Source organism: Pristis pectinata, chromosome 7 (genome assembly GCF_009764475.1).
Source record: "Pristis pectinata isolate sPriPec2 chromosome 7, sPriPec2.1.pri, whole genome shotgun sequence".
In the NCBI taxonomy this organism is placed as follows: domain Eukaryota; kingdom Metazoa; phylum Chordata; class Chondrichthyes; order Rhinopristiformes; family Pristidae; genus Pristis; species Pristis pectinata.
In genome coordinates, this window is record NC_067411.1 from 24,367,593 (window position 1) to 24,439,681 (window position 72,089).

Genomic DNA, 72,089 nt, shown 5'->3' on the forward strand with positions numbered 1-72,089 from the left:
ATGCACAGGAAGTCAAAACTAAAGGAAGTGCAGATTAGAGAGTTATAAGGATGGAATGGATGATGTGATAGGAAGGGTCTGGGCCATGGAAGGATTTGAAAAATGAAATCGGAATTTTAAGTGTGGTGTTTTCATTTATTACTTCATGGGATGTGAGTTCATCTGGCAAAGCCGAGAACTATTGCCCATCCCTAATGTCGTTTGAACCAAGTGGCCTCGTTAGAGGGTAATGAAGAGCCAAAGAGTCATATTTCTGTTTGTCTGAAAAACAGACAACATCAGGTCAGACTAGATAAGGAAAGCATATTTCCATCATTTAAGGATGTTAGTTAATTCACTGGGTTCAATGACAATCCAATATTTCCATGGTCCTCACTATTAATTATAGCTTTTCATTGAACTAAATTTCTCAGTTTCCACAGTGGGACTTGAATCATGTTTCCAGATCATTAGTCCAGCCTCTGGATCACTACTGCTGTACCATTATAACCATTCTATCTTATTCCACCAATAACTGCAAGCCATTGTAGGTCAGTGAGCACTAGGATGATAGATAAATGTGACATGGTGAGCTGGAAATAATAGACAGCAGATATTTGAATGGGCCTGTTCAAGGAGAGCAGAAGATGGGAGGGCAGCCACAGGTAGGTAACAAAATAGTAGAATGTACAGAGGAGAGTGTGTAAAAGTTAACTGGGATAAATTTGAGATCAGGCAATGTGGAGGAAAAACATGAAATAGATTTATCAAGGATTCCTGAGTTCACAGATTACAGCTTGAAGTCACAGTTTTGGACAAAATCGAGCTGTCTAGTAAAATAAACTCTGTGATGTAGAGTAAATGCTGCTTACAATGCAGTCTATTCTACATCAAGGAATCTAAATTAGACAAGATGGTCAATTGGCTGTGTATCACTTTTCTGTCCATAGTTCCTTGTTTCCTGTCAATTTACTTCACCGTTCCATTGCTGGTAGGAGCCTCTCAGTCCTTGGTCACCAACACCAATGAAGCTCAATGGAATCTTGACTTCTACGCTTCTCATCTTTCTACAAGGCACTATGCAGCTGCGCGGGCTTAAAGATTATTCATGACCTTCACCCGAGCTCCTATATTTTCTTCATGGTAAGTGCTGGTGGAGTAAAATCAGTGTACCAGTGGTTCTATGAGGGGCTAACTGTGCTTGTGACGAAGGTCTGTAACCATCACGCTCCGAGCCATAGTTGTCCACACTACTCTTGCCAACTTCCCTTTTCCTTCTACCAGACTTTTGGGCTACATTAAGTTTCTCCATTTCGCCAGATTGTCACACATCCCCTTTACAGCTAAACTAGCCAGCTAGAAATATTTACAAACTTTGAGTTTCATATATAATTTTTTGCTCACATTTCCATCATTGTACTTTCTTATAGTATTTTCACTCTGTCATTTAATTCTTTATCTTTTGCCCCTAATCACCTGGCAGCTTAATATAATATAAATGTAATCTCTTGATAAAGGATTTCACCTTAAAAATGATTCCTTGTTACTAGGCTACAATTGTTGTATCTGACCAAATTTCCAGCATCTTCATAAATGTTTCTTTTGTTTCCCAGAGCACAGAAATGACTTTCCTATCGGAATTGATCTGAAGCATAAATCATCATAACAGTTTTTCACCTGACCCATTTTATATTTTAAAAAATCAACAATCAAGAAAACAACAATTACTTTGGTTCTCTGCACCCCTGGACTTCAAGGAGCTCTGAGCAGCTGTGCTCAAGAGTGAAATCCTTCATTGAATAGGGAACCATTGCCCTTCCAGCCTCTGATGTTCACTGAATCCAAAAGCAGCTCCAGAAGTGACTTAGCTGGACTTCACATCTAGCCTCTCAGTTTTACTCCAGCCATGGCACATGTACAAGCGGTGACTCTACTGACTTGGTAGGGCTGCTGACCTTTATTCAAAAACTACATTTGTTATTTGTTTAGCAGTTAAGTATCCTTTAACTAAATTTATTTTCTACTTTTAATTATCTAATTTTAATTGAAATTTTTAAACTATTTTCCAATGTCTCTGAACATTAGGGTGATGCTGAAGGGCAGGATGTTAGGATCCACTGCCTGAGACCTATCAGCCAGTCATTGTCTGCTCAACCTTGCAGAAGGACTGTGGAGAGAAGATCTCCAGCATACCCCATCATACAGGTGTGGCTCAGGTGGGAGTGGCTGTGGGATGAGCACAGGGGCTTAGTGCACGTAGAGAGTTAGACTGTGCATGATCTGGCCCATTGTAATTTGCCTTCAGATGCAATATTGAACCCAATGTAAAAGACCACAATTATCAGTGGCCTTTACCTGGCTGGGATTCCATTGCTCTTGCAAATGTAGTAATTTCTCTTTTCATTGTGACCAATAGCTGCCTTGACATAAGATTCTACTTCTTATGGACTTCTGACTTACGTGTATTATAATTGATAGACTTTGTTAGGCAGGGTTTTGGATCCCAGTGGGACATATGGATTTAGTCAGTCATGATCTAATTCAATGCAGAACAGGCATGAGTGTCTGAATGACTACTCCTTATCCTGCTTTCCTGACCCCAATATCATTACTTCCTGGTTCCAAATAACCTTACAACCAAATGGTTGCAAGTAGTCCTGAACTCAGAGCCATAAAGTCATAGCTTTTATTTCTATTCCATCCTCCTCCCATTATCCCCTGCATCCTCCTCCTCTGGATGTCAATGATAAGGTTCATAGTTAGTGCATTAATAATATAGACAATCTATAACAATTTCCATGCTGTCCCTAGCAGTGAATTAGATGATGTTTAACAGTTTGCAGGTATAAGCCATTTAGAAAGTAACATCGAGTCACAGATTATTTTTAGTAAATAGCATAAGGAATTGCTCTGGCTTTCCCCATGATGGCCTTGCACTTTATATGTCTACCTGCACTGCACTTTCTCTGTAACTATAACACTATATTCTGCATTCTGTTTTTTATTTCCTTTTGTACTACTTCGATGTACTTAGGTATGGCATGATCTGTCAAAAGCTTTTCACTGTATTTTGGTACATGTGACAATAATAAACCAATTACCAACCAATTACTAACTACCAGTTACCAATTACCATGCTTCTTAAAGGTCCTTAGATCTGGCTGTGATGTACCAGCGAAATCTTGGAGATCGTCAGAGCAAAGGATAAACTGTATGGTTTGTGTAACTGTGGGTTCCTGAAAGCCTGGGTTATTTTACTGCAGCAATCTTTGCTCCCCTGAACCTCAGAGTTCACTGATATACAAAAAACTTCAGCATATGACACATGTTCAAATGGACCTGGGTACAGCAAAAATATCATGTGTAAGTCCTTGGGTTTGGAAATGGTCAAGGCGTTTAGGTCCTTGATTTAATTACGACATATTACAACTTAGTGATGAATCTAATTTAATTGCAAATTGTGCATTTTTTACTTTTATTTTGAAATGTTGGTTTCTGTGATGGAATAAATTAATTTTGATTGGCTCATCTGGTTCATCAACAGAATATAGTAACAAGCCTTTATATATTATTATAAGATGCTTGTGTGCTTAGAAAACAGTATCCCACTATGAATGTTTCCTTAGACTTTTTTTTAATGGGAAGCTTTTTAGAGAAAAATAGTGACAAATTTGCAGATATGATATCTTAAGTGTATTTGATATATCACAAAACTATTAAATCCATCAGCAATAAAAACATACCTTAGGGAGTCAAGCGCACTTTGATTGACAGTCATGCCACCATTGCAGTCATTCAATCAGCAATATTGACTAGCAATGTCACTTGCACTGCCTGTTTCATACACAAGACCTAATATGTTATAAGCATATTTTGTAAAGAGCATTTAGGTGCATAATACATGTTATCTAATATCTGTAGTATTCCTCTGGTGGTTAAACAATAATTTCTCTAAGCATTAACGTTCGAATGAAGCCCATTAATCACCAATGTTATTCAAACATGATGCTTGGTGCAGGAAATGGCATGCTGCTGCAGCAGAAAGTGCTCTTCAGAGGTCAGAGATAAAGGGCATTATTGAGAGTTCATGCTGCAATAGATTTCACTGTGCCCGACTCAGTGGTACTTGATGCCTACACAGGGAGCCTGTATTGGAAAATGCTTCATTCCCCCCGAAATTGACACCCACCTTCCTACCTTAAGCACAGAAAGCAATCCAAATGACAGATGTCAATAACTTCTTTTGGATTATGCACCAGTGTGATCCTTTTGGGGATAAATTTTGTAATTCTATCATTGAACCATCGAAAATTTTTTTGATACAGTAGGACGTGTTGGTCAAAAAAGAGCTACCCGACCTAATGTCACCTTCTGGCACTTGAGCCCCACCCTGCAAGTCATGGTTTTTCAAGAACACATACAAGCAATGTTTAACTATGATGACAAATTCTGCCTCTTACCACCCTTTCAGTTAGTGAATTCCAGACCTTTATCACCTTCTGGGTGAAAGATTTTCTCCTCAACTCCCTTCTAATCTTTCTACTACAAAGTTTAAATCTATGTCCCTGGAGTTACAAATCGACAGCGGTGATGCAGAACAAAAGAGGAAGAGGGTTCTGTGATCCATAAGAGTAGAGGGGGAGAGTTAACATTTGAGACTTGATAGTCTGAAATGTGAGGGGGTGCAAATAAGTCTGTTTTTTTTAAATTCTTTCCTATTTGTGACAAAGTCACTCCATGAAAATCTCCTCAGAGGCTGCCAGCTTGTGCCAGGCTGAGTCGTTATCCTCTGCATCATCCTCTGAAAATTACACAGAACTGTGTAGTATTTTGCAACACAGGAACATGCCACTTTTCCTTACAGATCCATACTTGACATTATGCTCTGTTTCTCGTTTTCTTCTACCTTCTTTCACTTCACTCCATCATCAAATCCTTCTGTTTCTTTCTCTAACTGTATTTACCTAGCTTTTTTCTTAAATGAATTCAGGCAATCATACTATGTAGTGGCAAGTTTCACCTCAAATCTCCCAGGTGTGGACTTAGAAAACAAACGCAGACCAGGACAGTTATTCTGCTGATGTTTCAGCTCAGCTGTTCCGGCAGCAAAGATTTACATTTTGCCTGTATCAGTATCCATTTGGCTTTGCAAGATAATGTCTAAATCTTTAGTAGTGGACCTCAGATTACTCTGTAACAAGGTCAGGTTGTTGAAGGTCTTTGTGCTGACTGAATTCAATGACATTTCTTGCTAATATAGCTGAAGGAATGATGAGGTTTCTATGTGGTGTGGCATCATGTTGAACACATTGCCCGAAAGTACAATGGGGGCAGATTCAGTGGCAACATGGAAAAGGGAATTGGTTGCATAATTAAAGAAAAGTAAGTATAGGGAAAGAGCAGGGGGAATGGAACTGAATGGGCAACTCTGTTAAAGAGCCGACACAACCATGATGGGTTGAAGGGCCTATATTCAAGGTTCTATGATACATTTTACTCATGGAATCATAGTTCGTCAAAGAATTGTTACAACGCGGGTCATTCACCCTATCAGGTCTGTGCCAGCTGCTAATAAAGTAACAAATCCGTCCCATTCCCTGCTCTTTCCCCACAGACTTGCAAATTATTAGTTTTACCTCGTGTCCATCCAGTTCCCTTTTGACAGTCCCGATTGATTCTGTTCCCACTGCCCCTACTGACAGTACGGTCACAACTACTCGCCGTGCAAAGAAGAGTACAGTCCTCAATCTGTCTTGTATCTTTCGTCCAAAATTTTAGATCTGTTCCTGATTGCAGGACCATGGCAACAGTTTCCCTTTCATTATCCTATCTAAATCCTGATGGGAGGTGAAATGTTTAAGGAAAAATCTTCAAAAGAGAGCAGATATTACTAATCATATCTAATTTCCTCAAGGTTGGACACAACTATTGGTTCTTAAGACTGCTCAACACAAGTAATTTTCCCCACAGGATAAAGCAGGGAAAAGTCGTGTACCGATGACAGAGAAGGTCAGAAAGGAGTAAGAAAAAGTGAATAAAAACATAAAATGATAGAAACACTCAGCAGATCAGGCAGCATCTGTGGAAGGAGGAACGGAATTAACGTTTCAGGTCGAAGGCTCTCCGCCAGAACGGAAGAGAAAGGCTGTGTCGCTCTGTGGAGTTCAATCCGCCCTTTCCGCTTCGCCGGCTTCCTTACCGCCAGGAAATGTTCCAGCTCATGCTGCAGAAGGTCCTTGAGTTCGCCCTTGTTGAGCTTGTACATGTCCCCCTCCTTGCCGGAGTAGTTGTGGAAGACTTGGATCAGCGTATCCATAGCACCTTCCAACTGGGATGGCATGGCGGCTGAGGTCTGAGGAACAAGGCAAAGTCCAAACCTAAGTACAGCACAGCTTTCTCCCTCTCTCTGCCTCCAACAAGCAGGATACAGATGCAAAGTGATCCGGCTAAATGGTATTTACTTAAGAGCTGGTTACCACCCAAAATTGTCCCGTTATCGCTGGGTTAAATCCAGTGGTGGCAACAGAATACCATCCACAGCCCCAGTATGTATGATTACTAGCAGTAATAATAGACGCGAAACATGAACGCACTGCCACTCAATCAGTAACTTCGACCAGAAAATTATTCCCCTAAAAATAATCCATAGACACACATTAGATGAGAACAGCTGAATAAACCAGAAAACTAAACAAGGGCATGATTACCTTCTGTAGGAAAGGCAACAAGAATCAAGCGGGTGATAGGCAGTGGACTAGCTGGTAATTCTCGGCTGAATTTATAGCTGAAATATTTTAAACACACCTATTCGATCAGTGCATCAACCAATAATAGGATTAAAAGTTCGGCCGGCGGGATACAGAAAGAACAACAACAGCCCTCCCAAGGTGCTGAATGAAGTGCTCGCTTATTCGTCGCATTCAGGGATGTCACCCGTGAGGGTCACCTGCGGTTAGTTCCCGTCTCTGTGCAGACAGTGTGTTCAGGTGAGCTGTTCTCCATCGGGGGTCGGCCACCCTTTGTGAACAGGAACCAGACAGCGCCCTTTAACCGAATTTATAAAATCGAGTCCCACTTTAGTATTACTAATAATCTATCCATTCACGATATTCTTTCATGAAATAATTCATGCTTTTAAAATGCTTTTTCCCAATCTACTGCGAAGGGATCGGTGTTTGTTATTGTTCCTACCGGCTCCTGCAGCAGGTGTCTTAATCCCCTTGTTGGATGTACTTTTTTCCTTCCTTTCTGTCCCCCTCTGGGACATAGAATTGTTCAAAGATATAATGTATTCTAAAATAGCCTGTTAATTAAACACCGTCCCCATTTCCTCTCCAAGGCTCCCTTTTCTCTCTGACCCACAGCTCGGCAGGTACATGCAATAGTTGCAGTCATGAAGCACCTGTAGCATAGTAAAATGTCCCAGGGTGCTTCACAGGGGAGTTACCCAACACAGCTTGACAATGAAACTGGGAAGGAGAGGCTTAATCAAAGAAGGGTTTTTAAGATTCCTCTTAAAGGAGATAAAGCGGACACTCCAGAGCCTAGGGCACCTACAGCAGACAGTATCCACTGATTAGCATCAGGATACACAAGAGTTAGCACAGAGATTATAGTGCTGGAGGAGGTTACGGGCACAGATTGGGAGACATGAAAAGGATGAGAACTTTAACGTTGTGATAATGGGAGCTCATTTAGGTCAGCCAGCACAGAGATGATCACTAAAAGTAGGAGTCAGAAGCTTTGAAGAAACAATTGAACAACTGGTCTTTTAGTACATTGACCAAGCGAACACTCTCCATATGTCTGCCTGGGTACTGAATCCTTGCACACTAATGTAACCCCAGGAAGCCAGTTGGTATTAAGTGCTCTCATAGCCAGGAATACTGTTGATAAATGTGGACTGGAGAGACTTGATAATTGAAAGAGCCGTTATAATTAGGTAGGAAAATTATAATTAGTTTAGGTAGGAAAAATTGACAATGCTGGGAAAAATCAGCAGTTGTGAAGAGAGAAACAATTAATGTTTCACAGATGCTGCTAACTGGTCAGTTTTTGTAATTGCATGCTTCTTAGTAAGCCAACATTGACCACTGAGTCCTCACCCATTACTCTCACATCCCCCATTCTCCTCTCTAAGATTCCAGAACCATCCAAGTCAATATGTTCTATTTCATCATTTCAATTTGCCTTCTGACAAACTCGCAACAGTGTGCCCACATTGATTAGTCACCAGTAGCATTTATTGACAATCACTGAGGTTGACCTCAACCTTTCAGTGATATGGAACCATATCATTCTTCTTCAGCAGTGTGGCCCTGTGTGTTATCTGTCCCTAATGTACTGCCCTTGCATCTGCCCATTCCTGTCAGTCCTCTGCAGTGAGGTGCTCTAGCTTAGTGGTTTTATTGTATTATATTAGTAGTCTAGAGGCCTGGAACCAATGTCCTAAAACGTGAGTTCAACCCACAAACCTTAATTCTATTAGGAAAGAAAGGTTGATATGGACTATTGAACAGTTCCCTTATACGATGAGATGGACTATTACCTCACGATCTACCTTGTTGTGACCTTGCACCTTATTGGACTGCACTTTCTCTGTAGCTGTGACACTTTACTCTGTACTGTTATTGTTTTTACCTGTACTACATCAGTGCACTCTGTACTAACTCAATATAACTGCACTGTGTAATGAATTGACCTGTACGATCGGTATGCAAGGCAAGTTTTTCTCTGTAGCTCAGTGCAAGTGACAATAATAAACCAATACCAAAATATCCATTGAGTTATTGCATTGTCTCTTAATTCATATATAGGATGTGGATATTTCTGGCAAGGCAGGATTTTTTGCCTCTCCTTAACTGTTCTTGTGAAGTGGTGGTGCTATTGGGTAGGGAACTACAAGATTTTGACCAAATGCTGATGAGGGAACAGTGATATATTTCTATGTTATTGTGGTATAGGACTTGGAGATTCTGGTGTAATTGACTGAATTGGATACGTCTTCCTTTATTGTGGATGGGATGTATCTGAGCAACATTCAGTATTGTTGGGAAGTTGACAGTTTTGTACAGGTATAGCAGTTTGGCTGGAGGTGCAAGCCTTCAGTAATACAGCCTTTTTGTTATTTTGTCCCATTGCCTTCATTCTACCCAATGCTTTCAGTTGTTTCTTAATATCACACAAAGTGAATAGTATTGACTGAAGACCGTCTTCTGAGATGATGGGAATCTAAGGAAATGGCCATCATGGGTCATCCACTTGGCACTTTTGGCTGAAGATGGTTGCAAGTGGAGGGAGGGTAAACCAGAGGTGGAGTTGGAAAAACACAGAGTTTTCCAACAGTGGATCTTTGATCTGATCTGTTGCTTAGGAGATCATTTAGCCTACATGCCAAACCTTCAACCTTAATGACCAACAGCGAAGGAGCAATTGCTCAGTGAGAAGGCAGTGAAGGTTCACTAGACTGTTTCCTGAGAGGAGAGATTGAGGAGATTAGGCCTGCAGTTTAGAAAAATAAGAAGCATAAAAAATATTGCAACATTTATTTGAAAATACTCATGAAATATTCAGAAAACCTTCTAATGTATGTTCACCTGGAAATCGCATTTTACAATATTATTAAACACATTTTTATTACATTTCTATCAGATTTCTTTATCTCCTACATGAGAATTTATGAACTAAGAATTAGGAGCAGGAGCAGACCAACTAGACCTTCATGCCTGCTTCTGCTCCTAGTTCTTATAGCTGTTGATCTACGTTAGTGTCAGTTTCCTGCACTATCCCCACATCCTTTGATACCCTTAATATCCAGAGTACTATCAATCTCTGTTTTGAATGAGCTCAATGACTGAACTTCCACAGCTCAGCAGGGTACAAAGTTCTAAAGATTCACCACCATTACTTGAAGACATTTCTCCTCATCTCATTCCTAAATGGCCTACCTTTATTCTGACACTGGTTCAGCAGACAGGAGATATCCTCCCTGCATGAAGCCTATCGAGCCCTGTAAGAATTTTGCGAGCTTCATTGAGATCTTCTCTCATTTTTCTAAACTCTAGAGGATGCAAACCTAAATGAAAATCATAACTACAGGTACTAGAAATCGAAAACAAGAAATCTTGGAAACACTTAGCACATCAGGTAGCATCTATAGAAAGAGAACCAGAGTTTATGAAGGTTCTTTGACCTGAAACATTAGCTCCATTTCTCTTTCCACATATTCTGCCTGATAACTGTGTTTCCAGCATTTCCTATTTTTGTTTCAGAGTACAGACCTAGTCCACTCAATCTCTTCCACAGTGAACCCACCATCCCCAGATGGAATCTGGTGAATCCTGACAGACACCTCTATGCAAAGCTGGTAAGGGGACAAAATTATATGCAATACTCCGGTAAGGTCTCAACAAGGCCAGATACAGCTTCATTAAAATGTCTTTACTCCTGGACTAAAATCCTCTTGCAATTAAAATCAACATACCATTTGCCCTCCTAACTGCTTGCTGCACCTTCATGGTGATTTCTGCCAAGCACATCAACATTGCCCTATCTGTTACCATTTGAAAAATACTCTATATTTATGGACAACCTCACATTTTTCCTCTTTATATTCCATTTACCATGTCTTTGTCAAGTCAATTAGCTTTGATTTTACTGCACAGTTCAGCCATGAAATCTTTGACTTATATAAAGGGCAGGATATATTTTGAAAGAAAATACTGTATAAAGATATTTCCATGAACTTAAAGTACTTTGCTCATTGCAGAATATAGTCATTTATGCTGCCATAGCTCCCTCTGGTGCTAAAATGTGGTATTTTATAATTGAGTGAAACAAACATGCCCCATGCATCTCTTTGAAATAACCTAGTGCAAGTGGATAGCGAGGAAGGTTGCCTAAGGCTAAAGCAAGGTATAGATCAGTTGGAAAGCTGGGCGGAGTGTTGGCAGTTGGCATTTAATCATGACATGTGTGAGGTGATGCATTTAGGGAAATCAAACAGGGGGTAGGACATTTACAGTAAATGGTAGAGCACTAAGGAATGTTTTTGAACAGAGAGACCTGGGTTCTAAGTCCATGGTTCCCTGAAAGTGGCAACACAGGTTGATAGGGTGGTGAAGAAGGCATGCTTGCCTACATAGGTTGGGGCATAGAATATAAGGGTTGGGATGTTATGTTGCAACTTTACAAAACACTGGTTAGGTCGCACTTGGAGTATTGCGTACAGCTTTGGTCACCACACTATAGGAAGGATGTGATTGTTCTGGAGGGAGTGCAGAGGGGTTTCACCAGTTGGCTGGATTGGAGGACTTTAGTTATGGGGAGAGATTGGAGAGGCTGGGCTTGTTTACCCTGAAGCAAAGGATATTATTTCACTTTATTTGGTTTGATAACAGGCTGCCAGTTCCCCTCCTTCTTATTTACCCTTGTCAAACTGTGATAATCCTTAAGCAAGAGTGCCTTAATCTCCATACCTTGGTGAATGAGCATCCATGTCAATTCTTTTGTAGATACCTGACTCCGTGGCCTTCAATCTAACCTCTTCTGTGTTTATTTCTCTTTGTCCTCTTAGAGCAATGGTACCACAGTGGAGCAATTCAGAAGGATCTGGAATCCTGGGATGAAATCCCACCATAAGAACTGGGGAATTCATGTAGTATATCTGAGATAAGAAGGCAGTCAGTAATGGTGACCACAAGAAACCACCTAATCCTTGTTAAAACTGATCTGGACCAACCATGACTTTCAATGAAGGAAATCTGTTGCTGCACCTAGTCTTGCCTACATGCATTGCAGATCGACAGCACTGTGGCTGAGACTTAACTCAGTGGCCTAGCAAGCTGCTCACTTCAGGGGCAATAATTACTGACTTTGCTTGTGACATCCACAGTCACGAATGAATAAAAAAAATCATAAAATTCTTCCCGCTGAGAAATTCATACTTACTGTGGAAAAATATACTGAGTAGAACTCAATATAAGCAGCAATAGAAATACTTAAAACAAAACTTAAAAAGATTACTTTTCTTGATAGGCTGTCCCTTGGTATCAAGGATGACTTACTTCCACTCCAGTTCTGTGGGTTATGAAGTGACTGATGAGGCCACAGATGGAGCAGGAGAAACAACAGGTGTGTGAATAGTTTAGGAGTCTGTTTATTCTGGGCTGCTGTGTGCTCCCCATGTGAACATGTAAGTGGCATAGTGGTTCAGTAGTTACTGTTGCTGCCTGACAATTCCAGCAACCTGGTTCGATCCTGACCTCTGGTATTGTCTAAGTGGAACTTGCACCTTCTCCCTATGACTCCATGGGTTTCCTCTGGGTGCTCCGGTCTCTTCCCATAACCTAAAATCATGCCGGTTGGAAGGTTACTGTAAGCTACCCCTATTGTTGGTGACAGGAAGGAAATTTGGGCGGGGTGGGGGTGGGGCAGTTGCTGGCATGTGAGAGAGAATATGTTATAGGGAAATAATGGAGAAATGGACTGAGGGGAATGTTTTGAGAATCACCACATATTTAATGAGCTTAACAGCCTCCTATGTTATTAGAAAATAAAAATAAAATTGAAGTTCACAGTGTCATCTCAAATGTTCCCTCTCCACATTAAGCCATCATGAACCAGAGATTCCTAGGAGTCAATGTGGTTGTTGTATTTTTTGAAAGGAGGCTTTGAGAATATCTTTGAATCTTTTTTGCTGTCCACCTAGTAATCTCTTCCCATAGAATTGAGTGTCTGTTTTTGGAGTCTAGTGTCAGGCATGGGAATAACATAGCCTGTCTAACATGGCAGACTGATTGTGCTTGGGGTATAAATGCTGATGATGTTGGCCCAGGAAATGATCCTGACATTGGTTTGTTTATTCTTCCAAAGGATTTGGGGGATTTTGCATTGGTAGTATCGCTCCCACCTTCTGTAGGTAGTTCAAGTCTCAGAAGCATATACAGTATCACTGCTGGCTGGTAGACCATTCGTTTTGAGGTCCTGATCTTCAAGACCTTCGGTTGGCAACTGAGATATAGGACATTTTCCAGAATCTCACCATGAACTTTTACCACTGGGGTGTGATGTTGTACAGTAAGAATAGCCAAGTTGTTCAACTGCCAAAGGAAAAGTCATATTGTAGGCTTCAACACGGCTCTGCCAGCCAGACATATTCACCTGCTTCTGCCTTAACCACCCACTTCCAACAAATGCCTGGGCACAACATCAAAAGATTGCTGTTCAGTCAAAAGAATCACAACGTGTTAGTTATCACAAAAATACCTTGTAGCCTTGTGGCAGTTGTTATTGCATTTGGCAGAGGGGGAGATTTCTTGTAATGATTGGGATGGGATTGAAAAAAGAGGGCTGGGTTTGTCCTGTTTACATATGGTCCATATTTCCATAAGGTCCATATTCCATATGGTCCATATGTCCTGTTTACATTTTTTAAATAAGCCTTAAAAATAGATATTTTTAGGGAAGAGAATACAGGTGATTTGTTTTTAAGAGTCATACAAGGAGTCATTAAGCATGGAAACCAGCCTTTTGGTCACCAAGTCAATGCCAACCATCAAACACCCATTTTACTCTAATCCTAATCCCATTTTATTCTCCTCACATTCCCATCAACTCTCCCCAGTTTCTCCAACTCACTTGCACAATCAGGGCAATGTACAGTGGCCAATTAACCTACCAACCTGTACGTCTTTGAGATGTTGGAGGAAGCTGGATTCTCAAAGAAAACCCACATGGTCATGGGGGGGGGGGGGGTGTGCAGAACATGCAAACTCCACACAGACAACACCAGAGGTCAAAGTTGAACTCAAGTTCATGGAGCTGTGCCATTGTGCCTCCCTTTAGTTGCAAGATTTTAGAGTATCTTTATTACATAGAACTTTGCTTGGTTAATCTCCAAAATGAGAATCAAGTCATTGACTTCATTGAAAGGATAAGCAGCTTCAAATTCCTGGGTGTCAACATCTCAGATGGCCTATCTTGGGCCCAACACACTGATGCAATCACAAAGAAGGCAAGCCAGTGGCTCTACTTCATTAGGAATTTGAGGAGTTTTGGTATGTCACCAAAGTCTCTTGCAAATTTCTACAGATTTACAGTGTAGAGCATTCTGACTGGTCGCATCACCACCTGGTATCGAGTCTCCAACGCGCAGGATCGAAAGAGGCAGTAGAGGGTTATAGACTCGGCCAGCTCCATCACGTGCACAACCCTCCCCGCCATAAAGGACATCTTTAAGAGGTGGTGCATCAAGAAGGCGGCATCCATCATTAAGGACCCTCACCACCCGGGACATGCCCTCTTCACATTACTACCATAGGGGAGGAGGTACAGGAGACTGAAGACCCACACTCAATGTTTCAGGAACAGCTTCTTTCCTTCTGCCATCAGATTTCTGAATGGTCCATGAACACATGAACACTACCTCATTATTCCTCTTTTGCACCACTTATTTATTTTTGCAACTTATAGTAATTTTTATGTCTTTATGTCTTGCACTGTACTGCTGCCGCAAAACAATAAATTTCATGACATATGTCAGTGATAATGAACCTGATTCTGATTCTGACTTTAGCAGAAGGACACAGAAGAGTATGCAACATAAATGACTTGGCAAATTATGTCATGGTGGAAATGTAAGTGCTTTGGTTAAGAAGGTTGCAGGTGATTATCAAAGTTGACTGTGCAAGGTTAGGAAAGTAGTTAGGAAGAAAGTTATAGACTGCAAGAAGATATTGATGCTTTTGTCAGATGGTCAAAAACATAAATGGAATTCATTCTGGAAAATTGTGAGGTAATACCTTCAGGAAGAACAAACAAGGCATTGAAAAAAAGATGAATATAAGATACTGTTCAACACTGAGGAACAGAGGCATCCATGTCCATGGCTCCCTGAAGGTAGATGCAGCGGTAAATAAGGTATATAGCATACTGTGCACATCCTGGAACTGTAGAAAACCCTAGTTAGGTCACAGCTGAAACATCAAATTCTAGGAAGGACACAGAGGAGACATAGAACATAGAACATTACAGCACAGTACAGGCCCTTTGGCCCATGATGTTGTGCTGACATTTTATCCTGCTCTAATATCTACCTAACCCTTCCCTCCCACATAGCCCTCCATTTCTCTATCGTTCATGTAGCTATCTAAGAGTCTCTTAAATGTCCCTAACATACCTGACCCTACAACCTCTGCCGGCAGTGTATTCCATGCACCCACCACTGTCTGTGTAAAAAACTTACCCCTACATCCCCCTATACCTTCCTCCAATCACCTTAAAATTATGCCCCCTCGTCTTAGCCATTTTTGCCCTGGGAAAAAGTCTCTGACTGTCCGCTCGACCTATGCCTCTTATAATTTTATACACCTCTATCAAGTCACCTCTCATCCTCCTTCTCTCCGAAGATTAAAGCCCTAGCTCACTCAACCTATCCTCATAAGACATGCTCTCCAATCCAGGCAGCATCCTGGTAAATCTCCTCTGCACCCTCTCTAAAGCTTCCACATCGTTCCTATAATGAAGTGATCAGAGCTGAACACAATACTCCAAGTGTGGTCTAACCAGAGTTCTACAGAGCTGCAACATTACCTTGTGGCTCTTGAAAATACCCCGACTAATGAAGGCCCACGCACCATACACCTTCTTATAAGAGATGCTTCAGGGCTTTAGAATTTTAGTTATGAAGAAAGAATGGCAGGGGTTATTTTCTTTAGAACAAAGGAGATGGGGGAAATTTAACTGAGATCAATAAAATTATGAGAAGTGTACACAGGGTAAATAGGAAAGGATCAGCAAAGAATCTGCTGGCCGAACTCAGCACTTCAAGCAACATCTGTGGGAGGAAAGGAATAAATGACATTTCAGGTCAAACCCCTGCATCAGGACTCTGCATCGGAAAGGATGATTGCCCTTGACAGAGAGATCAGTAAACAGGGGACATGGATTTAAGGTAATTGATAAAAGGATTAGGGGGAAGTTGAGTTAATTTTCACCCAAAGAGAGGGTGAGTGACATGGAACCCACCACCAGAATAGGTGACGGAAGCAGAAATCCTTAACAAGAGTGCAGATTGAGAGCTGGGATGTGGGAATAGCTGAAGTAGCTCTTCCCACCAGCACATACCCCACGGTGGACATGTGAGTGACGCAATGCCGCAGCAGATGGTGCTGCTGCCTCACAGTTCCAGTGACCCAGTTTCCATCCTGACCTCCAGTATCTCTCCCAGCTATGTGGGTCCATTTCCTGCCACTACTCTCCAACAGGTGCTTGTTTGTTTCTTCCTCACTGAGGCACTAAAAGTGTTGGTTGCCAGGGCAACCTTGGTCCTCACCTTATCATAGACATTGTCTCTGGTCTGTCCACCCCTCCACCTCTCTGCAACTTAAAACCTTCTCCCTTTCTCACTGTTCTGGATCTGATGGTCAATGACCTGAAATCTTGGATGTGTTTCTCTCTTCACAGACCCATTGAGTATTTCGGACATTAACTGTTTTTAGTTACAGAAGGAACCTAACTAACCAGAGGCACAAGGAATTCTGCAGATACTGGAGTCTGGAGAACCAGGATGGGGCTGAAACGTGGACGGTTTAGTGCAATGCAGGAAAATATTGAGGGAATCTGTTGTGCAGACAAAAATAAAACTTAAAATATAACTTTTCAATAAATGGGAAAGGAAAGAAATCTAACTGTGCAGATATTGAAATCTAAAAGGATGAGTTAACAGGTAAAATTAAATTTCTTGAAGTCCGAAGGGATATTTTATGTAGTTTTAAAACTGATGTGCCAAATTTTGCGAGGGGCAAGTTAAATCCTTACTTTACGCTCACGCACATAGCTGGAACGACTAGAGCTGCGCACCAGGAACCTAGGAAGATTGGTGGGGAGATGCTCAATTTGTATGGATCCAGTTAACCAGATGGTTAATACTGTTGGTTTTGTTTGCTAAGGTGCAGTGTTGATTGCTATTAGAGGTGAAAAACAAATTGGTATGTAAATGCAGCAACGCTTCAAAGCTGATAGATATTTTTAAGACGGCGTGCTTTGATTTATGAAAATAAACCATCTTTCCCGTTTTTAATCCAGCATCCTCCGTCCTTCTGAGTTTGGGAGAAGTGGCTTTGTGCTGATCATCCTCACCCAGCCGTAAACACACAACTCACCACGAGATGGAGCATTTTGCAGCCGGGGAAAAAAATCTCTCCCTGCGCAAACACACACTGGATTTTCAATGAAAAATTAACAAAACTGAATTGGCGTCAACTTTGCCGAGAGTTGTTTTAACACTTGCTGCCGCAACTTAACGGCTCTATGTTCAGCCTTACTGGAGATTTTATCGGTCTGCGATATGCCCGTGTAACTGGGTGAGGGGTGAGCAGGGACAAACAAGAATTAATAGTTTGGAAGGTGAAAGACCTTTAATTCTTGATTTAGTTCTGTAACATCGGTAGGCGTTGCATGTGCACGGTCTGTGGCTAACGTGTGGCGGGGGGGGGGGGGGTGGTCTAAATCCGACTTCTTGTGAGAGCAACGAATGAAAATCATGATATTTTTGCTTTTAATTATTATAGGTCGGACTTCCATTAAATTGACTTGGTTGCAGAATTGCGCTGGTTTGCAGCAGGTGTTTTGGAAAAGGCGGAATCCTGCGGAAGATGTTCAGTTTGGAGCTGGCTGCTTTCTTTACCCGCACTGCCCTCGGCTGAACTGCCAATGACTGGAATGAACATCGAGGCTCTGTGCTCGAGTTACACTTGTACTTGAACGATTATTTAACCAACTTTTTACTGTGTGTTTTTCTTAACACCTCCCTCCCCCATGTGACCTTCGGGGTTTCGACTCCTTCTAGGGCCAATCGGAGCTCTAGGGCGTCTTCAAGAGGGGGCTGCACCTTGGGCACATTGCAGTGGGCGTAAGGCTCGCACGCAAATAAATACAGGAGCAACGCCAGCGAGATTCCACTTCCAGAGCTGAACCTCAGTTCAACTGTCAGGAAGACAGTGAGGGAAAAGAGACCTGGGCTAAAGTGCAAGCAAAGCCGAGCACTGTTTAACGGGTCAAGCATCTATCCAAACTTCTTCACGTCCATTTCAGGACTTTGCGAAGTTAACCTAGAGTAGGGTAGGAGATTAACAGCGGTAAGATTGTGCCGTAGTTCTGGCGCAACCTGCCCTGATGTATTCCATAGATGCGACCCGAGTCTTCGACCCATACGTACGGGTAATTCAGAATGCCAATTTTACTCAGTACATCTGGGACAAGTCCTTGCTGCAGCCGCTGTGGGACTACCTGCGTTTCAACCATCAGGAAGCCCTTCGCTCGCCTCTCTTTCCCGTTATCATCTCGGTCTCCACCTATTTCGGCGCCTGCATTTTCTACATGATGCTCGATCTCTTGGCTCCCAGATGCCCGGCCATCAACAGGTACAGGATCCACCCCGAGCAGCATGTAACGTGGGCAAACATCCTCAAGACACTGTGGCTTACCGGCTACAACCACATTATTTTTATCTTCCCAGCAGCCGTGTGCCAGTGGTACTGGAGACCTCCGATGCCTCTTCTGGAAGAGGCTCCACCGCTCTCCGAGTTCCTTATAGGAATTCTGAGCTGTACAATTCTCTTCGACTTCCAGTATTACTTCTGGCATGTCATGCACCACAAGGTGCGCTGGCTGTACACCACTTTCCACGCCATCCATCACGAATATTTGGCTCCCTTCTCCTGGTCGACGCAGTATCTATCTGCCTGGGAACTGATCAGCCTTGGCTTTTGGGCCACCATAAACCCTATCCTCCTGCAGTGTCATTGCCTGACAGGGTTTGCCTTCATGGTCTTGAACGTCTGGATCTCAGTGGATGACCACAGCGGCTATGACTTCCCCTGGGCGCTCCACAATATCATCCCTTTCGGGCTGTGGGGCGGCACTGTGAAGCACGATGCCCACCACCAGAAACCGCAGTATCACTTTGCCCCTTTCTTCTCACACTGGGACTGGCTCTGTGGCACTTGCTGCGACAGCAAACACTCGCCCGCCGTTTTAGAGATGAAAGAGAAGCGACGCAAAGCCAGTAAAAGCAAGAAATACATCTAGCAAGCAAAACCCCATCACATCAAAGCTGCACTTCTCCCGCTTAAAACCAGGCGTCAAATGAAACCGGCTGGAAAGGACTGGCGGTGCAATGGTAAAAAAAACTTGAGTGATGTGACTGCAGGAATATTCTGACGATAACTTTTGCAGTATTTATTTTGCACATTTTTATGTCGTAACAATATTCTGTTTTAACGGAGTATCGGGGTTATGAAGGTTTCAATGATCTTGTGTATATTCCGTGATGTATATTGGAAGGAAGCCTCCGTGGTATCATTTCGCCCGTTTGCAAAACTTGTGCCGCAAGTATTTAAAAGAATAAATAGAATGTATTTAAGAGGAGATTATGGAATATAGACGACAATGTTAATATGTTCTTGGAAAATGGTGAATGTCTTCGAATGCAAATAAAAGTGATCACTTTGTATATGTTTCTGAGTCTGTTTTCACCGGTTCTCTGAAGGAAGCGCGGTGTGGGTGGCAGGAGAATCTCTTGCATAAAAGTTCAGCGCAAGCACTGTGCCAACCATTCGGAGGGGATTCGAAAAGATATGGTAACTGAATTTATCAGGTGCTCCCTTTCCTTGTTTTTAACTCTGAGAGGGGCCCTGCTGTTTATTCAGCGTGCTCTGACGCCGTTATATTGCCCAGCAACAAAACCTAAATTGCGGGTCAGTATTTGCGCAGAAAGAGTGACCTACATTGGTGACCTTTCAACTACAACAACCTAGGCGTCCTGCGAATCCCAAAGTGTCACGCCTTTCCTGCCGGACGGTTTGTCAAAATTCACACAACGTTTAGTATTTTCGACCAGATGTTTTTGAAGGCATTTTAAATCATTCACAGCAACCCCCCCACCCACCGAAAGATATCCTTCCCTGTGCCTTTGAGGATATATTCCCCCTCCCCATTTCCATCCAGCCGACTTCAGCACTCTTGTGCAAACCTTTGTGCAACTATTCTGGTTGATTTATAAGCACCCAAAATCACTCGCAACTCGATTTTTGAATCAATTGAGTTAACCCAGGTGAAACTATTATAGTCGTTGACCAGGTTGAAGAGGAGCAAAGAGCGCATGAAAAAGAGAGTAACACTGGAAAGGCACGGTTAGAGTATGGCAACAATTGTGAACGTTTCACTACAGACCGTGGTAGATTTCGCAACGTGATCACAAGATGCCACCGGCAATGGAGTTTAGTTGTGCAGAGAGACTGGGAAGGTTTTCTATTGAAGCTGAAAATCTGTAGAGATTTAATGGCTTTAAGTAATGGTGGCACAGCCTCAGAATAAAGGGACAGCCCTTTAAAACTGAGAGGAGGAGGAATTTCTTCAGCCAGAGGGTGGCGAATTTGTGCAGTTCGTTGCCACAGAGGGCTGTGGAGGCCAAGTCATTGGGTGTATTTAAGGCAGAGATTGATAGGTTCCTGATTGTTAAAGGGTGGGGGGTGGTTAAGGGACAAGGCAGGAGAATGGGATTGGTAAAAAATCTGCCATGATTGAATGGCAGAGCAGACTCGACAGGCCGAATGGCCTAATATTGAATAGTATTAATGGCCCCTAATATTGAATGGCCTTTTATGGCCTTATGGCCCTAGGTTGCCATCAGGATATGGCAGGCACGGTAGCATAGTGGTTAGCATAATGCTTTACAGCGCCAGCAACCTGGGTTCAAATCCGGCCACTGTCTGTAAGGAGTTTGTACATTCTACCTGTGTCTGCGTGGGTTTCCTCCAGGTGCTCCGGTTTCCTCCCACATTCCAAAGATGTACAGGTTAGGAAGTTGTGGGCATGCTATGTTGGCACCGGAAGAGTCGCAACACTTGCGGGCTACCCCCCAAAAATCACTACGCAAAAGATGCATTTCACTGTGTGTTTCGATGTACATGTGACTAATCAAGATCTTATCTATTATATTTTGCTGCCCTGCATGGCATGTCGTTATAATCCTCACTGAGCTTTCTCAAAATTGAAATCATGGTCATTCAGATAAACGTGGTTCTGTGCAAACACTGATGAAAATGAAAGCCTGCTAAAATTATTAACAACATGCTCAGTTTTAAGTTCCCCAGACTCTGAAAAGAACAATGTTACATGCAGTTTCCTTTCTCAAAAATATTTTATTTCTCCTTTCCCTGAATCCTGTATATATTTCCCAACCGTATTTGTGCTTTCTCTACGTTATTCATGATTAATCCATTTGTCCTGCTTTATTCTGCCTGTTTCGGGTTCCACATAAGTCCGCTGCTTCAGTGATTCACCCCAGAGCTTGGTGTGGAAGGGTGTTTATGGGGCTGGCTGTTCAGTGGGCTGTGCCAAGCGGTGCAGGGAGTGCGGGCTACAGCTGGTGGTCGCTGGGCACTGAGCTTATTACCCACAGAGAATCTCCGGGCACTCTGGCAACACAAGAAACAGGTACTGCCAGTCCCCAACAACAGCCCACACTCACCAGAATGGCCAGGGTGTGGATCTAATCACAGATCCCCTGCCCCAACCCTCCCAACACCAACCTGAAACAGACAGCCTCTTCATGCAGAGCTGTGGACGATTCATAGCTCCGAGAGCACAGGTAGAGGACAGACCTGTGCCCCATGTTCCTGGCACCACAGCTCAGTGACAGGGAGAGCAGCCATGGGCGCCAGCTTCCCAATGTATCACCGCTGCCAATAATGCATGTCTCTATAAATGATGATATCACGTCTCCTTCTAGCACTAATTCCATTAGTGCTTTTGTTCCTGAGAAGGCATCCTGTATGTTTGTTGGGGTCCCAATGTAGGATCTGTCATTCAGCGAGTTGAATGACAGACACTGTTCCTTGATTATTAACAGGTAAATCGCTAAATTGGTAAATGTTTATTATTGTCACAGGTATCGAGGTACAGTGAAAAACTTGTCTTGCATATCATTCATACAGATCAATTCTTTACACAGTGCATTGAGGTAGTACAAGGTAAAACAACAACAGAGTGCAGAATAAAGTGTTACAGTTACAGAGAAAATGCAGTGCAGGTAGACAATAAGGTGCAGGGTCATAACAAGGTAGATTGTGAAGTCAAAAGTCCATCTTATCGTACTAGGGAACCATTCAATAGTCTTATAACAGTGGGATAGGAACTGTCCTTGAGCCTGGTGGTACATGCTTTCAGGCTTTTATATCTTCTGCCCGATGGGAGAGGGGTGAAGAGAGAATGTTCAGGGTGGGTGGCATCTTGGATTATGCTGGCTGCTTTATTGAGGCAGCAAGAAGTATAGACAGAATCCATGGAGGGGAGGCTGGTTTCTGTGATGTGCTGAGCTGTGTCCACAACTCTCTGCAGTTTCTTGCGATCATGGCCTTGTCTCTTCTGCAGATTGTTGTTCTGGTGAACTGTGTTAGCCAATATCACAGTTCCAGCCAACAGCTTGAACAACAAACAATCTGCTGGAAGAACTCAGCGGGTGGAACAGCATGTGTGGGAAGAAAGGAACTGTCAATGTTTCGTAATGTTTTGAAACATCGACAGTTCCTTTCCCCCACAGATGCTGCTCCACCCACCGAGTTCCTCCAGCAGATTGTTTGTTGCTGCAGATTCCAGCATCTGCAGTCTCTAGTATCCCCATTGAACACCTTCACTGGCTCCCACTGAGGGAATGTGATCAGACTGGAGGAGGGATTGGGATTGTCTTCTCGTCTTTCTTCAAGGCCATTCATATAGTTGCCTGGCACCTTCTCCATGGGAAGCAGCAGATCCATCTCTACCACAACTCACCGGCCATTGCTCTCCCAGTTTTGGGTAAGGTGGTGAAGGAGAATCTTGGACTTTTCCCATGGCTATGCAGCTACGGGTAGAATGTGGGACATTGGCATTGGTTAGATTACTCTGGCAAAGAGGTAGGACAGGAAAGATTGATGCTTTCTCTCCACCAATTTTCTATTGTTTCCTTTGTCAGGTGAGCTAGTAACCAGAGGCCATGGATGCAAAATAATTGACAAAAGAGCAAAAGGAGAAATAAAAAGATACCATTTTCGCAGGGTTGCTCTAATTGGGAGTGGACAACCAGAATAACTGCTGGAATCAGATTGCACAAGAACATTCAAGAAAGAAATAGCCATACTTCTGGAGAAAATGAGAGTTGAGACTATACCAGACAGCTCTCTCAAATGAATGGAATAGTACCCATATATGTTATAAGAGATTATAACCTACAGATTGAATTGGTAATCGTGCAAAATTCAATTTTACCTGGAATAGATCATGCTAGTAATCATTTCTGGGTGTAATTCCCCCAATCATGAAATTGGAAGGCTTGTTGTGGATCATCAGAAGAGTTTGTTCGAGGTCAATGCCCTGTTTCCAGAAAATAGATGTGACTCCAAATTGAGTGAGTCTACACAGTCCAGAGGGAACGATCCTCAGGAGACAAGGGCACCTCTGCTTGTGTGACAAGCAGAGGGTACACTTGTCTCCCATTGTATATGCAGCTAAGTACATATACAATAAGATGCACACAAGACCAGGAAAGTCGTGGAAGACAGCATTGGCCTCCTCATCACCTCATCAAAGAATACAAAATTCAGCATAAAATACACTTCCCTGGGAGAACTGTTAATGATTACTGCTGTCAATATAACTGATCTCCTATCATAAGTCATTGTATTGGGGCAAGATATTAAATGACTGATTTGGGAATAGTTATGGTGTGGTTGGGCATTGAGAATGGGTCCATCTACTGGACTAGTGTTCTGTACTCAGAAATGTGACAAATGTTAATCTGGTAAGTGTAAAATATTAGAATTCTTTCTAACGCTACCATATCCTTCATAAAATATGGTGACCAGAATTGTACACAATATTCAGTGCAATCCAATTAATGTTTTGTTCAAGGACATCTTCAAGAGGTGCTGCCTCAAGAAGGTGGTGAAAGAAATCTAGAAAATCTTAAATCCCTGCAGTACACACACATTCAGTGATAAAACTAAATAAATTAATAGATGTTTCATGTATAGAATCAGATTTTTTATCCCTTATATGATGTGAAATGTGATGTTTTGTGGCAGCAGTACAGCTCAAATACATAAAAATTACTATAAATTACAAAAATAAATAAATAGTCCAAAAAAACAGAATAACAAGGTAGTGTTCATGAATGCATGGACTGTTCAGAAATCTGATGGCAGAGGGGAAGAAGCTGTTTCCGAATCATTGAGTTTGGGTCTTCAGGCTCCTGTACCTCCTCCCTGATGGTAGTAACGAGAAGAGGGCATGTCCCGGATGGTGAGGGTCCTTAATGATGGATGCCGCCTTCTTGAGGCACCGCCTCTTGAAGATGTCCTCGATGGTGGAGACTATTTTCCTATTTTCATGCTCCTATTTTCTTGTATGCTTGTGTTTTTGTAATCCAATTTCTAGGGACACAATCCTAACCCTGCCTGTTGATCAATGTGGAATTGCAATTAGGAAATAACTAAGTCTGCAAACATCACTGTGAGGGAAACACTTGATGTTTGCTAAGATAAATTTCTATAGAATTGAGTGGTAAGATGCTTAGAGGTAATTTTAAGAACTGCCAGCCCTCCTGCAAGAACACCCAGAGAGCAGCCAAGCAGTTCTTGAGAATGGTGTCCACCTACTGTACAACAACAGCTTTTGTGTAGGCAGTTAATTAACCAAGATTGCAAGCCCTAATCAATATTAACACAAATCTGTACTTGGCAGATATGCATGTCTTAATTCAATTTCCAAATGCTTTTAACCCATGGTTTGGGTTTCATAAGCAGATAAGAAACCCAAGAGTGAGCAACAACCCTCTGGGCCAGAAAGTCTGTTCTATTCAGGGTTGGTGCATGCTGTTTCTCTGCCCTTCAATTAACCATTCCCACCCCAAACCACCCTCTGCAACCGCACCCTCACAACCACCACCATAAATATATACAGCACTTCAGTTCCTTAACATTCCTTAAACTTGACAAAGTATTAGAACATAGAACACTACAGCACAGTACAGGCCCTTCAGCCCACAACATTGTGCCGACATTTTATCCTGCTCTAAGATCTATCTAACCCTTCCCTCCCACATAGCTCCCCATTTCTCTACCATTCATGTGTCTATCTAAGTCTCTTAAATGTCCCTAATGTATCGGCCCCCACAATCTCTGCAGGCAGTGTGTTCCACGCACCCACCACTCTCTGTGTAAAAAAACTTCAGGAAACAATTAACACCCAATATAATGGAAAGTCCTTTGATCCTTATCTTTTGGAAAATAAGAAAAGGGAGTAAGGGAATATTTTTGGAAAAAACTACCCTGATGTCAGTCTAGCTTTTTAAAAGGTGTAGACAAGAGCACAAGTAAACAGGAGCAGGAGCAAGTATCTACACAGGATTAGGTTATTCAGCCACTGCCTTGTAGCTGGGCCTTTAATGTCCTTCTGTGTAGCTGTTGCCTGGAAAAAGGCACCTACAAGGATTCTATGCCTGTGAAGATTGAATGACTCAGCAGTCAGGTAATTCATAGAGGAAAGTTTATGAAGGTCTCACACGTAGGGAAACTGGGGCTACTATGGACTTTCTTACTGAAACAACAAACAATCTACTGGAGGAACTCAGCGAGTCAAGCAGCACCTGCAGAAGAAAAAGAATGGTCAATGTTTCAGGCCGAAACCCTGCACCAGGACCGGGTTTTTGTTCCAGATTCTAGTACCTGCAGTCTTGAGGCTCAACTTTCTTACTGAGTTTGACATTCTTGTTCTGGGTCTCAAAATGCTAGGATTGATATTTACCTCAGTTGGGTGTCGACCATATTTTACTGAGTGGGGTGCTCACTTGGCACAATTAAATAATAGGATCCTGTTTTTTACACATTAAGGAGGCCTCATCTGCGTCATGTTGGTATCTTAGCTACCCAAGAAATCAGTAGTGTAACAGTGACTATGGAACAGAAAACAAACAGTAAGCGGCCAGTGGGATTATAATTCTAAGAAAGAGCATATTAAAATTCTCCCTGTTTTGCCACTTTGATATTTTCAAGAAGTGCGGCCAATTAGCCTTCACAGTAACAGAAAATATTCTGATCTTCAAATGGAGCCCAAAATCCTGAACCTAACTGACCAAACAAACTGTCTTCTCCCGAAAAATGTCTTGGAATTGTCATCGTGGGGATTTTTGAATATGGAAAAAATCTATTATTTTTGTGGAAGCATAATCCATATTTAAAAATTCTTATGATGGAGCAAGGGTGGAGTATGGGTCAAGTAGATATACAAAAGGAATTTTAAATGTGAATTCCTGATGCTTGACAAAACCATTATTAATTTTGAGAAGCAACACATATGAAAAAGCACTTTAAACAATCAACACATTGGAATGATTTCAAACGTAAATTTGTGCAAGAGTGTTGGCAGAATCTTGAGTTAACTGATGTTGTGCAAAAACTGCAGAGAAGGTTACATGCTGATATGCAAACAATAGTTACATTGATAGATTCTAAAATCAATCTTGATGGGATTGAGTTGCTTTGTGACCCAGAATTAACTGAGGAAATCTCTGACAATACAGATGAAGAAACAACTTTGTGATTAGTGACCCAAAATTCAAACTATTTTGGACTAAAACCGTGATGAACTGAGTGATGAGCAGTTACTCAATTTTTAAAATAAGTACTCTCACTCTCACTCCATCACTGATATGTCAGTCCTCGGCCTCCTCTACTGCCAGGAGAAGTCCAAACACAAACTGGAGGAACAACACCTCATTTTCTGTCTTGGGACCTCATAGCCTAACAGGGTGAACATTGAATTCTCCCACTTTAAGTAAACCAACCACTTCCCCCCCCCCCACCACCTTGCCTCTTCTTTTCTTCCCTTTCCTAGCCTATCTCTCTTTTTTCTCCTTGTTTCTCTCTCTCTCTATTTCTCTCCTCCCCTCCCCCCATGCCACCTGTCTCCACACCTTTGACCCATCCCTTGGTGGATCTGCTCTCCCCTCCTCCCTCACATTTGCCTATCACTATCTCTGACCTGTACCTACCTTTCACCATCTTGTGCCCACCCCACCTCCCCTCTTTTGTCCAACTATCACTGCTCTATTTACCCTCATATATATTGGGCTTCCCCTTTTCCTATCTTCAGTCTTGAAGAAGGGTCCTGACCCGAAACGTTGACCGTCTGCTCTTTTCCACGGATGCTGCCTGGTCTGCTGAGTTCCTCTAGCATCTTATTGTTTTTTTCATTTAAAATAAGGCAGTTGGCTAGAATTTAATATTATCACTATTTTATGCAACATTGGATCTAGGGTGTAATTCAGTTTGAATGACTTCAGAAGCCATTCTTATTCTATCAATTGTCTTAATGGCCTATGATTATCTGAAGACTACAGACAGTTTCCGGGTTCTATACTGTATTCAGTTATTAATGAATACCATAAAACATTTAATTATTATTACTTGAAAAATGCTCTAAAAATGTATGGGAGAATTTGCATAAAGTCGGATTTCCATAAGTCAGCTCATTCATAAACTGGGAAGCCCCTATATTTGAATTTCCTTTCCTTAATCAAATAAAGGGGAAATTCCTCCAGAAGTAGGCTGAAAGACTGGGAGAATCATTGAAGAAGCTTAACCACAATCTCAAGTCAATTTTTTTTATATACCAAAATAAACTTTATTCATCATAAAAAACAAACTATATACAACAATAAAAAGAGCGCAAGTCTTTACATTCGTGTACAGATCAATCACTAGTGTTACCTTTTTATATATTAAAAAAAACACAGCACCGATGCTACTCATGTGGCTCCCTGGGGTGCTACCCCAATCCCATATTTAAAATATTTAAGGGGCTTCCTCACCTGACCCTGCCCCTCCCTCTCCAGTGGCAGAAGAACCTTAAACTGTAGTCCTTCCCCACCAAGCCCTCTCAAGCCAAATGTGAACTGGAGCAAGTAGTCTGTACAAATTGCAAAAGTAACCCCACAATATGTCTTGAAATTTAAACTTTCATGCACCTTCATCCCCCTCCTTGCCTGCCCACCTTTAAATGCAGCTGATTGTTGGAATGAGGAAGAGAAAATACAATTATTCAGAAATCTTTTAGAGATTCTTATCAGTAGATCAGTACCTTACATTTTCTATTCTATTTCTTCCAATTAATTTGTTAGTTATATAAATCCCCTTTAGTTATTTAAATCACATGATGGGGTGAATTATTTTGTGCAGAGGTAATAGCTTAAAGCAGGGTGGTATAAATCCATCCAGATGGAAATCAGTATAAACGTATGTTGGATTCGACTGTTTTAAGTAGTTTTTTTAACATGTATAGTGTTTAATACACCTCAAGTGGCTGCACAAGGAACGGCCGCTTCTTAGCTTATTGGTTCAACCATCAGGTGAATATGTGTTTGCCCATAGGTTGATTTTGCCACAGGTATCTAATGGGTTTTCTGATTGGACTATTGTTATCTAAGGAGTACCTCTTATCTCAGGTATAAAAGTTGGCATTCTTTGTTAATCACTCTCTTGCTTATCTTGTTCTCTCTTTTGCTTATCTTGCTCTCTCTCTTGCCTCTATCTCTCGCTTGCTTATCTCACTCTCTTGCTCTCTGCCCCCCACCCTGGCCCTAGCTCATCTTTAGTTCCTTTTGTCTCGGCTCATTTCCTAGTAGTAAAGCTAGTGTCATGTGCTCTGTGACTGATTCTTTGTATAAAACTTTTCCAATAAAACTTTGTGAAGCACCAAGTTGTTTTCAACTCATTCTTGGACTCCTGAAAGAACCCGCAGATTGGAAAATAACCGGATCTGACATGTACAATGTCTGGTTTATTCAAACAGTTTATACTTCTACTAAAAATCAGAATTACCTCGGAGGTGTCAATATCAGATGTGGACCTCAAGTGAACCAAGCCACTGTGAGAGGGAATAGATTGGGTGGACAGACATTTGCCTAGAAATTGGAGTTCAACGTTCGTTAGAGCATTAAATGGGGGGATCTGCAAACAGGGCCACTGCCCAACTGGGTGACTAAAAAATTAGTTATGTTGAGGGCCAAAGAGGCAATCTGTGAATGGAGCCAGAGGACAGAGGTGAGGATTTAAATGAGATTATTTCTCATCTGGACATTGTAATTAGAGAATTCAGGGAAGGTGACAGTGACATTCTCGAAGAAATTATCATTGAAAAGAAGGTGATGTTATATCCCTTTGTGGCTTTCAAGGTGGATAAATCCCCAGGGTTTGACGAGATTATGCCAGGGTGAAATGAAAGGCAACAGAGGAGATTGCTTGCGCTCTGACAGAAATTTTCAAATCTTCACTGGCTACAGAAGAGGTGTCTGATGACTGGAGAACAGTGAATATGGTACATTATTCAAGAAAGGCCGCATTGTAAACCGGGTAATCACAGCCTGGTGAGTCTAATGTCAGTGGTAGGGAAATTACCGGAAAACATTCTAAGGACAGGATTAATCTGTTAATGCAGAGGCAGGGATTGGCAAAGGCAGTCAGCATAACTTTGTTATGATGCTATCTGAGTAATTTGACTTAATTTTTTGAGGAAGAGACTAAATGTGTCAACAAGTGTATTAAAACAGAACTCGGGTTCTTTTGGGTTCCTTTCGAACTACTGAGTCAGTAATGAAAGACACTACGATTTCACAGAAAGTTCAAGTAACTTTATTTAACACAACTAAAAACAACTAAGAACAAAGGAAACTACAGCTCTAACTCAACATCTAAAACACAGCTACAAATCTAAACTAAATTAAATGAATAAGACCAAAAACCCAAACTCTTTCACTTAACACTTCCCTGGTAAAATCGAGCTCAAATTGCATACAATTCACAGTAATACTTAGGAATGTTGCATTGTCCACCACTCAGTCTATCACCAAAGGGGAGCCCCGGGATACCTCAGCAAGACCTGAAGGGGCTTGGAAGTCGCCAGGCGTTGGCTGTGAACCAACCCATGGAGAAGCTCCAAAGGACGCTCCTGCAGGGTGCATCTATATAGTCGAGGAGGGCTTTGCTCCTCACTTGGTCCTGGCAATAACAAAGGATTTCACACCTTTTGCTAAACCTTCCCTTCATTTTCGAGAGTCTCATCAGTCATTGACGCAGAAAAATCCATTGTTAATGCATACTGAAACAGATTAAAATTCCGATCTTCTACAGAACGAATGGCTCCATGGATGTACAACCGAGATGATTTCGTGACAAACTGAAGCAAGGCCCTGGGATCTTGTCTAATGGGGCAAATTAACCCTCCCCATTGCCTTGCTTGGCTGAAGTATACTGTGACTGTTTTGCAAAGGTGCCTGTTTAACTGCTTCCGATTAACACTTGGGACCTGCATTCCACATTAAGGTCTGCTGTTTCACATGGTTCCATTAACTCCTGGGAAAGACAAATATTCCTAACAAAGGAAGATGTTTCTTATGACTCTTTAGTTATACCCAGCTATCTCTTAGCTGTTGCAACAGGGAAATCATTAATTGTGTTTCATCTGACCACAATAAGGGAAAGTACAGTTGATGTAGTCAACATGGACTTCAGTAAGGCTTTTCATAAGGACCCCTTTGGGAGATTGGTCCAAAAGATAAAAGCCCGTGGGATCCAGGCAATTTGGCAGATTGGATACAAAATTATCATGGTGATAGGAGGCAGAAGGTGATGGTGAAGAGTTACTTTTATGGTTGGAAGTGCCTGTGACCTGTGGTGTACTGCAGGAATCAGTGCTGGGTCCCTTATTGCTTATAATGTACCTTCATAATTGTGGTCTGACTGCAGGAGGTATGATTGGCAAGCTAACAGATGACACGGTGATTGTTGCTGCTGTGGGTAGTGGGGAGGATCGTTTTCAATGACAGGGTAATATTGATAATTTGGTAATGAAAAATTGCTAATGGAATTTAATCCTGAAAATAAATGAGTTGTTGCGTTTTGGAAGGGCTAATAATGCTAGGATGTACACAATGAATGATAGGACCCTAGGAAGTACTGACGAACACAGAGACCTTGGAGTACATTTCCAAGGATCCTTGAAGGTAGCAGCACAGGTAAATAAAGTGGTTAAGAAGGCATATGGGATACTTGCCTTCATTAGCCAGGATATGGAATATAAAAGCAGAGAGGTTATGGTACAACTTTATCAAACATTTGTAATGCCATGAGTATTATATGCAGATTCACCAGGATATTGCCTGGGATTGTGTGTTTCAGCTCTGAGAAGAGACTAGACAGACGAGATTTGTTTTCCTTCCAGCAGAGAGGGCTGAGTGGGACATGACTGAGGGACAAAGATAGGAGAGATAGTGAGAAACTTTTCCCCTTAGCAGAGGTGTCTATAACCAGAAGATGTAGATTTAAGGTAAGGGGTAGAAGATTTAGAGCGGATTTGAGGAAGAATATTTTTGCCCCGAGGGTAGTTGGAATGCACTGCTGAGGGGGTGGTGGAGGTAGGTACTCCAAAAATAATTAAGAAGTATTTAGATGAGCACTTGAAGTGCCATGACATAAAAGGCTACAGGTGTGGGTTGACTGCAGGAAAATGAGGTTAGATAGTTACTTCATGGCTGGCTTGGATACAATGAGCCAAAGGGTCTGTTTCTGTGCTGTATGACTCTGTGACTTTATAAAATTCTATCTGCATGTCTCCCAACAGCAGATACCCACAGAATTCACAGTTGCTGTTTCATTGTTGTGCTGAACTACTGGAGGCTGGTCAGCTCCTTTAATAATACTCTCTCCATGGCAGGAAAGGAGCAGCAGGAAAAGATGCTGCCTTGGAGGTGAGAGGAAACACTGAGGAGGGGAGGCAGATTTCCACACTGTGTCAAATCGTGCACAATGATCCTCAGTTGTGAGGTGAGCTCTGCTGTGAATCCTACAGAAAGATATAAATAAGTAACTGATGACTCAGTAAACGTGCTTCAAAAATGCTGAGCAATTAAATTGTGAGACAGAGAGAAGCAGATGCTTTGATGGAATTGATGTCTTTACATTGATGTATGTGGGGATTGCTCCATGATTTACTGTGTGTGGTGTATTTGTATATAGTCATGTAAATACCTCATTTAGTTAGAGGACATGCCACACAGAGAGAGTTCCCTGCTGTAGAATAAACACTCTGTTTAAAGCTCCATATTGTCCTGGAACAGTAACTGTAGGTAGAACTTTCTTGCAGTTCAGTAACCTTATGTGATATATGACAGTTGGTGAGAAGGATGGAAAAGGTTAAAAAGTAATCTGAAAAAAATATGGAAAAAGCATCTTTAACAGAAGCTTTCTTATTTTGTGGACCCCGTGAAAACAAAAAGACCAGAAAATGGGTCCCAAATGCTCAGTCTTGTGACTGTTGGCTCAGTAAGTGCGTCATGTTCAGGTTCAGGGAAGGTCTCCGTTGTTTCAGAAAACGTGGCTGCAGGGCAGGGCTGCAGGTAAACTGAAACACAGGGTCCTAAGGCCCCCCTTCCTATCATCCTCCTGGCTAATATATAGTCTCTGGAAAATAAAATTGAAGACCTCAGAGCAAGACTGCAGTACCAGAGGGACATCAGGGACTGTTGTGTACTCTGCTTCACAGAGACATGGCTCACCCCCAGCACTCCAGACGCAGTGCTCCAGCTCGAGGGTTTCACCATCCACCACATGGATCGAACGGCGGAATCAGGTAAAGGCAGAGGCGGCGGCATTTGCTTCATGATTAACTCATCGAGGCGCAGTGGTTCTGTTACAGTCTGGCTCGCCCGACCTGGAACATCTGGCAGTCAAGTGTCACACGTTTTATCTGCCAAGGAAGTTCTCCACCGTCATCCTGGTAGTGGTGTACATTCCACCCCAGTAAGCATCAAGCTGGTACCAGAGGAGCTGAGCACCGTGATCAACAGTCACGAGATAGTGCACCCTGATGCCTTCCCGATTATCATGGGGGACTTCAACCAGGCCAGCTTGAAGAAGTCTCTGACAAACTACCACCAACCTATTATCTGTGGAACCAGAGGAGCCAACACACTCGATCACTGTTACACCTCCATCAAGAATGCTTACCATGCCATCCTGCACCCACACTTTGGCAAGTGCAATCTCCTGGCTGTACTTCTACTCCTGTCACATAGACAGAGACTGAGGACCACAGCACCAGTGGTGAGGACCACAAAGGTATGGTCAAGGGAGGCGGAGGAGCGTTTACAGGACTGCTTTGTATTGGTGGACTGGACCATATTCAGGGCTTCATCTATGGATCTGAATGAACACGTCACGGCCATCACCGACTTCGTCAAGACCTACATGGATGAGTGTGTGCCATTGAGAACATACCGAGTTTTCCCAAACCAGAAGCCCTGGATGAACCAGGAGATTGCTGAGGGCTAGATCTGTGACGTTGAAGACCGGCCATCCAGAACCCTACAAGAAGTCCAGGTATGACCTATGGAAGGCCATCATGAGAGCAAAAAGGCAACTCCATGTGAAGTTAGAGACACAGTCGGATACATGACAGCTGTGACAGGGTTTGCATGCCTATATAAACCTATAAACTATAAACCTTCCTATAAAGCTAACAGCATAAATGGCAGTGATGCTTCACTCCCTGATGAGCTCAACGCCTTTTATGCATTCTTTGAAAGGAAGAATAACACTACACCTCTGCCAATCCCCACAGCATTCAGCAACCCTGTGATCTCTCCCTCGGATGTCAGAACATCATTCAAGAGGCTGAACCTTTGCAAGGCATCAGGCCCCGGTGGTGTCCCTGGCAGGGTACTGAAAACCTGTGCCGAGCAACTGGCTGGAGTGTTCAAGGACATCTTCAACCTCTCACTGCTGCAGTCGGAGGTTCCCACCTGCTTCAAAAAGGCATCAATCATACCAGTGCCCAAGGAAAGTGCCCAGTCATGCCAGTGCCCACAACACGAAGGTTGGTGGTGTTGTGGATATAGTCAAGGGTCACAGCGGGACGTTGATATGATGCAAAGCTGGGATGAGAAGTGGCAGATGGAGTTCAACCCAGACAAGTGTGAAGTGATTCACTTTGGAAGGTCAAATTTGGAAGGCAGAATACAGGGTTAATAGCAGGATTTTTAACAGTGTGGAGGAAAAGAGGGATCTTGGGGTCCAAGCTGATACATCCCTCAAAGTTGCTGCACAAGTCGATAGGGTTGTTGAAGAAGGCGTATGTGTGTTGGCCTTCTTTAGCCGGGGGATTGAGTTCAAGGGCTGAGAGGTAATGTTGCAGCTATAAAACCCTGGTTAGACCACACTTAGAATATTGTGGTCAGTTCTGGTCACCTCACTATGGGAAAGAAGTGGAAGCTTTAGAAAGGGTGCAGAGGAGATTTAGAGGAAAGCATGTCTTATGGGGATAAGTTGAGTGAGCAAGGGCTTTTCTCTTTGCAGTGAAGGAGGATGAGAGGTGACCTGTTAGAGGTGTACAAGATGATAAGATGCATAGATCATGTGGACAGTCAGAGACTTTTTCCCAGGGCGGAAATGGCTAACATGAGGGGGCATAATTTTAAGGTGATTGGAGGAAAGTACAGGGGGGCATATCAGAGGAAGGTTTTTTTTAACACACAGAGTTGTGGCTTTGTGAAACATGCTGCCAGGGGTGCTGGCAGAAGCAGATACATTAGGGACATTTAAGAGGCTCTTGGATAGGCACATGGATGATAGAAAAATGGAGGGCTATGTGGGGGGAATGGTTCAATTGATCTTAGAGTAGGTTAAAAGGTTGGCACAACATCGTGGGCCGAAGGGCCTGTGTTGTACTGTAATCCTCTATGTTTTATGTTCTATGTAAGAGCTGCCTCAACGACTATTGCCTGGTACCACTCACATCTACTGTGATGAAGTGCTTTGAGAGGTTGGTCATGGCTAGAATTAACTCCTGCCTGAGCAAGGACCTGGACCCGCTGCAATTTGTCTACCGCCACAACACGTCTACAACGGACGCAATCTCACTGGCTCTCCACTCTGCTTTGGATCATCAACAGTACTACACCATCAGTACTAATCAACAAGCTTCAAAACCTGGGCCTCTGTACCTCCCCCTGCAACTGGATCCTCGACTTCCTTATTGGGAGACCACAGTCAGTGAAGATTGGTAGTAACATCTCCTCCTTGCTGATAATCAAAAGCGCATCTCAAGGATGCGTGCTTAGCCCACTGCTCTACTCTCGCTACACCCATAACTGTGGGGCTATGTACAGATTAAACACCATCTATAAATTTACCGATGATGCCACTGTTGTTGGCAGAATCTCAGATGATGATGAGGAGGCATACAGGTGTGAGATAGATTGGCTGGTTAAGTGGTGTCACAACAACAACCTCGCACTCAATGTCAGCAAGACCAAGGAATTGATTGTGGACTTCAGGAAGGGGACATCGGGAGAACAAACACCAGTCTTCATTGAGGGGTCAGTGGTGGAAAGGGTGAGCAGCTTCTTGTTCCTGGGCGTCAGCATCTCAGAGGATAAATCTTGAGCCCAACACATTGATGCATCGTGAAGAAGGCACGCCAGCGGCTCTACTTCATTAGGAGTTTGAGGAGATTTGGTATGTTACCAAAGTCTCCTGCAAATTTCTACAGATATAAAGTAGAGAGCATTCTGACTGGTTGCATCACTGCCTGGTATGGAGGCTCCGATGCACAGGATCGATAAAAGCTGCAGAGGGTTGTAGACTCAGCCAGCTCCATCATGTGCACAACCCTCCCCAGCATCAAGGAAATCTTCAAGAGGCGGCGCCTCAAGAGGGCGGCATCCATCATTAAGGACCCTCACCATCCAGAACATGACCACTTCACATTACTACCATCAGGGAGGAGGTACAGGAGCCTGAAGGCCCATGCTCAGTGTTTCAGGAACATCTTCTTCCCCTCCACTATCAGATTTGTGAACAGTACATGAACCCATGAACACTACCTCGTTATTCCTCTTTTGCACTATTTATTTATTTTTGTAAATTATAGTATTTTTTATGTCTTTGCCCAATACTACTGCTGCAAAACAACAAATTTCACAACATATGTCAATGATAATAAACCTTATTCTGATTCTGATTCCATGGATCAGAGCAAGAAGACTCGGAGATCCAGGCAGCTAATTTTTGCTTGTTAAACTGCAACAATTGATTTTAAAACCACAGCAATCAATTTTTAAATAAAATCAAAGCAAGGAAGAGAATGTAAGTCTACAATGAGTGGAGCAAGTTGAGAGTAAAAGTACAAACAGGTGGCTTGAGTCTATTTTACTGAGAAATGAAAGGAAATGACAACTCATGTAAAAGTAGGTTTCAAAGCCAACCTGGGGGTGTATAACAGAGCATGTGAGATGGTGAGGAGAGAGATGTTTATCATGGCCCGCAATATTCTTGAGCTGGAAAATGGTGCTGAAAACATGCTGCAAATTTACTTGCAGAAATTGTCCGTGAAGTCTGTCACACAATCACTAACTCAGTAGGCACACAGAAAGTGACGGAGATCTTGTTTGTGCAAGTGGTTCAAATATTGGAAGAGTCCTTCAATCCAGAGCCATTTGAGCTAGAGGAGAAATATAAATCTGGCATGTGCAATCAAAAGATTTAGTGAGGCTGTGAAATCATGCACTCAGAAATAGAACCCTGAATGGTTTAAGAGATGAAGGAGTGTATTCAAGGCAAAGAACCACCTTACATTTAATTTGGTGCCAGATTGTGGCTTCCATGGAGATGGCAGTCAAGAATGGCAGAGAATTCTGTCTTGTGCCAGCCACAGGTGTAACAGAGAAAGCCTGCAATCAAAGGACAATGCAAAAACTTTGATTTGGAAACAAGTACATGATCATGTGACCACAAGTGGTGTGAATCACTGTTAAAGATGTACTGGCATCCCCCATGCAACGTTCTTTAAAGCAGTCCAAATGCTACACATGTTAGAAGCAAGAATCCATCATAGTGGTTTATGAGGCAAAACATGAGACAACAAACATGAGTGTAATCATGAATGCAGCATCTGTACAGAGAGAACAAGTTACTAATAATAAGTCAAATCAGGGAAGGAGCACAATGTTACCAGTGCTGCAGATGATACAGCATTTATTTTGCAGACTTCTCTTCATCAGTACGTCAGGATCAAGGATGACTCACTTGCATTCCATTTCTGTGAAGTCTGAGGTGGCTGATGACATCTGCAGACTCTGCTACTGGTGAGGCTACAGATGTGTGATCATGCAGTCAGATGGGTAGTATGGATTCGTATGCTCCTTCTGTTGCTTTTGCTGGGCTTCTGCATTCTCCCAACAAAGATTCTCAGGTTCTTAGATGGAAATAAAGGGGGTGAATGTGGACCAGGAAGAGAGAGAAAAAACACTGGAACTATGGGATGCAAAATGTTGGAAATTGAAATAAAAGAGAATTCTGGAAATACTCAGCAGGTCAGGAGAAAAAGAGTTAACATTTTAAGTTGATGGCCTTTCATCAGAACTGACAAGGAGAATCCGATACAAAATGAGTTGGGGAGAAGGAGAAAGAGAACTGGCAGACTACAAAGGCTGGCTTTCTGAAATTTTCCAGTTCTGACGATTGTCATATGCCCAAGGACATTCTTACAGAATAAAAGGGGATGCTTTGCAAGGTGGTCCCATGATTGGCATTTGGTTTTAGAGGAGATAACATCAAGGGCGTTGAAAGCAACACACTGAATTGGAAAAAGTACAAATGAACACTGCTTCACCTGGAATGATTACATGGGCTCTGCTGGCAGGAAGGATAGAGATAAAAGGGCAGGTGTTGCATTTCCTTCAAGTGCATGAAGGAGACTGGGAGTTGGTGATTATGGAAGAGTGAACCAGAATGTCACAAACGGAATAGTCATTTTGGAACGCTGAAAGGGAAACAGAAGATGTGTCTGGTGGTGGTATCATGCTGAATGGGTGAAAATTACAGTGGATGATCCATTGAATTTGTAGGCTGGTGCCTTGGAAGGTGAGGATAAGGAGAATCCTATCTTTGAGCTATGTGGGAAAAGAAGGAGTGAGAGCAGAAATGCAGGAAATGAATCAAAAATGGTTGTGGCTTCTATCATTTATGCTGGAAGGGTAAAAGAAAGGCATCTCAGGAGAAATGATCTGGAAAGTCTCATCATTAAAACAAATAAACTGAGTTGTATCCACATCACCAATCGTTCCATCATCTGCAGACTTATTAATCATATTTCCTATTTTCACATCCAGGCTGTTAATAGATATAATAAACGGCAAGGGTTCTGGCACTGATCTGTGTGGTGTATCACTGGTCACGGGCTTCTAATTGAAAAATTGACCCTTGACCGTCACCTTCTGCCTCCTATCACCAAATCAATTTTGGATTCAATTTGCCAAGTTGCCTTGGATCCTAAAGGCTCTTACCTTTTGGACTATTCTCCCATCTGGGACTTTGTCAAGGGCCTTAATGAAGTCCACGTAGACTATCAATTGCACTTACCCTCACCGGCAGACTTAGTCATCTACTTGCAAAATTCAACTGAATTAGTCATACAGGATTTTCCCTTAACAAACCATGCTGAATATTCCTGATCAATCTATGCTTCTACACATGCAGATTAATACTGTCCCTCAGAACTTTTTCCAATAATTTCCTTACACTCACTGGCTGGTAATCACCTGCTTTATCCCTGTTGCTTTTCTTGAAAGTACCACATTCTCTGTCCTCCAGATATCTGGCCCCTCTTTTGTGGACAGTGAAGATTTGAAAATTTCCATCTGAGCCCCAGCAATCTCTGTTCTTGCCTCCGATAGCAGCCTATGATACATCTCATTAAGCCCGAGGGATTTATCCATTTTAAGCCCATTTAAAGCATCAAATGCATTCTCCTTTACAATGGTAATTTCTTCTAGAATTCCACCATTCCCCTCCCTGAGTTCTCTGCAGCAATGTCCTCTTGCACAGTGAATATGATGAGAAGTACTCAATTGGGACCACCGATGTCCTCTGGTTCCATGCACAGATTGCTATTTTAATCCATAATAGACTCTACTTTTCCTCTGGCTACCCTCTTGCCTATATGCTTTGGTATATTCGTTTGTCTTGCCCACCAGTGCCATTATGTGCTGCTTTCACTCTGTTAATTACTCTAAAATATCATCTCTCCTTCCCCTCAACATTATCTATACTCCTAAAGTTTCTCTAAACCTGCCATAATCTGTCTTTTTCTGCTTTATTCAACCCTTAATGCCCCAATGCCCCATGACATTCAGGGTTGATTTTATCCTTCATCATTACAAGAACAGTTTGGCACTGTACTCTCACATTTTGAATGACTCCCACAGGCTGCCAGGCAGGAAGCTGCTGCCAATGCACTTCTGTTAGGTAAATTTTAAATTGGTAAATTGGTCTATTATTGTCACATGTACCAAGGTACAGTGTAAAACTTTGTTTTCCATGATATCCATACAGACTATTACACTACAAAAGTGCATTGAGGTAGCACAAGGGAAAACAATAACAGAATGCAAAATAAGGTGTTACAGTTACAGAGAAAGTGCAGTGCAGGCAGACAATAAGGTGCAAGGCCATAATGAGGTAGACTGTAAGGTTAAGAGTCCACCTTATTATACTAGGGGACTGTTCAATAGTCTTATAACAGCTGGGTAGAAGCTGTCCTTGAGCCTAGTGGTACATGCTTTCAGGCTTTTGCATCTTCTGCCCGATGGGAGGGGGAAGAAGAGAGAATGTCCAGGGTGGATGGGGTCTTTGATTATGTTGGCTGCTTTACCGAGGCAGTGAGAAGTGTAGACAGAGTCCATGGAGGGGAGGCTGGTTTCCATGATATGCTGAGCTGTGTCCACAACTCTCTGCAGATTCTTGCGTTCATGGGCAGGGCAGTTGCCATACCAAGCTGTGATGCATTCGAATAGGATGCTTTCTATGGTGCATTGATAAAAATTGGTGAGCATCAAAGGGGACATGCCAAATTTCTTTAGTATCCTGAGGAAGTAGAGGCGCTGGTGAGCTTTCTTGGCCGTGGCATCTACGTGATTTGACCAGGACAGGCTATTGGTGATGTTCACTCCCAGGAACTTGAAGCTCTCAACCCTCTCGACCTCAGCACCATTGATGTAGACAGGCGCATGTACACCGCCCCCTTTCCTTAAGTCAATGACCAGCTCTTTTGTTTTGTTGACATTGAGGGAAAGGTTGTTGTCATGACACCATGCCACTAAGCTCTCTATGTACTTCCTGTACTCTGACTCATTCCTGTATGAGATACGGCCTACAACGGTGGTATCATCTGCAAACTTGTAGATGGAGTTAGAGCAGAATCTGGCCACACAGTCATGAGTATATAGGGAGTAGAGTAGGGGGCTGAGGATGCAGCCTTGTGGACACTAGTGTTGAGGATAATTGTGGCAGAGGTGTTGCTGCCTATTGGCATTGAAGGTGGAGGTGTAGTCAATAAACAATAGTCATCCACCATCATGAAATGCTTCGAGAGGCTGGTCATGGCTTACATCAACTCCAGCCTCCCAGACAACCTCGACCCACTGTAGTTTGCTTACCACTGAAACAGTTCCACATCAGGCTCCCTGGCCCTATGCTAATTTCTGGAAAATCTGGATAACAAAGGCACCTACATCAGAGGACTATTTATTGATTACAACTCTGCCTTCAATACCATAATTCCAAGCAAACATCTCCAAACTTCAAGACCTGGGACTCAACACCTCCCTTTGCAACTGGATCCTTGATTTCCTGACCACCAGACCACAATCAGTAAGAATACACAGCAACACCTCTGCCACAATTATCCTCAATACTGTTGCCCCGCAAGGCTGTGTCATCAGCCCCCTGCTTTACTCTCTATGCACTCACAACTGTGTGGGCAGATTTTGCCCTAACTCCATCTGCAAGTTTGCAGATGACACCAGCACAGTGGGCTGAATCTCAAATAATGATGTCAGACTACAGGAAGTAGATAGTGAGTTTCGTGACATAGTGTCATAACAACAACCTTTCCCTCAATGTCAGCAAAACAAAAGGACTGGTCGTTGACTTCAGGAAGCATAGCAGAGCACATGCTCCTGTCTATATCATAGGTGCTGAGGGTTTAGAGCTTCAAGTCCCTAGGTGTAAACATCACCAGTAGCTTGTCCTGGTCCAACCACGTAGAAGCCATGGACAAGAAACCACACCACTGCCTCTACTTCTTCAGGAGGCTAAGGAAATTCAGCATGTCCCCTTTGACCCTCACCAAATTTTAGCAATGCACCATAGAAAGCATCCTATCTGGATGCATCACAGCTTGGTATGGCAACTGCTCTGCCTATGACTGCAAGAATCTGCAGAGTGTTGTGGACACAGTTCAGCAAGTCATGAAAACCAGCCTCCCCTCCATGGACTCTATCCACACTTCTTGCTGCCTCGGTAAAGAAGCCAATATAATCAAAGACCTCTCCTACCCCAGACATTCTCTCTTCTCCCCTCTCCTATCAAGCAGAAGATATAAAAGCCTGACAGCACGTACTACCAGGCTTCAGGACAGCTTCTATCCCGCTGTTGTAAGACTATTGAATGGACCTCTTGTTCAATGATGGACTCTTGACCTTAAAATCTACCTGCTCATGGCCTTGCGCCTTATTGTCTGCCTGCCCTGCATTTCTCTGTAACTGCTTTCTGTTATAGCTTTTCCCTTGTACGACCTCGATGTATTGATGCTGTGAAATGATCTGTATGGATGGCATGCAAAACAATGTTTTTCACTGTACCTCAGTACATGTGACAATAATAAACCAATTACCAAATTTATGTACATTATCTCTGACATGTTCTTCCACTGACATTCTCTTCATTTGCCTGATATCTACATTCTCAAAGATTAGATCCAGTATCACCCATTCTTTGGCAGGACTATCTAACAGATGGTTCTCATGGATGCACTTAACAATTTCATTCCCAAAAAGCTTTTCTAATGTGGACTGGGAAAACAGGCTAAAGGAAAGATCAGAAGTAGCAAATATTTAAGTTGTTATTTTGTAACATTCAGCAGAAATTTATCCCAAGCAGAAAGAGAGACAATGAGAAAGATGAACCATATGTGGGTAATGAAGGAGGTCAAGGAAAATATTAAATCCAAAACTAGCACATACAGAGTGGCAAAAGCTCGAGATAAACCAGAGGATTGGGAATTTTTCATAAAGGTCCAGACAGCTAATAAGGGGGAGAAAAATTGATTATGAAAGTAAACTGTCAAGTAATAGCAAGGCAGTGAAAGCTTCTATTTTTTTATATAAAAAAGAGGGGCTCCTGGAATGTGGGACTGGGAAATTAATGACAGGGAATGGTAGATATTTTAAACCAATAGTTTGCCAGTCTTTACAGTACAGACACTGCAAATATCCCAAGAATATCAGATGGTTATTTTCAAACAGAAGGGAAGAACTAAAAACAATCCTTATCCCAAAGGACAAAATACTGAAAAAAATTAATGGACAAAAGGCAGACTAATTGCCAGGACCCAATGGCCTGCATCCAATGGCTTTAAAGAAAGAGGCTGCAGAGATAATAGAGCCAGTGGTTGAAGTTTTCCATAACTCACAGTGTTTAGGGAAAGTAATATTGGATTGGAAAACTGCAAAATGACACTTGTCATTTTGTCAAATTGACAGTTGTTGTAACTACTAGAGTGCTCCAAGGATCAATCCCTAGCTCACAATAATTCAATATCTATATTAATAACCTGGAGGAGGGGACTGAGTGTAAGGCATCCAAGTTTGCTGTTGACACAAAAATAGGTAGGAGCACAAGCTGAGATGAGAATATTCGGGCTCTGCAACAGGATATAGATAAGTGGAGTAAGAGGGCAAACACCTGGCAAATGGAACTTAACACAGGAATATTGAAATTTCATGCATTTTACTAAATGGAATCAAAAAGTAAACTAATGAGGAGTGAAGTACAAAGGGATCAAGGTGTGCACAAAAAGTTGACATGCAGACACAGCAATGGCCGATCTTTCTATGGCATTGGAATTTAAAAACCATTGTTACAATTGTACCACTCCTGGAGAACAGTTCAAAGTGATGGTGCCCTTATTGAAGAAAGGATATACTGGCATTGTAAGCAGTCCAGAAGAAGGACGTGGGCAGTAGTTGTCCTTTTAGAGCATCACCACTCACAAGTTCCCTCCAATTCATACACCACGCTTCATAATCCTGTATATGGATATATCTAATGCACTGATAATTATTAATTTTCTGAGCTACTGTCTACTACCTATTATATATTGCATGGCATTGTTCCACTGTCTTTGGAAACATGTCACAATTGCTAATAGCCTCAGCCACCACTTGCACTGATGGTGCGGAGATAGAGCATACTTCCTCTGGCCGATTTTCTACAACCGTCAAATTTTACTGAGATCAAAGGAGTGTGACCTACTGTAACCAACCCTCTTCACTACCTTGGTGATAGACCGAAAACTGTTTTTTGCACTATTTTGATTTATTGGTATTATGTCATTTTCTCCAATCCTATCTGTTTTTAAGAATTCCTTGTAGATAATGAACCTCTTCGTTAATCTCTTTCTTAGATGGTACCCCTGATTTTGAGTTGAGACCTTTAGGTTTAATATTTTCGCCTCCCTAACCTGTCTTTAGAACTCTTGTCAGTTTTCTTGAAAACTCGTTATCATTGCATCAGGAGTAGAAATTTGCTGTCCTGAGCTCCCAGTTGCATGCCATTTCAATTCCCCTTCCCATTCCCACACTGACCTGTCCATTCTCAGTCTTTTCCACTGCCAGGTTGAGGCCCAATGCAAACTAGAGGAATAACACCTCACATTTCACTTGGGTGGTCTACAACCCAATGGCATGTACACTGAGTTTTCCAATTTTAGGTAACCCTCCCCTCAAGTGGGGTTTTCCCCATTCCCCCCCAACTCCCCCTCCCAACCTCTCTCTCTTTCCAAGCCTCCTGTGGTCCTCCCATTTTTGTCACCTATCCCACGTCACCCCTCCCCCTCCAGCCCCCTATCAACCATCTTTGCCCCCCACGCCCTCCTGGTTGCATCTATCCACTACACACAGAGTTCACCCACAGGCTTCTCCCCAAACTTACCCTGCCCCTATCTGGTTCTGGGTCCATCTGCCACTCACCTCTCCCCTAAAGTTTCCCCATTCTCACCTCCTCTACTTATCAGATTCTAACACTGGTAGCCCTTTGTGTTCTTGCTTATCTCCCTCCAGCAGCTGTCTCCAACCTTCACTCTCCCCTCCCCTCGCTCTATCTGTCACTCATTTTTTTTCTCTCTCTTTGTCTGCATCTGTCTATCATTCACCAGCCACTGTCTCCCAACTCCACCCTGCTCCCCTCCCCTACCTGGCGCAACCCACCTGTCATCTTTCACCCCTCCTCAGTCCACCAGTTACCCCAGACTCCTGACTCACCACTCCCCTTCTCGTCTTTATACTGGCCATCTCCCCTCTCCACTCTCAGTCCTGCTCCAGGGTTTCCACCCGGAATGTCAACAATTCCTTTCCTCTCACAGATGCTGCTCAACCCGTGGAGTTCCTCCAGCAGATTGCTTTCGCTGCAGAGATTTATAAAACTTGTTTCAGGTTGTGGAAAACAAGATTGTAAAGAATTTACAATAAAAACAGAAAAGACTGGGAATACTCAGCAGATCACGCTGCTTCTGTAGAAAGTGAAATAAAATAAACATTTCAGTTCACTCCAGTCATATACTTTGTGGGTTCCATGTGCTAAAAAAGCACTAAAATGATTCCGTTAATTTACTGGCTCTTCTAAATATGTAAATATATGTGTAAGCATGGACAACACTGCAGTTAATAATTGATATTATCTGGCAAGAAGAACCAATAATCCTCATCTATTGTCCTAAATTGTCTATATCTTGAACATGAAGGAGACAACTGCTTTGAAGACCTCAACCTTGAAAGACTTGGCAGAAATCATAAAATCATGGCACAGAAGGAGCCCAGTTGGCCCATTGCATCCAGACAGTCCATTACAGACTAAAGTAGTTCCACTTCAGAGCTCTTGGACCACAGCCTTGTAGGTTAAGGCTCTTCTAGACATCATCCAAGAACTTCGTCAATGTGGTGAGTATTTCTGACAGTGGGTTCCAGAGCCCTTCTTCCCTCAATTCCCCTCTAGTTGATCTAAGCATGCTAATTATTGTTCTCTCAGCTTCTGTTCACCATGTCTTAACCTCACAATTAATCCTCCCTGCAGTTATCTTTGTTCCAGCCTAGACAGCCTCACTTCATATCTATGATTCCTCAGTCCTGGCAACATCCTTGTAAATCCCCTCTTCACCATCTTTAGTGTTGTCACGTGTTTCCTGTTGTTGTGGTGACCAGAACAGTACACAGAGCTCTAGCCCGGTGGTCTAGTGTTTTATACAGTTCTGGAATGACCCTACTGCTCTGACATTCTGCGCCTCAAGTAACAAGGCCATGTATCCCATTTACCTTCTTAATCATCTTATCTACATATCCTGCTACATCATGGTTCACTGGACAGGTACGTCATGTTCCTCTAATACTTGGTATCTTACCACTTATCATGCGTTTCCTTATCTTGTTTGTCCTCCACATATTTAACTTTATAAATCTGCCAACAATCCACCTTTGTAGTGGCTCATACCAAGTACAATGACAGCATTCTGCAAACTGTTCATATGCACAAGGCACCAACTTGCCAATATTGCTGCAGAATATATTTTGTTGGTATTCCAGGAAAACACTTAAAGAGTTTATAGTCTAAAAAGCTTAAAGTTGAGTTTATTGTCATATGCACATGTACATGTATGCACAGGTACAACAAAAAGCTTACTTGCAGCAACATCACAGGCATATAATATGTAAGCAGCATTCACAAGAGAAACATAAATTATACACAACTTTTACAAGGAAAAACACAGTACAAAAAAAAAGAAAGTCCATTTTAGTGCAAAGTAGGTCAGAGTGGTTATAGTGTTGCTAAACTGTAGTGGTGATTAGGGTTTTGCCGGTTCGTTCAAGAACTGAATCGTTGAAAGGACTTAGCTGTTTTTGAACCTAGTGGTGTGGGACTTCAGAGGCTATGCTTAAATTCTGCAAGCTAATACTGCCAAATATACCGACTAAGTATGCATCTTGCACAAGAAGACTGTTAGTTTACAGACAGATGACATTCTCTGCTCTGAATTCCAGAATTATTTCTCTTGTCTCTCATTGCACAATGTGGTTGAACATAACAGGCAGGTTCAGACAAGGACCCTTGGCACCCAACCAACCTGAGCCATTGAGAAAACCACAAGATCCACTCTTTTTACATTCTTCTCATAACCAGAAGCTCCTTCCATCCACACACCTCTGACACCCATGCCCATGGTATTAGACTACAGGTTTCTTTCTGATCCCAATATTTCCAGATCTCAGAACAATCTCCAAGTTTAATAATTTGGTTGACCTAGTTGTAGTGCATGGCATAACATCTCTTCTCTTATAGATCCTTTGGTTCATTTGTCAGGGGTGGTGGTGGAGGCAGATACGATAGAGGCATATAAGAAGTTCTTAGATAGACCCATGAATATGCAGAGAATGGAGGGACGTGGACCATGTGCAGGCAGAAGAGATTAGTGTAATTAGGCATCATTAGCTTAATTAGTTCAGCATAACATCGTGGGCCGAAGGGCCTATTCCTCTGCTGTGCTGTTCTATGTTCATCATGAAAATGCCATAAGAGCCTGTTTCCAGTTTATTAAAAATTATTGTCTTGAAAGTATCCGAACACAACAAAGTACTTGGACTGATAATTTCATTGTATTTCGATTAAGTGCAGGCTCATCTACAAATTTTCTCATTGCATCAAGATGTGCCAGGATTTATAATTTATCTCTGAAATTTCAAGAGTGGAACAATTGAGGCAGCCTTAATGTTAAGTTTGTTCATAAAAATAATAACACGTAAAATTAATAGCCCAAACCTGCACTTAACTCCTGGTGAAGCAGCATTACTGAAAATTAGCCTAAATTTCTATCTCAGCATGCCATTCAATGGCATTACCATCAGCAAGACCCTTACCATCAAAATCCTATGGGTCACCATTGTCCATCTGGACCAGTCCCATAAATACTATGGCTACAAAAGCATGTCAGATGCTAGGAATCCCACACCAAATAACTCACTTCCTGAGACTCCAAAGCCTCTTCATCATCTACAAGGCAGAAGTCAGAAGTGTGTTGGAATACTCTCCACTTGCCTGGACAGGCAACTCTCAAGAAGCTCAGCTCCAATCAAAATAAAGCAGCCTACTTAATTGGCACCCCATCCACCACCCTAAGCGTTTATTCCCCACCAGTGCATAGTGCCTGAAGTGTGTACACAAAAAAGAGCTGGAGGAACTCAGCAGGTCAGGCATCTAAAAGTGATGGTACACTCTCGTTCTCTAAAAAAAGCTCTTGCTTATATAGCTGCTCTTATATAGCATCTCCTAAACCTGCTGCTTCCACAACCAAAAAGGGCAACAGACACATGGGATCACCACCACCAACAGGTTCCTTTCCACATGCCTCTCTGACTTGGAAATATATTGCTGTTCCTTCATTGTCTCTGAGACAAAATCCTGGAGCTCCTTACCCAACAGCATCATGAGAGTAGTAGCTTCACCAAAAGATCCCTGAGTTTATCAGCAGCTCGAAAAATGTTCTTCCCACCACCAGCATCTTTTCGAGGGCTTTCAGGGATAGGCAAGAAATGTTGACCTTGTCAGCAACAGCTAGATCCCAAAAAGTGATTTAATTAAAGAGGAATGATGGGACTCTTTTATTAAAAAAACTTTGAAAACTGACTGTAAGCAAAAGAACTTGAGTCATTTTTACAGAGACACATATAAAACAAATGCAAGGACACAATTTTTTCATCTGCTTTCTCCACAGAGTTTCTGTGGCATGACAGTGCACAGTGCTCAATTATTTGTGTCCAAATAAATCCGCAAATGTCTATGAATTTCTTGATTTAATTAGTCATCACTTTTCACTGATTTATTTCACTGAGAAGGAAGAAATCTGAGTTTTTCAACAGCTTGAAAGGTATTTACTTTAGTGAATGAAAAGCAGGAAGAAAATCTGCAGGTGCTGGAAATCTTAAATAAAAACAGATAATGCTGAAAATGCTCAGCAGGTTAGGCCACATTTGTTGGAAGAAAAACAAAGGTAACATTTCAGGTCAAAAAGGCCATTTGTCAGAATTATGAAGGAGTGAAAAAGAGCTCTTGAAGATGCAAGGAGGTGATGTCTCTGGTAGGGAATAACTGGTGTGCCCATGGGGGTAAGCTGTATATGAGGTTATCCAGTCAATAAGTGAATAGGGACACAGGAGACTGCAGATGCTGGAGCCTAGACCAACAAACAATCTGCTGGAGGAACTCAATGGGACCAGCAGCATCTGTGCGGCAAAAAGAATTGTTGACGTTTCGAGTCAAAACCCAGCACCAGGATTATGAGTGGAGAGGGAAGGTAGCCAGTATAAAGAGCATTTTTAAAAAAGAAAGAAACAGCAATTAAAGAGGTCTAGGAAGAGAATTCTATAGCCTTTGATCTATACAGAGCTGAAAACAGAGCTGGCAGAGTTGGAGTGATTAACATCAGGAATGTTCAAGGAACCAGAACTGAAGGAGTGCAGATACCACAGCAGGGTTGTAGGGTGGGAGAATATAAAGAAGGGGATGTGCAAAGTCTTGCAGGAATTTGAAAGCCAAAGTATCTATTTCAATTCAAATTTATTAATTAAATCGTATTCTTGTGTAAGAAAATAACCTTTGCATCTGTTTGTTTTACAAGGGGAGAATACATTGGAATTCGTGTGAATGAGTACTTCATGGCAGGCACAGACATAATGGGCCACAGAGTCTGTATGCTTCCATGAACTCTATGAAAACACCCCACCGGATTGGTGCTAGACTCCTCTGGTGCCCATGTTACTCCTTTGGAGGAGAAATACTCACTTACTTCAACATAGAAGGAGGCCATTCAACCCATCACACTCAAACCAGCTCACAACAGAGTAATCCCTTTAGTTACCTTCCCCTTCTTATTTCCCTGTAACCCTCCAACCCATGGGCACACCAGTTATTCCCTACCAGAGACATCCCCTCCTTGCACCTTCGAAAGCTTCTTTTCGCTCTTTCATAATTCTGACAAATGGTCTTTTTGACCTGAAATGTTACCTTTGTTTCTCTTCCAACAAATGTGGCCTAACCTGCTGAGCACTTTCAGCGTTATCTGTTTTTATTTAAGATTTCCAGCATCTGCAGTTTTTCCCCCATAAGCTCATCAATTCCTTTTTGATTCTACTCTCCACCTACCTGCCGTGAGGGATAATTTCCAAAGGCCAATTAATCTACCAGCACTTATTTGGTATAGAGTAATAAAGGGAGCACCCAATGGAAACCCATGCAGTCAGTGGGAGAATATGAAACACTACACAAACAGGTCACGATCTGGAGCTGTGAGGTGGCAGCTCTAACTGCTGCACCACCATGTCACCCCGAAGTAGGTATGTATCTTCATTAGTACATTGGTATGTATCCTTACCTTCTTTTGCCCCATCCCACACTGAAACGGACTTGCACCTGATGCCTGATCAGCTGTTGAATCTGTCTCTCCAATATCCTCCAAATAAATCCTTGAAATGCAGTATCTGAATTTGAGTTGGTGGCTAAAACCGTGAAACTGAGTGATGGCCTGTTTCTTATAGATTCTGTCTTCTTGTCCTTTCACTCCTCAAACTGGTCCTTGTCTCAAATGGGGACAAGGACTGGTTTAAGGAGTGAGGAGAAAGTGAGTAAAACTTTGTGAAACCCCATTATTCAAAATGCAAATATAACTCAGACCCTTTAGTCATCTGCCCTTTAATTTTCAGTCCTACTCTCACTCTGGCCTCTATTCTTTCTATTCTCTGAAAGACGCAGAGCAGGTTGAGAAAGCAGTTAATGAGCCACGTACAATTCTAAGTTTATCAATAGAGATATAGAGAATAAAAGCAGGTAAGTCATGTTAAACCTTCGTAAACCACTGGTCCAGATTCATCCAGAGTATGGTGTTCATTTCTGATTGCTGCATTATAAGAAGGTTGTGAGGCTGTTATGACAATGGTTCATGACAATGGTTGCTGGGACGGGGTACTACAGTTACAAGGACTGATTAAAGAGTCTGGTGTTAATTTTAGAGAAGGCTGAAGGAAGATTTGAATGAAGTAATTAAAATGATAAGGAGTCTGAACAGAGTGGATAGTGGGACGCTGTTCACATTGATGGAGGGATTGAGGACCAGAAGTCGCAGGTATAAAATTAAGGGAAGAGAATTAAGTGAAGAAAAAGTTTTCTTATAAATTCTGGTTGGAATCTGCGATGTGCTGCCTGTGGATCTGGCAGAATCTATTGTGGCTTTCAAAAGGGAATTAGATAAATATATAATGAGGAATAGTGAGCTCCTCTGGCAGGGATCCAGCGTGAATTTGGGACAAACAGCTGCCTCCCATGATATAATCTTTCAAAGATTTGATGATTCTAATGTGAACATTAATCCTGTTTTCTCCACCACACGTTGCTTGACTTCCAGAGTATTTTCAGCATTTTGTGTTTTTATTTAAGTTCTTCTTTACACCTTCTGCATCTTCTCAGAGAGAAGAGATTTGGAATTAGGAAGAACACACACAAAATGCTGGAGGAACTCAGCAGGTCAGGCAGCATCTATGGAGGGAAATAAGCAGTTGACGTTTCAGGTCAAGACCATTCATCAGGACTGGACTGGAATGAGGAAGAAGTAGGATGTGAGGAGAATAAGGTATGTAGACAAAGTCACTTTCAATAACTTCAATATTGCTGCTGGTCACAGCCCAAGCAATATCTCTCTTATAAAGGTCAGCATTATTGGTATTGGTATTGGTTTATTATTGTCATTTGTACCGAGGTACAGTGAAAAGCTTGTCTTACAAACCGATTGTACGGTCAATTCATTACACAGTGCAGCTACATTAAGTCAGTACAGAGTGCATTGATTTAGTACAGGTAAAAACAATAACAGTACAGAGTAAAGTGTCACAGCTACAGACAGAGGGCAGTGCAATAAGGTGCGGGTCACAACAAGATACATCGTGAGGTCATAGTCCATCTCATTGTATAAGGGAACTGTTCAATAGTCTTATCACAGTGGGGTAGAAGCTGTCCTTAAGTCTGGTGGTACGTGCCCTCAGGCTCCTGTATCTTTTACCTGATGGAAGAGGAGAGAAGAGAGAATGTCCCGGGTGGGTGGGGTCTTTGGTTATGCTGGCTGCTTCACCAAGACAGCGAGAGGTAAAGACAGAGTCCAAGGAGGGGAGGCTGGTCTCCATGGGAGTTAGAACCTGCCAGCATGCCTCTCCCTCTCCAGTTAGTTCCTGCTGCCTCCTGTTATGCATCTCCTTCTCCTACAAGTGGGCTGTGACGGTTGTGTTGTGCATGAAGAGTATTGCTGCCAGTTTTTGTAAAAGGTGTAATATCTGGATATGAGCCTGGCAACAGTGTGTGAGGGTGAGATAACATGTATGAAACAAGAGCAAAATGAAAAAGTGAAGCAAAAACAGAAAATGCTGAAAATGCTGAGTAGGTCAGGCTCAACCTGTGAAGGGAGAACGAGAGCCAATATTTCAGGTCAATGACCTTTCATCTGGATGAATGGATCCCATAACGTGTGATCCCAGGGATCCCATAACATAAGTGCTAATTGATAGAGATTATAAGAAGATGACTGATGGGGGACTAGAGCAGTTGGTTACAAACTTCAGGGGTGTTCAGAGCATACAAAGTCTTTGACAAGTTTGCAGTTGGCTTTGCTGGGATCATAACTGAGTAGTTGTTAAAGATTCTACTTGCTACTACACGGAATGAGCCATATGACCCATCCAAGTCCATGCTGGCTCCCAGGAAGCAATCCCATCAGTCCCATTTCACCTCTCTTTATTTTCCCTGTAGCCCTGCAACTTATTCCCTCTCTCTCTCATGCCAATGCACTCTATATTGATTCTTAACAACACCATGGGGTAATTTACATCACACAATTAACCGACAAGCACATCTTTGGGAGGTGGAAGAAACCAAAGGAAACCCATGCAGTCATGGGGACAACATCCAAACTCTGCACAGGCAGCACCAGAGATCAGGATCAAATCTGGGTCCCTAGAGCAGAAGGGAAAAGAACAATCTGCTGTGCCATCGTGCAGTCATTGCATTCATACCATGGCCAGGGCTTGTTCTGGCCCACTCTCATGATAGCATTACATTACAGTGTAGATCAGGAAGTTATCTACTGGCCACACCATACAAGCTAGGGCTTACCTACTGATTGACAAAAGTTCAGCATGACGTCCTTACCCTTTTATTCTATACATCTATTTATAAGGCCAGGGATCCCATGAACATTATAAATAATCCTGGCAATTTAATCTACCATCTTCAAAGATTTGTGCTTGAGCACCCACAGGCGTCTGTTCCTGAACTTTGTTTAAAAATTAGAATATTTAGTTTGCTCATTTCATCTGTGTTTGTCTCCCTAAAGTTGGCTAGTATTTTTCTCACTGGTTATTGCATTTCAAAGTTTCACATCATCTGCACCTTTTGAAAATATGACTTGTATGCCCAAGATGTGGAAATTAATATGTTTTTAAAAGTATAGAGACCCTAATGCCACTCTCTAGGAGACATCACTGCACATTTCTCCCTTTCCCGTCATATCTGATAAATAACCATTCATGTCAACTCTGATTTCTGTTGCTTAGTTAATGTTATGTCCAAGGACACACTCTCTTTTTGATTCTAATGGCTTCAACTTTGCTCATTATCTCTTTTTTTCATTTAATCATCCATAGGACATTGACATTACCCACAATGCCAGCATTGGTCATTTATCTGTAATTGTTCCTGAACTGAAGAAGAGGTTAAGAGTCAGCCATATGTATTATATTATAGGCCAGACAGGCAAAGATAGAAGATTTCCTGTTTTGCAGGCCATAAGTGAACCAGAAAGGATTTTACAACAATCCTGTAATTTTATGGCTGCTGACATTGAGACAAGCTTTTATTTCCATTTTTATTTAATTACTTGAATTTAAATTGCTCAGCTGCTATAGTCCCCTCCGCCATCAGATTTCTGAATCGTCCATGAACCCATGAACACTACCTCATTTTTCTTTTATTTATTTTCGTAACTTATGGTAGTTTTATGTCTTTGCACTGTACTGCTGCTGCAAAACAACAAATTTCATTTCATATAAGTCATAATAAGTGATAATAAATCTGATTCTGATTTACGTCTCTGAATCAAAAGGAGTCTGGCTGCCAGTCCATTAATTTAACCACTGCACTTCTGTACCCAGGATGTGTAATGCAGCATTTCAATAATATCTTTTGAAAATTCTGTGTACACAATATTAACCACGCAAATCTTTTTGTTACTATTGAAAGAGTCAATCAAAATTATCAAATGAGATTGTACTTCAACAAATTAATGCAGGTCTAAATTGTGTGCAAGTTTTGGGGATGCAGGGAGAGGGTGGGGATGACAGGTGGGAGGGCAGAGGATGTGTTTATCAGTGGAAGGGCCTCTCCAACAACTATTAGGCACATAAAGACACGCATGGTTTTTAAATTCCTGCTCAAGCCCCTCACAATGGCTGTCATTTATTAACTCATACCCTTTCCAAGTAACAAATTTTTTTTCTGGATTATTAGGGATTCTTTTCTTCTCTGTAAATGGATGTTTGGTTGGGGGGCAGGGGGGAAGAAAAACTATTAGAGATTCTGAAGAGGACCCCAATTCACTTCAAATCTGCCCCCTCCTGGATTTAACAGAGGTGGAATGAAGGGCAAATGACAAATCTGCTCTCAGGCAGCGGGGTGATTGTTTAAACCTATGGGGGCTGAGTCTTTGAATATATTCAAGGCTGAGGTAGATTCTCTGACTATAGGAGTGACAAAAAAAAAAGTTGTGGGGATTGGGCAAGAGATTTTTCATATTCACTTATGAATAAAAGAAGGTTTTGCCAATTGAGTCTACAGCAGTTCTCTGAGCAATCCCATTCTCTGCTTATTTCTCCATAACAAAGGTTATTTGGGACTCAGTAAAATGTGATACTTGGCATCAGAAGCCCTTGATTGACATCACCCCTCTTTCTCACGATGTATCTAGATTTGTGGGACCTATAATGAGAACACTCATTCACCAGCAGTAAAAAAAGGGTGGAAAACCAATCCCTGGGAAGACTAATTCAGTCAGCAAATTGAAAACTTGTTGGAAACACTCAGCAGCAGATCGAGGGAGAGTGAAACAAGGTAATGTTTCAGGCTAAAACTGTTCATCAGATCTCAATGGTGAAGGATGAAATTGATTAACATTAAACATCTTCATCTTCTGTTTCCCAAGATGTTGCCTTCCATTGCTCAATGTATTCAACATTGTTTTTATATGAAATTTCTGATATAAATATTTCTGGTACTTTATCTTTAAAATAAATTTTTGCTTCTCATTTATTGCAGTGATAGCAAGATGAGTTGTGAGAGATGCCCAACAGTTAACCTCCAAGTACGCTTTTTGATGAAAATTTAAAAACATATCAAAAGCAACTGAATTTTAATATTTTTCCTGCCATTTATTCCCAATGAAAAGAGTTTTTATTCTTCATATTTCCCTACAACTCAGGAGGCCATTTGAATCTATGTCTGTTCTCAGAACAATCCCATTAATCTCATTCCACCATTTATTTCCCTGTAAACTATTCTCTCTCACGTTCCCTGATTCTCTTCCACTTCCCCTCCCATCCTCCCCTCTTCCCCGCCTTCCCCCTCCACACACACACACACAGTCACACACACAGACACACACAGACACACACACACACACACACACACACACACACACACACACACACAGAGGCACACACACACACACACAATCTGGTATTGTTTGAAGTGATTTCTTTTAAGGTCTGAAATGAGCTTTGGTGTGCATTGATCTGTTTTAGGAAGAGAATCATTTGCCTTCCAGGTTAAAGCAGTAGGCTTCCATTAAGAGTCAAGATCAGATGATAGTTTGTATTTTGACAACTTTCATCATGGTCATCTCAGTACAACACTATGCTACTGCAAGTAACTAATTCTGGAGACCTACCAGTAGGAACATGGCAGAGAAGACAGGACAGAAAATACAGACTTTGCAGTGAATGTAGGAAACAATTTAAGCAGTCTATGATTTTACACTTGCAGTGATATTCTAAAAATGCAAAGAAAATGTGCATATTATTACGAATGTAATGTGAATTCAGAAACCATCCAGCAATACTGTCAGACTCACTAAAAAGGCACCTCAAGTAGTTGTGTTGGTGTGGGCACAAATGTGCATGATGGATTAGCACAAATGTCCTGTCAAAAGTATTGGTTGCCCTTTTCCCACCCTCCAACCAATCCCTCCTCCCATCCACGGGGCTGCCACACCTCCAACCCTCATCCCATTTTTAGTGCTAAATCCCATTTTCTCCATCATCAACCCTCCTGATCTTCTATTCCCACCCCCAGATCCTAATCCTCTCCCCACCAGGTCCCTTTCTCCACATGATCATTGTCCTCTCCAACCACTCTCCAGTCCCTGGTCCTGTCTAGCACTTCAAAGTGCAGAGCTCCCCAGTCTTCAACCCAATGATCCTCAGTCGTTGAAGCTCCCTGGTTCTCAATCCTCTTTTTCATTCAACCACAGTTCTCTCCCCGCCTCCTCTCCTTGTGAAATTGTTTGATCAATACATCTGGTTATTAGGGGAGAAGTACCATATTAATCATTTGGTGTTTGCATGGCAAAGATGTGGATAAACAATCCGTGTTTTTCTGGTGCCTTGAGAAAAATAATGTGATTTTTGTTGCTACTGTATTCTTAGCAAACAAAATAAAAAAATTTTAAAGACAATGCACCTTTAATAAAAATATCACTGATTAACTTATGTTGCCAAGAAAATCAAGCACGGTTCTTACTGCAGTTATTTTTTACTGCTGGCTGCTACATGTAAAGCAAATCTAAGAAAATGAAATAAAGGGGTATTGTTGATGGAAAAATGTGTTCTTTGCACTCTTACAAAAAAATGACTGCATCTCACCAGTATTGCCATGTTACTGCTACTTCATTACCACCTTAGGTTCTATTTGTCACATTTTCTCCTCCAAACACCCTTGACAGATTTTGGTTTTGGCTCAGACATTGCCTTAGGTACAAGACTGCTGATCAGTTCTGTATACAGCCTTCATACTTTACATTCAAGAATGTAACGATACTGTCCACAAACTAATCATATGATAGCATCTTTAGTTTCCCTGAGGCACGGTAGTGTAGTGGTTAGCATAACGCTATTACAGTGCTAGTGACCTGGGTTCATTTCCGGCTGCTGTCTGTAAGGACATTCTCGCCGTGTCTGCGTGGGTTTCCTCTGGGTGCTCCAGTTTCCTCTCATGTCCCACAAAGACGTACAGGTTAGGAAGTTGTGGATACACTATATTGGCGCTGTAAGTGTGGCAACACTTGCCGGCTGCCCCCAGAACACTATATGCAAAAGATGCATTTCACTGTGTGTTTCGATGTACATGTGACGAATAAAGAAATCTTATCTTATCTTAAGTTGGTGAGCCACCCTTTTTAAGCTGCCGCAGTTCATGTGTACTTCAGAAATACTAATAGGTAGAGGGTTGCAAGATTTTGCCCTAGTGACAATGAAGGGATATTAATTTATTCACAAGTTGGAATGGTGCATGACTTGGAAAAGAATGTGGAGTGTCAATGTCTTTCTCCTTGTAGATGGTAGAAGCTGCAGGATTAGAATATACAGTCATGAAAACATAAGAGATTGAAGCTGGAGTAAGCAATATGCCTCTTCAAACTTGTTTCATTAATCAGTAAGATTGTAATTTTCCAACATGAAACCATAACTCTTGATCCCCTCTTGTCCAAATGTCAATTTTCAGTCTTGAATGTACTTAAAGACTCAGTACCCACAACACTCTGGGGTTGGAAATTCTGAAAATTCTCAACCTTCAGAGAAGGAATTCTTTCTTATCTCAGTCCTAAATGGGGATTCCTTTATCCTGAGAATTTGCTTCCTAGTTCTAGATTTCTCCATCAGGAGAAATGTCTCCACAGCATCCAAACTGTGAATCGTCCTCAGAACTTCAGATTTTTCAGTAAAATCATCTATGATTCTTCGAGAGAGTTAAGGTGCAATTAATGCAATCTTTCCCCCTAAGTCAAACCTTTATTCCAGGAGTCAATCTAACGAAGTTTTGTATATCCATTCTTAAATAAAGAGATCAAAATTAAACACACCATTCCAGCTTAACAAAACCCTGTGGACTGGTAGCAAAATGTTCTTACCTTTTCACCCTATTATCTCACAACAAAGTCCCTTGTGATGACATTGCAGAAAGTTATTGTTTATTCCCAGGGGAATTGAATGCAAAAGTAGGGAGGTTATGCATCAGTGATACAGAACATTGGTGAGTCCACTGCATAGCATCGGCCTCTTTATTTAAGCAATGATGTTAATGTGTTGGAATTAGTTTGGAGAAGGTTTACTAGATCAACACCTGGACTGAACAGGTTATCTTATGAGGAAAGGTTGAACAGGCTAGGTTCATATCTCCTGCAGGTTAGAAGAGTGAGAGGGGACTAGATTGAAATATATTAGATCCTGAGGCATCATGACAGGATGGATGTAGAGAGGATGTTTCGTCTTGTGAGAAAACCTGGAACTAGGGGTCACTATTTGAAAGTAAGAGGTCCCCATCTAAAATAGAAATGGGGTGGATATTTTTTCTCTCAGAGAGTTGTGAGTCTTTGGAACTCTCTTTCTCACAGGACAGTGGAACCAGAGTCTTTGAATATCTTTAAGGCAAAGATAGATAGATACTAGGGTTTAAGTGATGGACAATGACTCATGGCTAATCTGATTTCAGAGCAGAGTCAAGGGGCCTTGAATGTGTAAGTGATGAATTTTTAGACAAGTATGTTGACGAACCAACAAGGGAATGGGCAATTTTTTGAACCAAGTACTTTATAACAAGAAAGGATTAATTAACAATCTTGTAAAAACTAATCATCCACACTGGTATCCAAAAGATCTGTCTGCCTGTGCGCAGCAACCACCCACTCCATCTCTGTCTCTATACTCTTAAGCTGTTGTGGGACCACCTCCACAAATATACCATCCTTAAAGTTCTCAGCCTTGTGGATGTGCCAGTGTGACTCCAGCCACCACTCCAGCTCTGAAGCCCAGAGATCAATCTGCTGGATCTGAAGACACTAACTGCTCACATAGTTGTCCAGGTCAATGGTCAGCTATTCCAGAGGTTGTTGAAGTCTCATATTAAACAGCTGAACAGCACTTGTCGTGAGAGCTACCCAAGAAGTGGGAGATTCTCTCTCAAGATGTTTATTTCTTTCAGAGGGTTGTGTGCCTTTAGGACTCTCTTTCTCGAAGGACAATGGAACCATGTCTTTGAATATTCTTAAGGCAGAGATAGAAGATGAACATAGAACAATACAGCACAGTACAGGCCCTTCGGCCCACAATGTTGTGCCAACATTTTATCCTGCTCTAAGATCTATCTAACCCTTCCCTCCTACATAGCCCTCCATTTTTCAATCATTCATGTGCCTATCTAAGAGTCTCTTAAATATCTCTAATGTATCTGCCTCTACCGCCTCTGCTGGCAGTGCATTCCACGCACACACCACTCTCTGTGTAAAAAACGTACCTCTGACATCCTCCCTATACTTTCCTCTAATCACCATAAAGTTATGCCTTCTCATGTTAGCCATTTTCGCCATGGGAAAAAGTCTCTGACTGTCCACTTGATCTATGCCTCTTATCATCTTGTACACCTCTGTCAAGTCACCTCTCATTCTCCTCCTCCCCAAAGAGAAAAGTCTTAGCTCATTCAACCTATCCTCATAAGACATGCTCTCCAATTCAAGTAGCATCCTGGTAAATCTCCTCTGCATCCTCTCTAAAGCTTCCACATCCTTCCTATAATGAGGTGACCAGAACTGAACACAATACTCCAAGTGTGTTCTGACCAGAGTTTTATAGAGCTGCAGATATATAGATAGATAGTTGATAAGCAAGAGGGTGAAGGGTTACAGTGATTGGCAATGAGTTATGGTTGAAGTTGTTTCACAGCAGAGTCGAGGGGTGTTGACCAATTCCTGCTCCTTATGAGTATCTTTGTATCATGTGGATTGCATTTAACTATTGGTGGTATTACTGTGGAACAGAGGTTATGTCCATCATCATCAACAACCATGGTTAACCCTTTCCCTAGAAGTAACATGTATTAGCACATCTCCTGAAATAACAGCAGGATATAACCTTGATGATCAGTTAATTTTCAGATGGCCATCAAGTCCACGTTCTGGTCAATCCTTTTGCTAGCACTTATCTCTAGGTCGGAAGAATGTGGAAGTAAATGCTTCTCCAAATTTCTGTTCCTATTGACATCAATTCCATTATTCCAGAAAGTGCAGTGCAGGTAGACTCTAAGGTGCAAGGCCATAACAAGGTAGATTGTGAGATCAAGAGTCCATCTTATTGTTCTAGGGGACCATTTAATAGTCTTATAACAGTGGGATAGAAGCTGTTCTTGAGCCTGGTGGTGCGTGCTTTCAGGCTTTTGTATCTTCTACCTGATGGGAGAGGGGAGAAGAGAGAATGTCTGGGGTGGGTGGGGTCTTTGATTATGCGGGCTGCTTTACCGAAGCAGCGAGAAGTATAGACAGAGTCCATGGAGGGGAAGCTGGTTTCCAATGATGTGCTGAGATGTGTCCACAACTCTCTGCAGTTTCTTGTGGTCACGAGCAGAGCAGTTGCCATACCAAGCCGTGATGCATCCAAAGAGGTTGTTTTCTATGGTACGTCGATAAAAATTTGTGAGGATCAAAGGGGACATGCCAAGTTTCTTTATCCTCTTGAGGAAGTGGAGGCAATGGTGACCTTTCCTAGTTGTGGTGTCTACGTGTTTGGACCAGGAGCGTCTATTGGTGATGTTCACTCCTAGGAACTGGAAGCTCTCAACCCTCTTAACCTCAGAACCATTGATGTAAACAGGAGCATGTGCACCACCTCCCTTCCTGAAGTCAATGAGCAGCTGTTTTGTTTTGCTGGCATTGTGGGAAAGATTGTTGTCATGACACCACGACACCACACTCTCCATCTCCTTCCTGTACTCTGACCCGTTGTTATTTGAGATATGGCTCACTAGAACATAGAACATAGAAGATAGAACAGTACTGCATGGTACAGACCCTTCGGCCCACAATGTTGTGCCACCCTATATAAACACCTGCTCCTTAATCAATTTAACCTTTCCCTATTACACAGCCCATATCCCTCTATTTTTCAAACATTCATGTGCCTATCTAAGAGTCTTTTAAATGTCCCTAATGTATCAGCCTCTATCACCTCCCATGGCAGTGCATTCCAGGACCCACCACTTGCTGTGTAAAATACCTACCTCTGACATCTCCCCTAAACTTTCCTCCTCTGATCTTAAACTGATGTCCTCTGGTATTAGCCATTGCCACCCTTGGGAAAAGGTGCTGGCTGCCCACTCTATCTATACCCCTCCTAATCTTATACACCTCTATCAAGTCACCTTTCATTCTGCGTTGCTGCAAAGAGTAAAGCCCTAGCTCGCTCAACCTTTCCTCATAAGACATGCTCTCTACTCCAGGCAGCATCCTGGTAAATCTCCTCTGGACCCTCTCTAAAGCTTCCATATCCTTCCTATAATGAGGCGACCAGAACTGAACATAATACTCTAAGTGTACCTCATGGCTCTTGAACTCAATACCCAGACTAATGAAGGCCAGCACACCACACGTTTTCTTAACCACCCTATCAAATTGTGCAGCAACTTTGAGGAATCTATGGACTTGGACCCCAAGATCCCTCTGTTCCTCCACACTGCTAAGAAGCCTGCTATTAAGCTTGTACTCCACCTTCAAGTTTGTTCTTCCAAAGTGTTTCACTTAACACCTTTCTGGATTGAATTCCATCTGCCAGTTCTCCGCCCAGCTCTGCATCCTATCTGTATCCCTTTGCAACCTACAACAGCCTTCTACACTAGCCACAACACCTCTAACCTTCGTGTCATCTGCAAACTTACTAACCCATGCTTCCACTTCCTCATCCAAGTCATTTATAAAAATCACAAAAAGCAGGAGTCCCAGAACAGCTTCCCGCAGAACACCACTAGTCACTGACCTCCAGGCAGAATACCCTCCATCTACCCTCTGCCTTCTGTGGGCAAGCCAACTCCAAATCCATGTACCCAACTCTCCATGGATCTCATGCCCTCATGACTTTTTGGATGAGCTTACCATGGGGAACCTTGTCAAATACCTTACTGAAGTCCATGTACACCACATCCACTGTACTACCTTCATCAATTTGTTTTGTCACCTCCTTGAAAAACTCAATTAGGCTCGTGAGGCACGACCTGCCCCTCACAAAGCCATGCTAACTATCCCTAATAAGACTATGCTTCTCCAAATGCTCATAAATCCTGTCCTTAACAATCCTCTCCAATAGCTTGCCCACCACCGACATAAGACTTACTGGTATATAATTCCCAGGATTATCCCTATTACCTTTCATGAACAAGGGAACAACATTTGCCATCCTCCAATCCTCTGGTACCACTCCTGTGGCCAGAGAGGATACAAATATCATCATCAACGCCCCAGCAATCTCTCCCTCGCCCTCGTAGTAACCTGGAGTATATTGCGTCTGGCCCTGGGGACTTATCTATCCTAATATATGTCAGAAGCTCCGACACTACCTCCTTCTTAACCTCAACATGTTTCCACACATTAGCCTGTTCTATGCTCACCTCACATTTGTCGAAGTCCCTCTCCCTAGTGAGCACTGAAGCAAAGTTTTCATTAAGGGACTCCCCTACCTCTGCCTCCAGGCATGTTTCCCTCTTTGTCCCTGAGTGGTCCTACCCTCAGTGTAGTCATCCTCCTGTTCTTCACATACATGTAGAACACCTTGGGGTTTTCCTTAATTCTACTCGCCAAGGACTTCTCATGAACCCTTCTACCTCTCCTGTCCCTTCTTAAGCTCCTTCCTGGCTACATTATAATTCTCACAAGCCCTGCCTGATTTTTGCTTTCTAAACCTTAAGTATGCTTCCTTCTTCCTCTTGACTAAATGTCTCACCTCTCTTGTCAACCATGCTTCCTTTACCCTGCCATCCTTTCCCTGTCTCAGTGGGACAAACCTATCCAGAATGCCATGCAAGTGTTCCCTAAACATCCTCCACATTCCCATGTTTCTGGTTAACACCAGCGTAATTAGCCCTCCCCCAATTAAAAACTTTCCCATAACATCTGCTCCAATCCTTATCCATGGCTATGCTAAAGGTCAGGGAGTTGTGGTCACTGTCTCTGAAATACCTGATCACCAAGAGGTCTGTTACCTGACCAGGTTCATTGCCCAGTACTAGATCCAATATGGCCTCTCCTCTAGTCAGCCTGTCCACATACGCTATCAGAAATCCTTCCTGGACACATCTAACAACTTCTGCCCCATCTAAGCCAGAGAGCGGAGAGTGCCGGAAATTAACGAGGAGCGATTTTTTTTCTTTCTAGCGTTCGGGATAGCGGCGAGTGACTGCGCAGGCGCGTGACGTCACTCGGCAGCGCGCGGGCGATTTAAATAGCAGACCAACATATCTAGCAGGCAGCGTCGGAGCGGGCAGCTGAGTGAGAGGGAGCAGAGTGGGTCAGGCTTTGGCTCAACTGGCTTTGGCGAGAGCGGGAAAGAGGCGAGACTAATAGAGAGGGGGTAAGTTATTAGTTTATTTGTTGAACTCAGTGGTATTCAGCAAGATGCATATGGGGTTGGTCTTATGTTTGGAGTGTCAGATGTGGGGACCCTGGGAGACTACCAAACTCCCCGATAACTACATCTGCGCAAAGTGCACCAAGATGTGGCTCCTCAAGGAAAGGATTGAGAGTCTGGAGCTGCAGCTTGATGACCTTCGGTTGGTCAGGGAGAGCGAGCAGGAAATAGATAGGAGTTATAAAGAGTTTGTAGACAGCACCTCTGTGGCGGTCCCCCTCAAAAACCGATATCTCATTTTAGATTTGGTTGGAGAGGATGACCTGATAGAGGAAGACCTCAGCAACCGGGACCTTGGCACCGTGCCTGGTACTGTGGTCCAGTGGAGGAAGCGAAATGCAGTGGTTATTGGGGATTCTATAGTAAGGGGTACGGATAGCAGATTCTGCGATAGCGACAATGAGTCCCGGATGGTGTGTTGCCTCCCTGGTGCCAGGGTACGGGATATCACAGACCGGGTCCAGAATATTCTGAGGGGAGAGGGTGAGCAGCCAGAAGTCTTGGTACATGTAGGTACCAATGACATAGGTAGAAAAAGAGAAGAGGTCCTGAAGGAGGAATACAAGGCATTGGGGAGAAGGTTGAGAAGTAGGACCTCAAGGGTAGTAATCTCAGGATTACTACCTGTGCCACGTGTCAATGATAGGAAGAATAGAAAGCTCTGGCAGATGAATGCGTGACTGAGTGACTGGTGCAGGGGGCAGGGCTTCAGATTTTTGGATAATTGGGACCTTTTTTGGGGGAGGCATGACCTATTCGCTAAGGATGGGTTGCACCTAAACTCCAGAGGTTCCAATATCTTGGCGGGAATGTTTGATTTAGTTGTAGGGGAGGGTTTAAACTGATCTGGCAGGGGGATAGAAACCAGGATGTTAGGTTACAAGATGCTAAGGTAAAGGAGGGAGTTTATAGAAACAAGTCCAATGAGGATGGCAAGAAGGACAGGCAAGTGAGAAGTCAGGATAATTTGCTGAATAATAGAAGTACAACAAGTCAGGATGTTAGGATACAGAATGTTAGGATAGGGGATGAGGTATATAGGAACATGTCTAAGGTAGTATGTAGTGAAGATGGTAAGAAGGATAGACAGGTGGAAAGCCAGGATAATCTGCTGAACAATAGAAGTACAACAAAATTAATAGCAGATACCGGACTAAACGTACTGTATTTAAATGCACGTAGCATTAGGAATAAGATAGATGACCTAGTGGCACAACTACAGGTTAATAAATACGACATTGTGGCAATCACCAAGTCATGGCTTTATGACAGATGTGATTGGGAACTGAATGTCCAGGGGTACACAGTGTATAGGAAGGATAGGTGGGTAGGCAGAGGGGGAGGTGTGGCCATGATGGTTAGTAGTGATACAAAGTCAACAGAAAGGAAGGATATTGGGTCAGAGGAGGTGGAATCCTTGTGGGTGGAGCTAAGGAATAGCAAGGGTAAAAGGACAATGGTAGCAGTCATATATAGGCCCCCTAATAGCAGTCAGCAAGTGGACGATAAGTTGCAGTTTGAGATAGAAAAAGCATGCCAGAGTGACAATGTGAAGATAATTATGGGGGATTTTAACATGAAGGTGGACTGGGAAATCCAGAATGGCGGTAGTACTCAGGAGAGGGATTTTGTGGAATGTCTAAGGGACGTTTTTCTAGAGCAACTTGTTGAAGAGCCCACCAGGGGATCGGCTGTTTTGGATTGGGTGCTGTGTAATGAACCGGAGGTGATTAGGGAACTAAAGGTAAAGGAACCACTGGGAACCAGTGATCACAATATGATTGAGTTCAGTTTCAAGTTTGAGAAGGAGAAACTGGTAACTGGTGTATCGATATTTCAGTGGAACAAAGGAAATTACAATGGTATGAGAGAGGAGTTGGCCCTAATTGATTGGAAGAGTAAGCTGGCTGGAGGGACGGCAGAGGAGAAATGGAAGGAATTTCTACAGGAAATAAGGAAATTGCAGGGTAGATATATTCCAAGAAAAAAGAAGGTTTTTAATGGAAAAAAGGCACAAATGTGGATAACGAGAGAGGTGAAGGCTAAAATAAAAGCAAAAGGGGCGGCGTACAAAGAAGCAAAAATTAGTGGCAAAACAGAGGACTGGGAAGCTCTTAAAAACCTGCAGAGAGAAACTAAGAAGGTCATTAGGAAAGAAAAGAGGAATTATGAAAGGAAGTTGGCGGATAACATTCGAAAGGATACTAAGAGTTTCTTTAAATACATAAGGTGTAAAAGAGAGACACGGGTTGATATAGGACCAATTGATAACGGTGCAGGAGCTATTATAATGGACGATAGAGAGATGGCAGAGGAATTGAATGAATATTTTGCATCGGTCTTCACCGTGGAGGACATCAGCAATGTGCCGGTTAGTCAGGAGTCTCACGAAATGGAATTGAGTTCAGTTAAGATTACTAGGGAGAAGGTGCTAGGAAAACTAAATGGACTAAAGACTGATAAGTCTCCTGGACCGGATGAGGTGCATCCCCGGGTTCTGAAGGAGGTGGCTTTAGAGATAGCGGAGGCATTGGCGATTATTTTCCAGAAATCGATAGATTCAGGCGTGGTTCCGGAGGACTGGAGGGTCGCAAATGTAGTTCCGTTGTATAAGAAAGGAGGGAGGCAGCATAAAGGTAATTACAGACCTATTAGTCTGACGTCAGTGGTGGGAAAGTTATTGGAATCTATCCTCAAAGACGGGGTTACAGAATACCTAGAGGCGCAGGGCAGGATAGGTCCTAGCCAGCATTGTTTTGTGAAGGGAAGATCCTGCCTGACCAACCTATTGGAGTTTTTTGAAGAAATCACAGGCAAGGTGGATAAGGGAGAGGCGGTAGATGTTGTGTATTTAGACTTTCAAAAGGCCTTTGATAAGGTGCCTCACAAGAGACTGATTAATAAGAGAGAGGTCATGGAATTACGGGTAGGATAACAGAATGGGTGGAGCATTGGCTGGTTGACAGGAAGCAAAGAGCGGAAATAAAAGGATCTCGTTCTGGCTGGTTACCGGTTACTAGTGGTGTGCCGCAGGGGTCGGTGTTGGGACCGCTTCTTTTTACCTTGTACATTAACGATTTGGATGATGGAATAAATGGTTTCGTGGCTAAGTTTGCGGATGACACCAAGATAGGGGGAGGAGTAGGGAGTATTGAAGAGATAGGAAGGTTGCAGAGGGACCTAGACAGTTTAGGAGAATGGGCAAGGAAATGGCAGATGAGATTCAATGTAGAGAAATGTGCAGTTGTACACTTTGGAAGCAGGAATAAGCGGGCAGATTATTATCTAGGAGGAGAGAAAATCCAAAGCACGGAAGTACAAAGGGACTTGGGGGTACCCGTGCAGGATACCTTAAAGGTTAACCACCAGGTCGGATCGGTGGTAAAGAAAGCGAATGCTATGTTGGCATTCATTTCGAGAGGTATAGTGTATAAAAGTAAGGAAGTGTTGATGAGGCTCTACGGGGCACTAGTGAGGCCTCATTTGGAATATTGTGCGCCGTTTTGGGCCCCACATCTTAGGAAGGATGTGCTGATGTTGGAGAGGGTTCAGAGGAGATTTACGAGGATGATTCCAGGAATGAAAGGGCTTAAGTATGAGGAGCGTTTGTCGGCTCTTGGACTGTACTCGCTGGAGTACAGAAGAATGAGAGGGGACCTCATAGCGACATTTAAAATATTGATAGGAAAGGACAGAGTAAATGTGGCTAGGCTGTTTCCCTTGGTGGGTGAGTCCAGGACCAGAGGGCACAATCTTAGAGTTAGAGGGTATAGTTTCAAAACAGAGATGAGGAAAAATTTCTTTAGCCAGAGGGTGGTGAATTTGTGGAACTCCTTGCCACGTACAGCAGTGGAAGCCAGATCAGTGTGGGCGTTCAAGGAGGAGATAGATAGATATCTAAGTAGTCAGGATATCAAGGGATATGGGGATAAGGCCGGTAATTGGGATTAGAATAGTTTTTTTTTCTTCTTCTTCTTCTTCTTCCCCCATTCCCCATTTCTCATTTCTATTTCCCTTTCCTTGGAGCAGACTCGATGGGCCGAATGGCCTGCTTCTGCTCCCTTGTCTTGTGATCTTGTGATCTTGTGATCTTGTAAACCTTTTACACTAAGGAGGTGCCAATCAATATTAGGGAAGTTGAAGTCTTCCATGACAACACACCTGTATTTTTTGCACCTTTCCAAAATCTTCCTACCTGTCTGCTCCTCAGTGTCCCAGTGGCTATTCGGGAGCCTATAAAATACTCTCAATAGAGTGATTGCTCCCTTCCTGTTTCTGAGTTCCACCCCCACTGACTCAGATGTCCTCCTTTTCTGTAGCTGTGATACTACCCCTGATTAGCAATGCCACTCCCCCCACCCCTTTTACCTCCCTCCCTATCCCTTTTGAAACATCTTAACCCCAGAACATCAAGTAGCCAATCCTGCCCTTGCGACAGCCAAGTCTCTGTAAAGGCCACAACATTGTAATTTCACGTACTGATCCATGCTCTGAGTACATCACCTTTATTCTTAATACTTGCATTAAAGTAAACACATTTCAACCCATCCAATTGAATGCATTTATGTCCTATCCAATACCTATCCTGCCTCACAGTCTCTCTGCACATTGCATCTACCTTTAAACCAACTGCTCCTTCATCTGACCTAACACTTTGGCTCCCATCCTCCTGCCAACCCAGTTTAAACCCTCCCCAACAGCTCAAGAAAACCTGCCTGCAAGGACATTAGTCTCTCTCAAGTTCAGGTGTAACCTGTCCTTTTTGTACAGGTCGTACCTTCCCCAGAAGAGATCTCCGTGATCCACAAACCCGAAACCCTGCCCCCTGCACCAACTCTTCAACCACGCATTTGTCTGCCATATCTTCCTATTCTTCCCCTCCTTAGCACGTGGCACAGGCAGCAATCCGGAGATTACCACCCTTGAGGTCCTGCTTTTTAGCTTCCTTCCTAACTCCTTACATTTCCTCTTCAGGACCTCATCCCTTTTTCTATCTATGTCATTGGTACCAATGCGTACCATGACTTCTGGCTGCTCCCCCTCCCCCTTAAGAATGCTGTGGACTCAAACTGTGACGTCTCTGACCCTGGCACCTGGGAGGCAACATACCATCTGGGAGTCTTGTTCTCACTCACAGGATCTCCTATCTGTCCCCCTAACCAATTAATCCCCTATCACTACAGCACTCCGCTTCTCCCCCCTTCCCTTCTGAGCCATAGAGCTAGACTCAGTGCCAGAGACCTGGCCACTGTGACTTTCCCCTGGTAGGTTGTCCCCCTCAAAAGTATCCAAAATGATGTACTTGTTATTGAAGGGAATGGCCACAGGGATACCCTGCACTCACTTCCTATTCCTTTTCCCTCTCCTGGCGGTCATCCTGCAACCGAGGTGTGACTACCTCCTGGTAACTCTTGTCTATCATCTCCTCAGTTTCCTGAATGATCTGGAGTAGATATTTGGAGTGGATATACCACTACGATGGTATCATATGCAAACTTGTAGATGGAGTTAGAGCAGAATCTGGCCATATAGTTGTGAGTGTATGAAGAGTAGAGTAGGGGGCTGAGGACGCAGCCTTGTGGGGTACCAGTGTTAAGAATAATCGTGGCAGAGGTGTTGCTGCCAATCCTTACTGATTGCAGTCTGTCAGTCAGGAAGTCAAGGATCCAGTTGCAAAGGGAGATGCTGAGACCCTAGTCTAGGATTTTGGAGATGAGTTTGTTCGAAATTATAGTATTGAAAGTGGAGTTGTAGTCAATAAACAATATCCTAATGTAGGTGTCTTTACTGTCCAGATGCTCCAGAGTTGAGTGTAGGGCCTGGGACATGGCGTCCGCCATAGACTTGTTCAGCAGTAGGCGAATTGCAGTGGGTCGAGGTTGTCTGGGAGGCTGGAGTTAGTGTGTGCCATGACCAGCCTCTCAAAGAACTTCATGATGGTGGGTGTCAGAGCCACCAGGCAGTAGTCATTAAGGTACAATACCATGTTTTTCTTCGGTACCAGGATGATAGTGGTCTTCTTAAAGCTGGTGGGAACCTCAGACTGAAGCAGAGAGAGGGTAAAAATGTCTGTAAGTAACCCCGCCAGCTGATCTGCACGGGATCTAAGGACATGGCCAGGGACACCATCTGGGCCAGATGCTAACTGTGGGTTCCCTCTCTGGAAGACTGGTCTTACATCTGCAACTTTGATGACCTGTTAATCTTCAGATGGTAGTCAAGTCTACTTTTTGGTCATTTGCTTTGCTAGCACTTATCTCTTGGTCAGAAGAATGTGGAAATGATTACTTTTCCAAACTTCTGTTCCTGCTGATATCGATTCCATAATTCCCACCCCAGTCTGGTACTCTCCCAGCTGAGCCAGCCGTGCTCCTACTAAGCCGCTGTTGAAATCTCCTAGCCAGAGTTCATACTGTGCCCTTCTGTACTTGAAGTTCTGCTTGGAAGCATGACACATGGTGACAAGAGTTCTGATTCAGCAACCGAGGGAGACTCATAGGTGGTAAACAACAGAAGATTTGTTTGCCTGTGTTTGACCTGATGCCATAAAATTTCATTGGATCATGTATCATACTTTGCAGCTCAGCAGATTGAACTCTGCTATATCACGCATTGTGCTGATTACTTCTTACTGTGCAGTTGTGGTTGTGTAATTGCTTCTGATTATTATTGCTATTATTATTAATGGTAGGAGAGAGGAAATGGAAACTTTCAAATCATATTTGTTTGCAGCCCTTGGTTTAATAGTGGTCCATAGGCTTCACAAAACTAAAATTCACAGAAGTTACTGCCAATTTGTATTGTTCATCTAAGATGTTCCATGGCTTTTTATGTCCACTGAAAATGTGGAGGAGTTGAATTCACAGGACATAAAGCCTAGGCTGGGGTGAGTGGTTAAGGTGGCTGGAAGGTGGTGGGATCTTTGGGTTTCGGTTGGAACCTTGTGAAGAGTCATGAATGCATAAGTGTATGTAACAAAGATAATACAGAAATCACAGGAGACTTTAATCTACAGGTGGATTGGGAAATCAAATTAGTACTAACAATGCAAAGGATGATTTTCTAGAATGTATAAGAGATGGATTTCTCGACCTGTCTATTGAGGAGCAAACTAGGGAGCAGGCAACCTTTTAAACCTATGCCTCTACACCATTGTGATCTCTTCTGGGGTAGAGGTGACCTGTACAAAGAGGGACAGGTTGCATTTGAACCAGAAGGACCAAAATCCTTGCAGGGAACTTTGCTAATGTTACACAGGAGGATTTAAACTAAATTGGCAGGGGGGTGGGACTCTGAGCAGGAACAAGTCATGGGATAAAGCAGTAGCCAGTAAGAGCAATTTTAGTAATCAGGATAGCCAGGGGCACAGTAAAGGCAGGAAAAGGAATACTGAGTTAAACTGCATTTCTTTCATTGCACGAGGTTTAACAGGTAAGGCGGACAAACTCAGACCGTGGATTGGCTCTGAAGACTAGGATATCATAGCCATAACAGAAACATGGCTGAGAGAAGGGCAGGACTGGCAGCACAATATTCTAGGATACAGATACTACAGGTACGAATGAGGTACAGGTAAGCAAGGAGGGAGTGTTGCCTTTTTGATAAGGAAGGACATAACAGCAGTGCTTAGAGATGACATTCTTGGGGGATTATCCAGTGAGGCCATGTGGGTAGAACTTAGAAACAAGAAGGGGAGGGTCACTCTAGTGGGGCTGTATTATAGACATCCTCCCACCCACCCCCCATTAGTGAGCGGGAACTTGAGGAGCAGGTGAGTAGAAAAATTGTTCATAGTTGTAAGAATAAACAGGGTTATATTAGTGGGAGAATTTAACTCCCCCAGTATTGACTGGACTACCCAGAATGTTAAGGGCCTGGATGGGGTGGAACTTGTGAAATGTGTCCAGGAAAGTCTCCTGAGTCAATATATAGAGGGCCTTACTCAGGAGGGTGCAATACTGGACCTCCTCTTAGGGAACAAGGTAGGACAAGTAACAGAAGTGGCAGTCAGGGAGCACTTTGGCTCTAGTGACCATAATTCTATTAGTTTTAAGATACTGATGGAAAAGGACAGGGCAGGCCCACAGAATGGGGTCCTAAACTGGAGCAGGGCTAATTTTAGGGAATTAGGCAGAATCTAAGAGAAGTTGATTGGGTGAGCGAGTTTCAAGGGAAAGGAACAAATGGCAAGTGGGAGGCTTTTAAGATTGTGATATCAAGAGTCTAGGAGCAGCATGTTCCTGTTAGGGTGAAAGTTAAACCTTGGCTGATGAGGGATATTGAGGCTGTGGTTAAAAAAAAGAAGGAAGCATACAATGGGTTTAAGAGGTTGGAGACAAATGAATCCCTTGATGACTATAAAAAAAATTAAGAATACTCTTAAGAGGGAATTTCAAGAACATACTGAGCCTTTTCAAACCAGAAGCCCTCGATGAACCAGGAGATTCACAGTCTGCTGAGGGCTAGGTCCGTGATGTTCAAGCCCACTGATCCAGAACCCTACAAGAAATCCAGATATGACCTGCAGAAGGTCATCGTGAGAGCAAAAAGGCAATTCTGTGTGAAGTTAGAGACACAATTGGATGCACAACAGCTGTGGCACTGTTTGCATGCCATTACTTCCCATAGGTGAAACCTAACAGCATAAATGGCAGTGATGCTTCACTCCCCGTCGAGCTCAATGCCTTTAATGCACACTTTGAAAGGGAAAATAACACTACACCTGTGTGAATCTCCACAGCATCTGGTGACCCTGTGATCTCTGTCTCTGAGGCAACATCAGAACATCCTTCAAGTGGGTGAACCCTTGCAAGGCGTCAGGCCAGAACAGTTCCCTGGCAGGGTACTGAAAACCTGTGCCGACCAACTGGTTGGAGTGTTCAAGGACATCTTCACCCTCTCACTGCTGCAGTCGGAGGTTCCCACCTACTTCAAAAGGGCACTAATCATACCAGTGTCCAATGCCCCAGGGTGAGCTGCCTTAACAACTACTGCCTCAATCACCCAGTAGCGCTCACATCTACTGTGATGAAGTGCATTGAGAAGTTGGTTATAGCTAGAATTAACTCCTGCCTGAGCAAGGACCTGGACCAACTGCAATTTGCCTACA

General features: G+C 42.7%; 2 protein-coding genes across 2 annotated transcripts in view; one reads left to right on the plus strand and one right to left on the minus strand.

Moving 5' to 3' along the window:
- Window positions 1-6,324, minus strand: part of s100z (S100 calcium binding protein Z) — an 11,717-nt gene extending 5,393 nt beyond the window's left edge. Inside the window, exon 1 of the mRNA XM_052019879.1 lies at window positions 6,179-6,324. Coding sequence (XP_051875839.1) covers window positions 6,179-6,319 — 141 coding nt within the window. The 5' untranslated portion in view covers window positions 6,320-6,324. The remainder of the gene's footprint in view (window positions 1-6,178) is intronic.
- A 10,912-nt stretch (window positions 6,325-17,236) lies between these two features.
- ch25hl2 (cholesterol 25-hydroxylase like 2) lies at window positions 17,237-19,490 on the plus strand. The gene is made up of 2 exons (XM_052020115.1): window positions 17,237-17,385; window positions 17,550-19,490. The coding sequence occupies exon 2, from the start codon at window positions 18,154-18,156 to the stop codon at window positions 19,066-19,068; it is 915 nt and encodes a 304-aa protein (XP_051876075.1). The 5' UTR covers window positions 17,237-17,385; window positions 17,550-18,153; the 3' UTR covers window positions 19,069-19,490.
- Window positions 19,491-72,089: the final 52,599 nt, after the last annotated feature.

What these genes read in the sequence shown, in the direction of transcription:
- ch25hl2 (XM_052020115.1), top strand. Translation starts at nt 18,154, where the DNA reads ATGTATTCCATAGATGCGACCCGAGTCTTCGACCCATACGTACGGGTA.